Source organism: Mustela nivalis, assembly GCF_964662115.1.
Source record: "Mustela nivalis genome assembly, chromosome: 3".
Taxonomy (NCBI): Eukaryota; Metazoa; Chordata; class Mammalia; order Carnivora; family Mustelidae; genus Mustela; species Mustela nivalis.
This window is the reverse complement of record NC_139022.1, coordinates 145,719,254-145,791,342: the sequence shown is the minus strand read 5'-3', so window position 1 is coordinate 145,791,342 and position 72,089 is coordinate 145,719,254. Positions and strand designations below refer to the sequence as shown.

The 72,089-nt window shown below is 38.7% G+C and overlaps 1 protein-coding gene and 1 long non-coding RNA gene across 2 annotated transcripts; one reads left to right on the top strand and one right to left on the bottom strand.

Moving 5' to 3' along the window:
* The first annotated feature begins 34,709 nt into the window (after positions 1–34,709).
* Positions 34,710–41,313, top strand: MRPS30 (mitochondrial ribosomal protein S30). Its single transcript, XM_082723245.1, has 5 exons — positions 34,710–35,380; positions 36,989–37,134; positions 38,311–38,416; positions 39,498–39,674; positions 40,951–41,313. Exons 1-5 carry the CDS (start codon positions 34,795–34,797, stop codon positions 41,220–41,222), a joined length of 1,287 nt encoding a protein of 428 aa, XP_082579371.1. The 5' UTR covers positions 34,710–34,794; the 3' UTR covers positions 41,223–41,313.
* An 11,161-nt stretch (positions 41,314–52,474) lies between these two features.
* LOC309861276 lies at positions 52,475–67,612 on the bottom strand. Its single transcript, XR_014309839.1, has 2 exons — positions 67,288–67,612; positions 52,475–52,604 (listed from the first exon to the last, which is right to left on the bottom strand). It is a non-coding gene; the product is annotated as an uncharacterized lncRNA (long non-coding RNA).
* Between the last annotated feature and the right edge of the window lie 4,477 nt (positions 67,613–72,089).

The following is a 72,089-nucleotide window of genomic DNA, read 5'->3' as shown; positions in this document are numbered from 1 at the left end:
AAGTGTATGCAGAACCCAAGTCCAAGAAGCTTGGAATGGGATATTCACCAAACCCAACGGTTAGGAAGCAGATGTAAAAACTGGACCAAGGTGCCAAAAATCCAGGAAATCAGAAGATGGGAGTAATTGCAAGCAGGACCAAAGGGGAAAGAGGTTTCTGGTGTAAATGGCATATGCTTTGCAGCCCATGATCCAGCTGGTCTCAACTCTGCACAAAAGTATCTGTGAAGGCAGAGGAAAATCACCAAAGTTAGATTAATATAAACCAGCATTGACAATAAACCCATTACGAGTGTCCATGAAGAATTTTCATAAACTATAAAGAGAATTGGATCAAAAACTTACAAGAGGTATCCCAAGCTTTGACAAGTAAAAATAGATAAAATTTTCCCTCTCTGCTCTTTTTCCTGTTTCCACAGTAAATCGTCAATCTAGAAGCTAGGTACCTACTAAATGGGCCGTATTCTGAGATCCCTCTTCCCTCTCCACAACCCAATGACGGTTACTGTTATGACTCTCTCTCCTTGTACATCTCTTTGGAGATGATAAAAAGTAAAAATAACTGGCCAGGAAGGTGTGTATGTGTGTGTTTGTGCTGGGGAGAGGTGGCCTAGTGATATTGTCCGACATCCTGGGAGGTATAATCCTACAGATGAAGTTTTATGGGAAGATATTAATGAGAAAGAACTGAGAACGGTGAATACGCAATTATTTCATTTATTCAGAGTACCGTGAAATTAAGCATTGAGGGTTAGGAGATCCTATCTCAGACCTGTAGCACCCACTGGCATTTAATCAGTCCATATTGGGCAAGAACTATATGCATCAGTCTGCTTTCTATCTGTGGTCTTGGGAAGGGATTCAGCCAGTGTGCCAGTATATAGAGGGTCCACGGCAGTCCAGTCAATAGAATTGGGGCATCCAAGATAAGATGATGAGAAGTGTGTTTTTTCAGGAGAACATTCACTGGGGTTACTGCGGTCACTTCAATGCAACCCAGTCCCATACAACCCTTTGTAACTATTGGAACTTTCTAATACCTACTGAGAATGAGCTATTTCATGCCAGGAATCCTTCTGTATCTCTCTCACGAGGCCACTGTTGGTGATATGAGGAGGTCAATGAGGCAGCCTTCCCCATGTTTATTTTAAAACAGCTGATTGCCACCACAGGAAATAGCTCATTTATTCTTTTACCTTTACTTGAGTGTAGGGGTGAGTTCTGGAAGCAGAGTGGACAAGCAGAAGCATAAACATAAATTCTGCTTGCCTTCTCCAGGGAAAAATATTATCGATCTCACCCTGTGGTGTTTAAGTAGGCTGTGAAAGCAATTTTAACATCAGAGTTTCAGGGCCGAGCTTGCTAACAGCAGCGTCCATGGAGTCAAGATTCATTTTGTTTGGTGATTCGGCCGCAGGACAATACCGTCTAGATGTCTGCACTTGGAGATGTTTGCACAAACACCAGACACACCTAAAATGCCTCTTCATGTCTCATAGTCACTCTTTGAGAAAAGGCTTCTGGGAGACTCCCAGAGAATTTGCATGACTATTTCTTGATTCCTCAAGACATTATGCCCAGATACCTCTTTGTTCCTCAGATGGATTCATTTGGGTCTGTGCCTCTTTTGGCCACTTCCCTCACCTTGGTCTTCAAACCCAGTTGTCCCATCTCTTTGCTGACCTTACCTTACAGCTTCTGCCAGCCTTCTTAGTTTTTTAAACTTTTAGGATGAGAATATGGGTTTATCTATTGGCCCCTTTCCTTGTTCTATCAACTTGACTCCCTCACCGGCCCTGTAGCTTCTGAAGCCCTGACATGACCTTTCTCTCTCAGATCAAATGAGACGATCACTTGAGCTTACAGATTTGGTTGCAACCTCCTCATATAGGCAAAGCCACAAAGACAAAACAGATTGATAAAAATCACACGCTTCGCGTTTTTATTTTCACATGGAGAAATCTGATGTCAGTGAGAACCGAGACCAGAAAGCGAAGACAACACTAAGTCTTCTTTGGGAACAGATAAAAATGTAAACAGATGTAATTAAAAGATTTCAAGAATTCTTTCAGAAGGGTAAACAGACAATGGGTCAGACGGATGATGATGACCAGGTTCTCCTAGTGCTTGAAATATTCAGAGCTAATTTACTGGGGAATGCTTAAAAATGGTTTTTCTTTTTAAATAAGAAAACTTTTTACTGCTGTCTATTCTGGAAAATGTTGTGCATTTCTTCTCTGCATATTGAGAAGATTTTCAACGGCCGTGTTGTTGCCTGTGTCTGAGTTTATTTAAATCCTCGCACTTACATCTTCACATCTGGAGAAGTTTAGGTTTAGAAGACCTGCCTTTTAACTGCTCTCCAACCAGCTTCATTGCATTTGCGTTTGTGGCTTTTCTTTCCCCAGCAGTGCGCATGCCTCAGGTAAAGAGGAGGTGTAAAAATGTAAGAATAGGGAGGTTTTCGACTCTTCAGACTATCTTAAAGTAAAATTTCTAGGATTGAGTTCACACTGACTTGCAGAGTTTGTGTGCAGTTAATTTACTATCTTACCTGTCTCAGTGTTGGACTGGTGTTTTTGTTTGTTGGTATGAGTAGCCTTTCTAATCCCATTAAGGGGGAACAAAGTTTACAAATATAAATCCATTTTACTTTGATTTAGTACTTTTCCAAGACCAGACTTCACAAATCAAGGCCTGGATTTTGACAGCAGGAGTTGTTTCAAAAGGTGTTCCCCATCCCCCCCACCTCTCCCTACCCCCCCCCCCCGCCTCTCCCTACCCCCCCGCCTTTAAGAGGAAAGGACTAAGTTTTCTCTTCTAAAGATAAACACTGGGAGTGTAGGAGGTTGATGGGATCAGGGGCTTGGCAGAGCCCCTTTGTCTAGACGTAACTGTTGAGCCTAACTTAAGGTCCTGCAGGTGGAAAACCATCAGACCAATTAGGCTGGTCGTTTTTCTATTGATAAATCAATCCCCATTCTTGGGAGGGAGAAACTAACTGGGGTCTCCGTGAGGCACTTCTGACTGTGAGTCAGAAGATGGAGGGAAATAGTAATCGCTCTGAGTCTCACTTCTCAGACACGTAAAATAATAGCAATGACAGCTGCCATTTATTGAACAATTAAAGGGTGTGAGACACTTCTCAATTCTATTTCTAATCCCCACAATAGCCCACTTGAGATTCTGAGAGAATTAACTTAGTGAAATATGTATAAAAATGCCTGCCATGCTATCTCATGTTCTTGTGAAAATCAAATGGGACAATTTATATAAAAACCATCTGAAATATAGAAGTTACCACTCCCACTGGAAAAGATTCTTGGCTACTTTTCTTGAAATCAATTTCATAGCTGTTTTTTTTTTTCATAATTCATTTGCTCTCAGAGGAAAAAGAAACTGTGTAAAGACTGTAAGACTTAATAAGAAACAAGTCAAAATAAGAACATTTAGGTATACATTTCCCCCTGAATAACAGCTTGGAAAGAGTCAATGTAATCCTTTTGATGGATATTATTAACAGGAAATTATGGAATTAAGATACTTAAGTTGGGTGAGAGAAACTTTACATTTGTCTCTGGAACTCAATAAATACATCACTAATTCAAGAAAAGTAGCCAAGAATCCTTTCCAGGAGGCTTCTGTGTCTTGGCTATAGTAAATAACACTAATAAACACAGGGTACATTTTTTTGAGCTAATGTTTTCATTTCCTTCAGATAAATACCCAGATGTGGAATTAGTGGATCATATAATAGTTCTAGTTTTAATTATTTGAGTAAACTCCATACCGTTTTCCATAGTGGCTACACCAGTTTGCATTTCCACCAACAGTGCACAAAGGTTCCTTTTCTCCACATTCCCTGATGTACACACCCTCATATATGCTCTGTTAAAACTATAAAAAATGAGATCAGTTAGCCTGCCACAGTTTCATTGATAGTGGTAGAAGGCACAAGATTCTTTAGTTGGAGCTAAAAGATAGATTATTATTACTCTCAACAATAGTAGTTGACAGAGAGTTATCATTTTTATGCTAGTTGCTTAAGTCTCAATTCTCACAAAGTGACATAGGACCATATCACAACTGCACACATAGTAGGTTATATTATGGGAGAGGAATTTCAAGTTAATAGAACCCAAGTTGTTCAGTATGGGCAGTAAACTTGCTAACTCTTGCTCTGAAAGGAGATATTAGTTTTATTATAGTGGCCTTCTGCTTCAGGGGACACTGTACCTGTCTTCTGTGCTATACAATTCAGCTAACCCTGAAAAGACAGTGCAGACATGCAAGAGACTCATGGGGAATTTTCTCCCAGAGATGATTTCTCTTTGTTTGTTGGAGGATTGGATATATTCCTTCTTGTTGTAAGAACTTTAATGTCAGTTCAGTTCAAAGATCATCTCCTTTCCTGACCCATCACAGGCTAAAATCTTGCTTCCACAGCTCTTGGAGTAAGATGGCAGGTTCTGGCTCAAAGATGCTTCATCCTCTTCACTTTGTAGACACTTACTCTCTGCTCTTGGAGACAAGGTGGAGCAATAGTGTGGGCGGGAGTGAAATGTCTCTGGCCTCACTCTGGTATTGATTGCTCTCATCTTTTCCCACTATCTTCTATAAATATGATGCTTAGGTAATGTATGGGCATATAATTTTTTTCCACCTTGCCCAGACTCGTTTCTCTTTCCAAAGGACAGCCCTGACTCCTTTTGGCAAGCCAAAGATACAGAATCATCAATACTTTCTCTGGTATGGATGCCTAATCACTTGACCTCTATGACCTCTTGAGAAGCCCACCCTCCTTTGCATGGAACATCAAGATCCTTTGAGATCCTCTCTTATACTCTTAAAATACTGCAGAAAACTGGGTCAACAATAAAGTTGCCCCATCTTCCTAGACACATTGTGCCATGGCCCCTTGAAGACCAGAAGCCATAGCCTCTTCTAATAGACCTCCAGGCCTCAGAAATCTCTCTACAGAAGAGGAGACATGTCTCTATTTTCAAATTTCAGAAGATGCCTATCAAGTAGCTCTAATTTGTGCTCATACTTGAAGGAAAGCGACTAAAGAGAGTAGTATAATATTCTCTTAGCTTTTCCAAATGTTATCCTGAGAATTTTTCTCTCTGGAATCTTCTCTAATAGTGGCTTGAGTTGGGCTTTTTGTCTTTGTATCTCAGGAGGTCTTGAATTGGGAAAGACCAGATGCCAGGCATTTCTTTGGACAGGCACTCTCCAGTCTTTATGGAAGGTTTTCAGTGCCTAACATGGCTTTCGGATGGGAAAAGCAGCACCGCCCCAATGTATGTTAGATAAGCAGCGATAATAAGACTGCTTCCAACCCCTCTCAGCAAGCCCTATAGCTTAGAGGCTGGAGCCCACTCTAGACATCTCCCTGAACCTGGGAAATGGAGTGCCAATAACAATCAGTCTAGGCTAGTCCTCTACTGAAATTTCTAAACAAAAAGAAAAGTCACATTCAACATTTTGAATCAAAGAAAATTTACAGTATAGATATACACTAAGATCATCTATTTCTACTGCATTACTACTGTACCATGTTTTTTGTTGTTAGAACCTGCCCCAAATGCTTTTTGAAAGTGTGGTTATTAGAAAAGTCCATTCATAAAACAGACATCCGTGTATCTATAGCATGCAGACATTACCATTGTCCTCTCAAGTGTTCTATTTACCTGCGTTACTTCTGGATTGGAGACTCCCATGAGAATCATGATTAACAAAAGGAGAGCCAAGGTGAGAATCTGAGGAAGGTCTGAAATATAATGTGTTCCAGGTGTATTTTAGATGACTTCAGATGAAGGACTTAGTTCTTTTTACTAATCCTTTCTTTCCCCCACCTCATAACTTCTCAATTTACTACCATAATGATGTGAAGATTTTACAACTGTCCTCAAATCCGACATCACAAGTCATTTCTTCCACTCATACCTCTTATTTCTTCTTTTAGTGTGACTAGGATCACTTACGTTATTTGTTAAGATTTCCAAGTCTCAAGCATAGAGTTTGTTTCAAAGAGCTTCAATTTTTAACAAGTTTTTTGCATGATTTTAGGTAAATGATACATTGGTCCCTCTAGTTTCCCTTCCACATCAGAATAGATAGGATTTTGTTAAAAGCAGTGCAAAGACTATGGGCACGGTGTGGAATGCTGGGAAGAGCATTGGTTTTGGAGTCAGCCAGTGCATTGAGATCCTGGTTCCATTAGTAATTCTTCTTTTTGAGAGAAGATAATCTTTGGTGATACCCAAGAGGAATTAACTGGTTGGTACATGCCTCTAATATGATAAGCAGAAGTGTCTAGTTTTCTGTAAAGGGTGAGAGAATAAATATTTCCAGCTTTTCAGAAAATATCTCAACTGGCAATATGATCTCTATCTCAAGTGTTCAACTGTGCAAGAGCAGCCATAAACAGTAAGTGAGCAAATGAGAGTGGCTGTGTTCCAGTAAAACTTTATTTACAAAATCAGGTGGGTTGGCCAGATTTGGCCTGTAGCCTATAGTTTATTGACATCTCTATAGAACATGAAAGTAATTAAATCACATTAGTATCTAAATTAAGAAATGTAATTTGTTGATTAATTTTATAATTAATTTTTCTAAAAGAAAAATTTAAAAAGGGCTTGATTATAGGGACATATTACAGAGGGATTAACCACCACTGGGCCACATTTTGCATCTCTAATTGTTACCAACTGCTAGATCTTTCTGACGTGGTGTCAGCTATTTTGAAAAAGTGATTTGTGTTGAAGTGGATTACTTTTCATTCTTCATTCCATCCATTATATCAAATTATAAATCCATATTATTTAGCATGTAACTTTCAGTGCTTTTCTGTAATTGGAGGAACAGACTTTCCCACCCCTTGACAAAGGTTTCATGTGACCGGCTATCTTTGGTCAGATATGACATGAATTAGCATATATGACACAAATAGGTTTATAAAGCTATAGCGTGATTGACTCTGGAGTTTCAAATTTCTGCCAACACAAGGAGAAGGGCATGATTAGGATAGTCTCTGGTCTCATGAGGAGGCTATCAAACATGTGGGGTAGAAGCACCTCTTGACAGGGGTGCCTGGGTGGCTCAGTGGGTTAAACCTCTGCCTTTGGCTCAGGTCATGATCTCAGGGTCCTAGGATTGAGCCCCACATCGGGCTCCCTGCTCAGCAGGGAGCCTGTTTCCCCTTCTTCTCTCTGCCTGCCTCTCTGCCTACTTGTGATCTCTCTCTGTCAAAAAAATAAACAAAATCTTTACAAACAATAACAAAAAAAAGCATCCCTTGGCTTACCAGGCTGGCTTCAGAATCATGAATGAGTCTGATTATGACCAGTAGAACCATCCAGACAAGCCCAGCTGAGAAAATCTTCAACCAATGTGCAGATAAGTTCGTACAAGGGATTTAGTGTTTTAAGCCAATCTAGTTTCAAGAATTAGAATTTTTAACAAATTTTTCATATGATATTGATGTAAGTTATATATTTGGCTATTTTCCCTCTTATTCAGTTTTGGGATGACATTTTTAATGTAACATTATTTTGGTCAAGGTTAACTGGTAAAGGAGTAACACTGTCATATGTACTATAGTCAGAGAGACAGACACAAACATATATACACACTCTCACCAATATAGGTCTAAATGGCTTAAAACTTGCACTGACGTTTCCCTATATTTCTTTGATACCCCCTTTCTGTACCCCCAGACTCCATTGCTGGTTTCAGGATGTGATGTGAGAAAGGTAGGCAAGAACCAAATTAAATGGTATGTGCCAAGTTATAATTTCTAATTTCATAGCCATAAGAAGTCACTGAAGGACTTTAAATAACTCACCCACCCTTCCTTCCTTTCTTTCTTCTCTTTTTTTCTTTCTCTCTCTCTCTCTCTTTTCTTTCAAACATGCAAGTGGCAGGAGAGGGAGGGAGAAAGAGAATCTTAAGGCAGGCTCCATGCCCAGCTCAGAGCCCAACATGGGGCTCAATCTCATGACCCTGAGTTCATGACCTGAGTCGAAACCAAGAGCAAGCCCCTTAACTGACTGAGCCACTCAGGTGACCTTTGAAGTCACTGAAAGATTTTAAGCAAAGAGACCTCTTGTTTATAGTGTGTGTGTGTGTGTGTGTGTGTGTGTGTGTGTATGCTTAAAGATTTTATTTATTTATTTGACAGAGAGAGAGAGATCACAAGTAGGCAGAGAGGTGGGGGTGGGGGGTGGGGAAATAGGCTCCCCGCTGAGCAGAGAGTCCGATGTGGGGCTCAATCCCAGGACCCTGAGGTCATGACCTGAGTTGAAGGCAGAGGCTTAACCCACTGTTACACCCAGGCACCCCTATATGGTGGTTTAAAATTTGTCATATTATTAGTCAGATGTACAGAAGTACAATTTCATTTTCCATAAAAGAATTGTTTTTGTTCATAGCCCTTATCTTCTAATAGAGAAAAAAACTTATAAACGTAACCCTGCAAGGCAACCCAGTTTCTTCCAGTTTAGAACGGAGTCTCTGTCAGGTTAGCTGGCTAAATCAAAGGCTCTCCCCTTGCGCTAATTCTCCCATTCCTCATCACCCTTCTTTCTCACCCTCCCTGGAGGGTATCTGAGCAGAAGGAAAAGCTTCTAAGACTGAGATAGAAGGGACTTCTGTTCCATGAGCTGCCCTCTTGATCCTTTCTGGTCTCCATTGTTGATGTATCTGTTCCCTTCTGCCCAGAGCCTGTGCTGCTGTTGCCAATAGTCATGGTCTTGTCACAATCCCCACCCAGTCAGAAGATCCACATCCTCACTAATTTACCCTTCAACGTCCTAATCCCCTGTGCCTTCAGACCCCCTGGGCTTCTTACTATCACTCTGAAATGCCCCTGGCAAACAGGAACTTGTGAACCTTTTGCGTTCACACAGAATCAAGAGTTATTTCAGGCCGTTCTCACTGCTTGAAATATACATGATTCAAGGTGCTCTTGGAGAGGGGTCTTCTCAAATTTCAAACACAGAAGGGAATATAAACTTCTGCTTTCTGCTGGGTTTGAAAGTTATTTGGAAGACAGAATCTAGGGCAATGATTCTCAAACTTTAATATCCATATGAATTGCCTAACAGTCTCTTTAAAATGCAGATTCTTATTTAGTAGGTCTGGAATGGGGCCCCAAAATTCTGTATATCTACAAATTTCCAGAAAATGCCAATGCCAGTCCATGGACCACACAATGAAAAACAAGAACCTCATTAAATTTCAGAGTGTGTGGAAACTGACTGGAGAAATTTTGGGATAGCTTCCCATCCTCTAAACTGGCTTTGCCAACTGTCCAGAGCTGTTTTAACTTTCTTCTCCAGATATCCCTAAGCCCTGAAAATTCACTTTCAAAGTACCATTCCAACACCTGAATTGAAATTACTTTCTGTTCCCCTCAGTTCCTTGAAACAACTTTCTATTTGTGTCTAAATCTTTGGTGCTGCTTTTGCCTAAGCCAGCGGGACATAGAATATTCTCAATAAATGTGTGATGATCTGTGCTCTCAACTCAGGTGTGCAAAATATGCCACTATCTTTACCAGACCTCTGAGAATTTAAAAAAATGAATCTTCATCAGTTTGTTTCCTTTCATTTATAACATAAAGGGAATAGCCTGGCTAACAGCACTTTCTGGATACTAGATTTTTAAACAAATACGAAAGAAATGTGTACATAAAACATAAAACCGAAGGGATTATTCATCTCCCTCTGCTCTGCCCTCATCCTGTACCCCCTGTCTCATAAAGCCGATTGGCTAAGTGTTAAAGAGGAAAAGCTAAAGTATTGTAATTAACCTATGATTGAATTTATAGCATTTGTTTATAAGATCATAATTCATCTCAAAGGCTTACATGCTTACTTTTTTCTTAAATGATGAAGTATGATGTAATGGAAAATTCTGGAGTCTATACTACTTCTAGAAATGCAGTCTTTTTCAAAATAGGAAAATGTTATATTCTAGGTTTTCTGTACAGCACTCAAACAGCCAATTTATGAGGCAGTAAGTCCCATGAGAGAGGAAGAACTGATCCCAGTATCAAGAATGCATTTCCAAAGTAAAATTTGCAACAGAACATGTTTAGATCATGGTTTTAATCTGTGATGACATTATTATACATTAAACTATTATTTTCCAACTGTGTGTAAGCTCCCTGTGGTTTCCCACATGCTGCATTTGCTTTTAAGGTCTACTCCAAAATATAGAATTCTTTTTGCCTTACATAGACATATCAGTGGCTTTCAAATTATCCCAGATAAATCACTAAAATTCAAACTTGTCTGAGTAATTTTTAAGTGATTCCAAGCTACTAATATGTAGAACATGGAAAGTTTTAGCTTCAAATTACGAACTTGCAAAAATTTTGTAAAGGACTAAATATAAAGGAGGGTTTATGGAAAGTATTTGGTCACTTTAATTATACGTTTAAATGCCACAAATGCTATAATAATACTTTGTACTTTATTTAAAAAAACAATTCTAGGCAAACAAGCCATTTTGCAAACATTAAATCCAGCATCTCCTTAAAGTAGGACTTCTCTTTTTCTTCCTGGGCATCATTCACAGACTGATAAAAGTAGTCAAAAATTAAGTATGTTCCTGGAGGCAGTAACGGTCCTCTCCCTGCTAGAGTAGTTCTGAAAATGGTGACCAATTTTTACTTTTTTTCTAACTGTTCATTATAGTAGGACATACTGAAATGGTTTTCTTAAATGATAGTCCTGATCTGCTATTGTGTTTTTATTAATAGTTTTTCTATATTTCATTTATTATTTATGAAGGTGAAACAATTTAGGGATCTCTCTCTACCACTCAATGTTATTTTCAGCAACAGATTGTTTTCTGTTATTCGACAGTGTTCTGGAAACCACCTACTCCTTCATGTTTGATGTGGCCAGACCACTGCGGTGAACTAAAGACCATCATTAACTATTTGTTTAGCGTTTACATTTTGTTTAGCGGGAGGTTTCATATTAGTGGCTGCTCTGGGAGACGTATCTCAGATCATTATGGTGGAAAAGAGCAGAAGGACATCTGTGTGACGCAAGGCTAGCCTGGAATTCTCAATCCTGCCTTCGAGCGAACAAATATGTTCTCACTACATTCACATCTTTCTCCACACCATCGCCTATGGACAGAACATGTTTTTTCATGGTAGACAAAAAATTATGCATGTAGCCTTCAGAGATTTTACTTTTATTAATTTCACATGTTGTAAAAATATTTTGCCTGAAGACTTGGTTATATTATTCTTAGATTCCACTTGTTTGCCACTCCCATTAATTTATTTATTTAAAAAAATATTTTATGTAGACAGAGGTGCTGTGGCTCTGTCCCAAGATCCTGAGGCGGTTCTCCCATTAAAGTTATCTGTTCTGTTTGTGACAGGAAAGCTTAGCAAGACACAGTAGGCCATTAGGAAAATAAGCAAATTCTTATCTGGAAGTCATTAACTAGAATCACTCATTCTTTTTTTCTCTTGCCTGGAAGTTGGTTCTTTTCTCATTCTGGAAAAATATTTTGATAGAGAATTAAGTGCTGGTGAAAAGTGACTATGTGGCAGATGGACAGGAAGGGAGAAAAGACCTGAAACTACATTTGTCTATGTAATCCCTGGGGGAAGGGGCAGTAACAAAGACGAGGTCAGTGACTAGCTGCCAGCCTTACGTAGTTCAGTGCTTACGTGTTGATGCAGAAATAGATCCATAGCCCATCCACTCTACTTCATCGAAGGGCTTCTAATCCATGTCCTGTAATAGATAGTGTTGAGTAACAGAGTTTTAATATACAGTTTTTAATGATGATCCTTGGGAGTCCTCTAGAACTGCACATGAAAATGAGCCATTCCAAATTCAATAAGTCATCTAAACTCAAGACATTAACTGAAGATGATTTCCAGTTCCAATATCAATTTCAAGGAAACATCCTGATCCAAAGTCATTAATAGCAAGAGTCCCTCAGCCAGATTCCCTACTGATGTCCATAGTGCATAAATGAGCAGAATCAGAGGTATCTGCTCAGCAGGAGGAAAAATATGCTTTTCTTTGGAAAATCGTGTGAGTTTTGTAACATTGCAGAGGCATGTGCACATGAAATTAATCATCATAACCCTTCATGTTCCCACAAATCTATCACTTATAAGTAAGTTGTGATGTGATTACCCATTTTATATCCATATGTCGAAGTTTGTAGTTCTTTTGTTTCTCTATCTTATACAGAACAAGCATGAAGTCAAGCTAAATCTGTCTTCCAGTTTTAAGTCAGTATGCTGTTCCTGGTATTCATTGGCCAAGTTTTGAAGCTGAGTTAACATCACAATATACATTGTTTAGTGATCCCTTGAATTGCAAAGGCAACATGTTTTAGAGCCCGTATTATTTCACTTGTGTCAAAGAGGACCAACTGAGAATGTGGGGCCATGTATCCAACAGGCCCCCTCTCTATGATGTTTCCCTGGAACGTTTGTGGTCTATAACCACATGGCTGAGTGATGAACTTGCACAAGCTCCCACAGAGATTCTGTCCCAAGGCTCAGAATGTGCTGAGTGCCAGTGAGGACACACAGACTGAAAGCCAGCCACCATGTTGGTAGACAATTCCCCCCACGTCTCCCATTATAAGAAGACAAGTGAAGGGGATGGCTTTTATTATTTTTTTTAAGATTTTTCATTTATTTATTTGACAGACAGAGATCATAAGTAGGCAGAGAGGTAGGCAGAGAGAGAGAAAGGGAAGCAGGCTCCCTGCCAAGCAGAGAGCCCGATGTGGGGCTCGATCCCAGGACCCTGAGATCATTACCTGAGCCGAAAGCAGAGGCTTTATCCCACTAAACCACCCAGGTGCCCCAAGGGGATGGCTTTTAGAGGACCTTTTGCTCTCCTTGCTGATCGTGTCCTAGAACATACATCATTGCTGACCTCAACTATCCTCTGAGGAAAAAGGCCAGAGAGTGGGGTTTACAGTAATTTGTTTTCAGTCTTATGCATCTGAAAAATTAAGAATAATGTGTCCTTCAGATAAAATCAATATCATTGAAATTAAATTAAAGATACTTAATGAGATTGCGCTTGTTGCTTATAAATGTACTCTGAAAGTATTACTTCTCAAGTTAATGTACAGATTCCTTTCAAAGGGAAAAATTGTTCTTACAGACTGGAGAGGAAGGGGACTATGAATCCATATTTGAAATTCCCTGACTTGAGAACATATCTTTCAGTGCAAATTATCAATGCAAAACAAAACAAAACAAAAACAAAAACAAAAAAAGTTTTGGTTTTATATATGATAAAATTATCCTTTAAATAAAGTCAAAAGAAAAGCAGGGGAAAATTATAGATCTTGTAGATCCCTGGTCTGGATATCTGTATAAATAACTTGACAATATACTTGTGAATACAGAACTTCTTTAGTAAATTGCTAAAGAGAATTCATGAATTTTCTAACATTGCCTAATTTAAACTTGGTAGTACCACAGAGCCTGTAAGTGCATAGGGCTCAGTCTGCTCTCTTGATAATAATACACATAATTCATAATAGCATATCTATATTGTAATTATGATATAGTCTAGTATCACCATTTTGACAGCAATCAGTGGAAAGAAATCACTAGATTGTCAGTGAAGATGAAATTGTCACTGTGCCTGAATCAAATTATGTTGCGGCAACATATTGTAAGACCCTTGCCCAGATGACGGTTTCTTGTGGAGAGATTGAGAACGATGGGTAGTGGTCATGGGAGGGAAGTCGCTGAATCTTCTGTTTATAATCCAATATTGAGACATTCATCGTCTGATTTCCTGCTGAACTAGCTACTTAAAGGCACGCAGCGGATGGAAATGAGGTAATGGGGAAAGCCTTTTGAAATCTTCCAAACTGTCTTCGTTTAAAGAAACCAATGTAGAGGTCTTGATTTCCTTGGAGTCATTTTCTGAAAGACTGCGGGAATGAAGTGTGGTATATTATATGAAGGTTTTCATTTTCTTCCAGGAAGTTTCCATTTTTGGAGAGCCCCAAGTGAAAAAGAAGATCCAGAATTTAAAAAGGTAGTAAGGAGAGAAATGAAGGAGATTTAGCTACCCTCTGTCTTAGAACTCTGTGCAGACTCATGTTTGGTGGTCCAACCAACCAGAGCTAAATGCTACTGTCACCACACTAACGAAAGGAAGGTCAGTCGGTTAGATTGCTGATCCAGCTTCAGTTAAAAATCAGTCCTGTGTGAGATAGTTCTAACCCATCCCAGGAAGCCAATTCTCCAGTTCTTGATGGCTTTCTCATAACCAGTAACTTGATTACAGAGCGGGGCACGAATTCTGGTATAACTGTAAACTTGTCAGTGTGCTTCTTTAAATATATGTCAATTCTATGTACACAGAAAGCACGGACTATTTGAGAACTGTTTGTTATTAATCATAATAGCTATATTTTATCAAGTGCCCTCTATAGAGCAAGTGCCATTCTAAGACCCTATATACCTCACCTCCGTTAACGCTTCCAGTGACTCTCGGAGTAGATCAAACCAAATACGAAAGCTGCCCAGTGTATTATTGCTAGTAAATGGGAAACGTAAGACCTGAGACCAGTCCATCTGTTTCTTATTCTTACATTCAAAGCCACTTCGTTATCCTACTATCCCATCGTTTTCGGTTTACTGATAGCCATCAAGCCTAGGTGTTCTATTCCAAAAGAGTTCATTAATTCATAGATTTATTTAAATCAAGATGACAATTCAAACATGTGGGATTTCAAGTCCAGTTCCAGCTGGCCTGCTTTGGCTACATTATTACAAGAAATCTACAAATACGACTTTCCCCTTTTCTGTATTATTGATAATCTCATAGAAAGGATTCTACATAAATTATATAAGAACTTATTGAAGAGGGGCACCTGGGAGGCTCAGTCAGTTAAGCAGCTGCCTCCAGCTCAGGGCATGATCCCAGGGTCCTGGGATGGAGTCCCACATCGGGCTCTCCTTCCTCAGTCTGCTTCTCCCTCTGCTGCTCCTCCCTGCTTGTGCTCTGTCTCTGTCTCTCTCTGTGTGAAATAAATAAATAAAATATTTTTAAAAAGAAAAAGAAAAAGAACTCATTGAAAACACACACGCACATACACACACAGAGATATACATATGGAGAGAGGAGAGAGGTATATTTATATCTCAGACATACACATCGTGGCCTGTGCTGTTAAAAGAGGAAATGAAGCTGAGAGGATAGATGTCTTCTACTTAGTCAGCCATAGCCTAGATGTAAGAAGCATAAAGGTTCAGAATAAGGCCAGAGAGATAGACGGGGGTCAGAGGCATACACGCGCATGCGCGCGCGCACACACACACACACACACACACACACAGCAGACCAGTGGGAACCTAGGTGGCAGTATTCCATTAGCACAGGGTTTACAAAGGATTGATAAAGTAAAAAAGTGAATGATGTCATTAGGCTACCCAAATGGTCCCAATGCCTTCTTGGCTCCTCCAGCTCGGTCTGCCATATTAAATTTCCATTCTGGGCATCCAATTTTAAGACGACTGTAAGACTATAGTATCAGAGGAGAGTAGTAGGATAATCTAAAAGTAGTACTAATACTAAAAGTAGTACTAATCTAAAAGTAGTACTGATATTAAAATGGCCAGAAAGTCTGGGTGAGTTCAGGAAAAAGAAAGAGAAGCTTAGGGAAGTAAGTGATAATCGTTACAAAGTGTTTGGAATTCTGTTATGTAGAAACAGGAAAAGACTTAGCTTTGTGTGGCTCCCAAGGACAAAAGTAGGACCAGTGGGTAAAAGCTATAGAGAAGTGGCTGGCTCAACTAGGAAGAACTTTCTAGTCATTATTATTATTCAGCAATGGACAAGGCTACCATAAATTCACAAAGAATGGAAAAAGTGAAAGGTACTGTCAGGGGCAGAAGAAAACCGAGAAGAGAAAGGACTCTAGAGAAAGCAGAGTGAGGGGCGCCTGGGTGGCTCCGTGGGTTAAAGACTCTGCCTTCCTCCTCTCTCTGCCTGCTCTCTGCCTACTTGTGATCTCTGTCAAATAAATAAATAAAATCTTCAAAATAAAAAAAAAAAAAAAAGAAAGAAAGCAGGGTGAGGAAACAGCAAAACCATCAGAGAGCCAGAGTTACAGGATCTGCTTTAGAAATCAAAACTGTTCTATCCAGGAAAGTTTAAATATAAATATGCTGGAAGTAGAGGGTTAAAAATAGACTTCTTTCCACTCTACCTGCAGAGTCATTTTTTAAAATTTTGTAGTGGAAAAGTAAGCAATGCAAATTTAATAATATTATTTCTCAGTTATTGTTTGGGGATGAGACCAGTTCTAGTTATGTAAAGCATTTTTTATGATGCTCTTCTTTCATCTTCTATTGAATTTTTTCTCGAGGAAATGTTCATTAGTGAGAATAACGCTATTGTTGCTGGTCAAAAGGGTAATATAAACTCGGAGTGATTTCTGTGGACTTGTTTTCTATTTAAGAATAGAGCATTCAACTTCATTAGCAAACCATATTGTTTTAAATTAAATTTCCAAATAAACATACTTGGGTGTGAATTCAAGAAAAAATATTTTGTGAAACTCAAAGAAAAAAAAATGTAGCATCCCAAACTCAAAACATTCTAGTGGTTTTGTAAAACTGAAACATTTGGGGGGTTAATTATTACCAAGATTTTTTAAGTAATGGTTTCTAACCACAGAGGCCCTGCAAAACCTAACTGCTCTTCCAGGCCACTTTCTTGCTCAAACATTAGTTAACAGCGACATCTTGTGGTCCATTTTTACTTTTAAAAACATCTCTATGCATACATACATAAAGTACAAAAATATCTCTTTTCGTGTGTGTGTGTGTGTGTGTGTGTGCAAAGTACAGAAATATATCCTTTTGTTTTATTGCAAAAATACCCAGTTTCCCCTGGAACTACCAAATATTTTTATAGTGCTTACCCCATCTGCAAATCTTCAATTGTTGTTACATTCCTTGTTTAAATCATCCAAAAAAAAAAAAAAAAAAAGTGTCCTGTTGATAGAATGTATGCTTAATATTATCTGATGAGAATGGCATTTTACTTCTGTGGTGTTCTTCCCTGAAACCCATCACCCAATCTAACCATGAAGAAAATATCAAACAAACCCTTTTGACGGGTACTTTCCAGATTAACTGACTAGTACTTCTCCCAACTGGTCAAGGTCATGAGAAACTAGGAGCATCTAGAAAGCTATCACAGACCAGGGGATGCTAATGAGACATGAAAACTAAATGTAATGTAATATCTTGGATGGGATCCTGGAACAGAAAAGAAAAATTACAGAAAGACTATTAGATTCCAAATGCAATGGAGTTTAGTTAATAGAAATGCACAGATGCTGGTTTCTAAGGTATGACCTACAGTAACATAAAATGTTAAAAACAGGAGAAACTGGTTGAGGGGAATATGGAAATAGAATTCTACAATATCTTTACAACTGTTCTATTAATCTTAATACTAAAATTTTTTAAATTTTATTTAAATTTTAAGATACTCTCAAGTTATGATCATTGGATTTATTGGATGGGACCTATCACTCTCCCAAAATAAGAAACCAGTAACAACAACAAAGATTTACAGAAAGAAAGAGATCTTATGGAGTGAATTTGTATTGCTATAAATATGCAACAAATAAAAAACCTTATTTCTTTACAGAATGAGGGCTTAGGGCTTAACCCTGGACACCAACCATAAACAAAATGATTTCATCATGGAATTATGAATACAACGGAAGTGACTCCTGCTAGCTTTGATATTGTCTCCCGCACACCCCCCTTCATCCTCTTCCTTCTCACGTGAGAACCTTTGCACTTGATCTTGTGTCTGCCTAGGAACTCTTTCCTCAGATACCGTCAAGGCTTACTCCTTCGTTCCTTTCCATTCTCTGTTCTAATGTCCCTTAGTGAAGTTTTTCCTGATCAGCTTAGATGAAAATTTCCATCATCGCTCTCTGTTCTTGTGTCTTATACTTCATTATCCTCCGGAGCGCTTATCCACCACAAGGAGTATTACATATCTGTTGATTTTCTGTCTCCCTGGACTGGCACCTAAGCTTCAGGAGATTAAGAGTTTCGTTTTATTTCACAGCTGACTCCCGTGTGCCTACGATAATGTCAAGTACATGATACGCACTTGGCATTTGTACAGTGAAGCCCAAATTTTCTCATCTGAGACTAGCGTCTGCTATTCCAGTCCTTCTAACTAGCTGCACATACAAAAAGGAGACACCGAGGAGACACCTGATCTGTCTTTCGAATACCAGCCACAGCTCCCATTTCTGGCTTCCTCTTTGCACAAGCTTCACAGTCTATGCACCCGTGCTTCTCCATCTGCACCCAGCTTCCAGATCTGTTCTCAGCCCTTCTCTGCCAAGCTGAGTCCTAAGAACGGCCTTCCCCTGGAGGCTCCTTTGCTGACTGGTTTCTATCTGGCTTGGAGAGAGTCTCAAGAGAGAAGTTAGGGTATTTCTTCCCTATGTCCTCTGTGTTTTGTACCTGGATTTCCCATGACGACAGGTCCCATCAAGTGCTCCTCCTTCAGACGAGAGCTCTCTCAGGGCTCTCCTAACGTGCTTTCTTTCTTGGCCCTTCAGAACTCGAGGGGGGCATGTCTGCTTACTGTTGGCTCGTCTCTGAGCATTTCCCCATCCCTCGGCTGCTCACTTAACCCTGCCCATCCCTCTGCAAGTAGCCTGCTAATTGAAATCTAAGTGTCCCATGTGCGGTAAATTCTTTCTCCAACCGTGATGCAGAATGACACCCTAAAGAGTGGTTCTCAAATTTAGCATGTGTCAGAATGAACTAAGGCATTTGCTAAAATATGGATTGCTGAGCACCACCCTCCAGAGTTTCTGTTTTAGTAGATCTAGGGTGAGGCTCCCTAATATACATTTCCCCCGAGTTCCCAGGTAATGCTAATAACTGTTAGTTTGAGGACCCTGTGTTACAGCAATGTTATCACTGCTCTACGGAATATTCTTTTACGATCCTAAGTGCTATATGTTGGCGTGTTATACGTGAAAACTTCCCACAAACATAAAATAGATACTGTGTGAGTGTTGGAAGATGAGAAGTTGAGGGCAGGCTCAGGAAAAATAGTGTGTTTTATCTCATTAGGATGTGTGGACTAGTCCATCTCCCTGATCCTCTCCCAAAGCTGACAGGGCGCTAGATAATCATAATAATGGCTAAAAGTTATTAAACATTCCTAATGTGCTTATCACTCTTTTAAGCACTTGGAAGTAGCATCATTTTATTTAAACATAATAATATCACTATCGGGTAGAAATGCTATTGTTTCCGTTTTAAGGATGACCTGCATAATTCATGTAATTTAAGTTCCTGAATGAAATAGACATTGATCTTCGGGCACCTGGGTGGTTCAGTGGGTTAAAGCCTCTGCCTTCAGCTCAGGTCATGATCCCAGGGTCCTGGGATGGAGCCCCGCATCAGGCTCTCTGCTCAGTGGGAAGCCTGCTTTCCCTCTCTCTCTGCCTGCCTCTCTGCCTACTTGTGATCTCTCTCTGTGTCAAATAAATAAATAAAATCTTAAAAAAAAAAAAAGAAATAGACTGATCTTCATAGATTTCTAGGTGCCATCAGTTCTAACGATCTTTGCCTTCCACTTTTTGAACTAGAGGTTGAAGTCTCCTCTTTTCTGATGCATTGAAATTCAAATTCATTATACAAAAGACAATTTGAGGAATATTAATATTTGCTGAATAATGTTCAAAAACCATAAGGAGAATGTTGAGGGTTGTTTCTGTGTGTATCCACGTGTGCTCACGTGTGCATGTGTGAACAGACACCATTCTCCTGTCCAATCTGAACACTGTGGTGCATTATTCTAATCACCCAGTCTATAAACCTTAATGTCCTGTCATCTCCTGAAGCTTGCATACCCTTCTCTGCTGTCTCCAGCTATCTTTTTTGCTCCATTGTTTGGGGAAAATTTTAGAATCTTCTAGATTGTTGCTAGCAAATTCAAGTTTTTACCCTTGGCTACTATTAGAGACAGGAAGGTGACTTTCAGGAAATCCAGAAATGCAACTATTTGTGGTACTGAATGTCACCTATATTGGTCTCAGCTGCCCGTAGTATGGAGGGAAATGATTTATTAGTCATAAGGAAACACATGGAAAATGGATCTTTATCTCACACTATCCACAAAAATCAACTCCAGATGAATTAAAGACTAAAATGTGAAAAAAATCAATAAAATAGAGATAATATATCTATAACATCAGGGTTGAGAAGTATCTCTTCAACAAGATTTTAAAATGAACAACACATAAAAATGACCACAATGAAGTTAAGAAATTATATTTATCAAGTGATAACAAAAAGAAAAGTGTAAAGTTGGGCCACAAACTGGAAAATCATTTAAAAACAGATGAATAACTCCTAAACAGGTATGTTATAACAGACAAAATACAAATGACCAGTAAATATATTAAGGCCTGTTCCAATTCACCAGTCGTCAGGGAGATGTAGATTAGAACCACACCAAAAAATATCATTTTTACATGCATCGGATGAGCAAAAGTTTAAGTCTCACAATATCAAGTGTTGCTGATGATAAATTTCTAGTAAGTGAAAGTAATTTCTTTGAAAAAATATTTGATACTCTAATAAGTTGAAGATGACCCAAACATTCCATTTCTATTTGAAATAGCCAATAGTGAGAAACAATGCAAATGTTGAACAAGATTACCCTATTGATTACCTGCCATCAAAGATAATACTATATAACATAAAAGTAAACTACAATTATCGTATTCAAAATGGATAAATCCCAGAAACCTAAAGTTAAATAGTTAAGCTCATCACAGATGAAAATATATATGGCATGACTCCATTTATAAAAAGTTCCAAAACATCAAAACTAAACAATATATAACTAGGACTACCTTGAACAGTCACACAAGTTGTTCACTGCACAAGTCCAGGGCTGACATTTGGAAAATAAATATTTAAAGCATATCCACTGATGATGAAAACTACACAGACAAGCAAAAGAATTGCAAACACAAAGCTATCTCTGGGTGAGGAGAAGGAGGGATAAAATTGGGGTGTCAAAGGAGGGGAAATTCCTCAAAGCTTCTGGTAATGTACTACTTCCTGAACTGAGTGATGGATACCTGGCTGTTTATTTTGTTTCATTCTTTAAATTTTAGAAAAATATTATCAATAAAATCTTGCATGTATTCAATATTAAATTACAGTTTTTGAAAAGAACTTACAGACTCCATTTCCTCAGCTGCACAGCCCAGAGCAAACTAGATTTCAGTTTACCCCACAAGTATGTTCTCACTAATGACACTCATAGCTTCTTTGTTCTCAGATCCATTGGAATGATTTTTTTCTTATTGGAGTTCTCTTCATGGTTCAACACTAATTGGGATTCTCTGGTATGATTTCTACCAAGCTACTCTTTCTAGACCTTCCCCCTACCTTTGAAAATGTCTGTCTTCCTTTGCCTTGGCAAAGTTTCTCTAATCTGTCAACTCCTAAAATATTGGTTTCCATCGAGGTCCAAACCACTCTCATCTCATTCTCAAGAATGTCTCAAGGCAATCTCACTGATGTCTGTGGTTTCAACCTACCACGTGTTTATTGACTCCAACATCTGTATATCTAGCTAGTCGTTTGCCCTGAGTTCCATTGTCATATATCAAAGAGTTGGTAAGAGGCCTTTCAAAACTGGATTCATCATCCTCCCACAAAAACCTTCTTTCCTTCACATTTGGAAAAGGATGCTACTATCTGTATTGTTTCCACTAGAGTTGTTCTAGAATATTTCTCATTTTCTTTTATTTTCCATGTATGCGTTCGGTTCATTTTACATCCAGAATGTCTCTCCTATAGATCACTCTTTCTACCACCACTTCAGCCAATTTGCTCAGTGTCTCAACATTTTTCTCTTGACAATTCCAATAGCCCCACTCTGACCCCTTACATTTATTCATTTTTTTTTAGATTATATTTATTTATTTGACAGATAGAGATCACAAGTAGGCAGAGAGGCAGGCAGAGAGATAGGGAAGAAGCAGGCTCCCTGCTGAGCAGAGAGCCCTATGTGGAGCTCGATCCCAGGATCCTGGGATCATGACCTGAGCCGAAGGCAGAGGCTTTACCCCACTGAGCCACCCAGGCGCCCCAACATTTATTCTTTGCTGTCAGCAGTTACTTTTCCATATGGCATAATTTCTCTGTTCATAGTTCTGCCATAGTTGACCATCACCTCAAAAATCATATGCAAAATTTATGTGGCATACAAGCCTCTCCATAGAAGATATGGCCATTACAATATAAAGGATAAATTCAGGTCCAAAATCTTCAGCCCACGTCAAAGATTTCATGTTCCGATTACTGCTGGGCTCAATGAGTCATGGAGTCATGAGTCTATAAAAGAAGAAATTCCTTTGCCAAGGCCATCAATTTCTCTGTATTTCATTGTGGGCACAAGTCTAACATTCTGTTTATTCTCCCACTGATGTAGAGCAGACAGGTTGGACATGACATTGTGCCTGCCAGGTCGGGCCTCTTCCTGCTACCTGTCTTCTTCTGATACCTCTGCAACTCTTCTGTTGTGGTTGTTTCGTTGTCAGCCCAAGTTGTAGGCCAGGATTCTACTTTGTGTTATAATTTTACTATGTGATCTGATATATTTAGCAGGTAATTGACTATCTGATGGAATAATATATGAGGCATCTATTGAGATTCTGGTAATATCATAGCTTTTTTCTTAACCTCTTCTAAGTTAAATCTTATTCTGATTTGTAAAAGGAAGAAAGAGTAAAGACACATCCAGTAAACATAAATTAGAAATTGCAGGGAAGAAAAATGCCAACAGGATGCCTGAATGGTTCAGTCCATTAAGCAGCTGCCTTCAGCTTGGGTCATGAGCCCAGGAACTGGGATTGAGTCCTACATTGGGGTCCCAGCTCGGCAAGCCTCCTTCTCCCTCTGCCTCTGCCTGCTGGTCCCTTTCCTTGTGCTCTCTCTGTGTCAAATAAATAAATAAATAAAGTCTTAAAAAAAAAAAGAAAATAGAAAAATGCCAATAATTTCATCACCTGCTTTCAACTTTTGTCAACATTTTAATTATACTTCCTTCCTGGGTTTTTCTGTGTCTTTGTGTGCATCTATTTCTTATTAGATCACGTAGTTTCTGCAAGACTTTTTTCATCTTGGTGTTTAAACATATCTTTATTTCCAAAGCATTTTATTATTTTATAAATTTTATTTTAATGCTTTCATAGGATTTTTTAATGTAAATGTACTACAACTTACTTAAATAGTCCCCTGTTGTTAGATATTGTGTGTACGTGTGCTGTTTGCTCTTACAAATGTTTACTATTTACAATCACCAATTTCCTACTACAAATAACAAAGATTATATTGCCAGGTGCCAAGCAAGTTATTCCTGACATTTTTCCCTTTTCCCCTCTTTCACTTTTATCCTGGGACCATTTTCTCCACCTCGGACTTTACTGAAGGATAAACAATGATTGGATTCCTGTAACCCTGAAGTGAAGGCTGTGTTTTCAGGGCTATTTTCCCTCTCATACATGACCGTATCAAATAGAGGAAGGAGAGGAAGGGGTGGAGTAGTAACTCAAATGCAGGAGAGAAAGGGAAGAAGAAGCACTAATTGGAAAGAGAAGGGAAACGCGTTGCTGGTGCAGAACCAGAGAGCTGGGTAGAAAGATTCACAGACTAGCAGTCCGGGAAGAAGGACTGTTCCTATATGCAGTTCAGCAGTTCGGGGATCTTTAAGTATCCTGATAAGAGAGCAGGGACTTAGATCTGCTCCTGGGCGTAATGGTGCATGAGAGGTGAGTCTCTGGCCCTACCTGGGCAAAGCTAAGCTTTTTCCTGGGAGTGGACAGCAGTCAACCTATGGTCATCTTTACAAGTTGTGTGTGTGTGTGTGTGTGTGTATTTGTGTGTATGTAAATACAATACAAATATCTACAAAGTATATATAGAGATACATATTTTAATTTCTGAAATTATATTGAGTCACTCCCTTTGAACTGTTATTTCTTTAAGGTCAGAAGTAATGGGCCTTTAGAAGGCTGAACCAAATCACCAAAGTACTCTCCTGAAAGATGGTAACAATTTACTTTCCCACTGTGAATAACACACTTTGATGGCTGTTTGTAAGTTGTTTAAGATAATTTTAACTACTTGAGTTATTTTAGAAAAAATTAATTTTAAGACCAACTCCTATTGGTGTGAATATGAAAAAAAAATCTGATGAATAATGAGAGGAAAATTACTGTTTTTCCTTTTTCCCCTATGTTGTATTGCAGACAACTTTCCATAAAACTGGGATGATGACTTCACTTGCAAAAGACATTTGATATATCAAACACAGCCATATGTTCTAAATATAACAGATTACTGCCATGTGCATAAGTTAAGGAACACTGTGTTGTGCAAGTTGAAAGAACATTTGAAATATATGTTTGGATTTCAGATAGTTTGTATTGCAGACATGTTCATATTTCAGGGACAAAGAAATAGGATATATAGCCTCATGCTTAGGGTATAATCAGTTTGGTGGAGTACTAAGCCATATTAAAATCTGGCCCTGTATATAAAAAAATCATGTGTGTATAGACACACACACACACACATATATATATATATACATATATATATATATATGTACTTATGTATATATTCATGGAACACCTGGGTGGCTTAGTCGGTTAAGCAAACAACTCCTGGTTTCAGCTCAGGTCATGATCTCAAGGTTGGGAGATCGAGTCTCCTGGCCTGCTTAAGATTTTCTCTCTAGTCCTCCGTGTGCCACTGCCCCCAAAGTATATTCAGTTTCATTGGTGTCCTCCTAAGAAGTCCTTGTTGGGGAGGAAGGACCAGAAACAACAGGCAGATAGAGAATAGGATGAAGGGAAATCACCAGTTTAGTTTGTAAGGAAGCAGGGGGTCACTTCTAGACTCTGAGTAGATGGTGAGTACATCAGCACTTCTGCTCTTCCTGTCTTTATTTAAAATGTTCATAGTTTGTTCCTCATGGACCTTTTGATATTAATTTTGATTGGCTTAAAGATGTTTCATGAAAATATTGTGTTGATTACTGAGTTTTTTGAGCCCCTTGAGTTTGCCCTGGAGGTGCAGGGCTCTGCACGCCGGCCCCACTTACTCCTTTCTCCCCTTGTAGTCCTGTCTCGGCTCAGGAGGGCAGCCCATTCACATGGCCACCAAAAGAATTGGAAGCTCCTGCTATATTCTCCAACCAGACCTTTCCTTTTTGAGCTGTTTCTCATGTTTCCAAAGGTTTCCGTCTTTCTTACCTCACCACCACCAAATAAGTCTTAAATACATTCTATTCCTAGATGTTCTTCTCCTAGCTAGTCATAGACAAGATAGTAAATAATCTATATGGCACATGAAAATTGAAGGGTAATTACATTATTATTCTTAGGGTATATGTATGTGTTTAAAAAGAATACACCCAGAGATAAGATATCGTCTGAGTTGTTTGGGATGGAAATATACATTCTCACGCTAGGGAGATAGCTGTGAAAAAGACAAGATTTTGGCTCTCATGGAATTTATATTATGGAAGATATATGTAGATACAAAGAATGGGGAAGTTCAGGGCACCGGGGTGACTCAGTTGGCTAAGCATCTGCCTTCAGCTCAGGTTGTGAGCCCAGGGTCTTGGGGTGGAGCCCCATTGGGCTCCCTGCTCAGCGGAAAGTCTGCTTCTCCCACTGCCCCCCGTCCCCTGGTCATGCACTCGCTCTCAAATAAATAGATAAAATCTTAAAAAAAAAAAAAAGAGTGGTGACATTTCATATACCTTGGCAAATATGATGAGAGTGTGAGAAAATGTGTGCCTTATGCACTACGGTAGGTGCATAAATTGTTGGTAACATATCTAAAAATAAAAATGCATATTACCTGTGTCACAGAAACTCCCCTTTTCAGCGTCTAGCCCACAAAAGTAAAAGCATCAGTATTAAAAATACTTATCCGAGTATTGCTTGTAATGTTAAAAAAAAAAAAAGAAATTAGAAAAAATGAATTAACCTGAATGTTCGTCCAAGAGATTGCCTAAATGAATTATGGCAAATGTGTACCATGGACTATAATGCAGCTACAGAAAAAAGTGAGTTACATTTTTATCTATTGCCCTAGAGCACTGTTCATATTATTTATGAGATTAATTCCCTTTTTATTTAAAACAAATCCTCTTCAAACAGAAAAAGAAATCATATGTTTTCTCGCTATATAAGCATCAATATAAAATATTTATAGCTTTATGAGCTTTGTGGGAGGCAGTGGTCAGGTCTGCTGCTCTGAAGCCAAGAGTAAAAGAAAACAGATTGCAGATAAACATATCTACGGCATTGCAATAAATCAGTATTGTTCATTTTTTCCCCTCCCAGAACAGAAAGTCTGGAGGCAAGCATCTGGGTTAGTGCATGACTTAAAGAAGATAGTAATGTCCCGACACACCTCTTTCTGCTACTTATCCATGCTTAGAATGGGGCTTTTATCCTGATGGTTTATGTCTTCCTGCATCTCCATTCCAGAAAGGAAAAAAAAAAAAAAAAAAAGAGTTGGGGGACAGGCAGCCTTTCCTTGCGAGGCTTGCCTTTATGATCTGGAAAGATTGCTTTCCCCAGGGACTTTCTTAGTAAGGCAAAAGTTGGGAAATGGGTGATTTGATTAATCAAATGTGATTATTCTTATAAAATAACCATACATACCAGTGGGTGATCAATGCTTGTATGTAATAAATGCTTGTATGTAATAAAACTCGGGGCACCTGGTTGGCTCAGTCGTTGGGTGTCTGCCAGCGGCTCAGGTCATGATCCCAAGGTCCTGGGATAGAACCCTGCATCAGGCTCCCTGCTGGGCGGAGAGCCTGCTTCTCCCTCTTCCACTCCCCCTGCTTGTGTTCCCTCTCTCACTCTCTCCCTCTGTCAGATAAATAAGTAAACCTTTAAAAAAAAAAAGTAATAAAACTCAAAAATTATGATGAGTATATTTGGTTCCTTGATGTGATACCTAAAATAATTTCAAGAAAAAAGATAAAGCTCTCTTCTCTCTCTCTCCCCCACTCCATTTCTCTCTCTCATTTTCTCTTAAATACACACATACATACATGACATTAGAATATTTACTATTATTTATTACACTATAGTGTAATATATACTATACTACTTACATACTATATGTAATAATAATATCATATATGTGTGTGTGTGTGTGTGTGTGTGTGTGTGACTATTTCTGTCTTATTTTCAACTGAAGCCCCCAGACAGGAAATACCAGCTAACTCCATATTAAGTAAATTGCTAGGCTACCCATGCCAGGAATTGCAAAGAAGTTTATGAAACATGATTTTGTATTTTTTTTTACCCCCTCCCCTCAACCTAAAATACAGGAGATACTGAGAGGGTATGCCAGGAGCCTCCCCCACCTAACCTCATCATTGAGGGGACAGGAGAGGTGATTTTCCTTATCTCCAGCTTAGCTAGAGCTGGTGCACTTTGGAGGAGCTTAGTACTGGGCTTCTGGTGTTTGAGAACATACTGGACTGGTGCCTGCTTCACAACTTGGCAGCCTAGTGAGCAGGGGGAGAAGCAGCTGTGGGGAAACTGAGGAAGAGGAAGCCCACCCTAGCCACCTCCTACAGCAAGCAGACAGCCTAGGCAGACGGAGATACACGTGTAGAGAACATAGAACTTTAAATAAATTTCATGGCATTTTTTCCCCCTGTTTCTTATTGCAGTGAGCTGAGCATGTAATTACACAACTAAGATATTTTTTCTGCCTAGAAGCAACTGGAGGACTTATCTAAGATCAACTAGAAAAATAATAGAACTTGCCTTAAATTTTCTCCAAATGCAGGAAAGAAACAGCTTTTCAGAGCAAGTTTGAATAGGCAGTCAGTAACAAGAATAAATAGCATTTCACACGTCCTTTTGAATGTGTGTGTGTATATATATATATATATATGTAGATCTTACGCAGGAATATAATTCTTTAGAAGAATATACAGGAGGCTGCCTCCGGAGAGGAATGAAGAGAGATTTTCATGGCCCATCTCTTGGACTCTGAGTTGTTTTCCTTGGGCATTTATTATTTAATTAATTATATTTTAATTATAATTTAATTAATATTTATAAATATTATTATAAATATTTTATATTTATATTTATATAAATTTATATTTATTTATATAAATAAATATTACTTTATACATATTATGAATTTATAAATATAAGTAAATATTTATAAATTAATAAATATTATAAAATTTAAATTATAATTTAACTAATACTATTATTACATTGTTTTTGAGAAGGCCACCGAACCTCTGGAGTGGCTCTGATTTCCCTTTGTAAACATCAACTATATATTATGTAAACAGGCTGAAAAGCTGCAAGTTCTGATCAACAGAATGCCAATAGAAGAAGCCAACCAAGAAGTTTGAGAATCCTGTAATTAGCAGTTTCTTGTAAATCTGAGATGTTATCTACTTGTTAAACTTATCTTGGAAAGTGAAAATCACGACGTATTCTCATTTTAGTTGTTTTTGAAGTTGCAATTTTCAGTTATGAATATCTATGACCAACATACATACCTAATCAAAGCAAGAGTTATACCTCTATCGATAAGTGTACTGCTTACCTACCACTACCAACAGCACCAGCACCAACGCCAACAACAGCAACGGGAAATACGTTATACTTTTCAAGTTCTTAAGAAAAGTACTTTGCAGGTTATTTTTCAACTCACCCTTTTAAGACAGATCATTATAATATGAAAGCTCAGGGCTCTGTGTTAATCATGATTCAAAGTACAGCCCCTAAGGAAAGCACCCCACTTAAATCCCACAAACTTTGGAGCTTTAGCAGTGCCTGGGGTAAAAATTTTGCTGTGGAACCTGATAAATTTTGTGGGTTTTTAAAAATTGATGTAGGAGCCTTAATTTCTGTGGATAATTGTCTGCCACATTATGCTATTGATATAGACTATAGAAGTTGATCCCAGTTACTATTTTTTATTTAGTGAATCATCCCTTGTCATGACCGTGTTTTCTTGTTGTTAGGTAGATTTGCAGGCCACTAAAGCTTGAGTTGTTCACCCACACCCACAATGGAGGATCTATCCTGATTATAATAAAAATTGAAATGCTCTTATTCAATGGGAGCAAGGTTAGATAAGTAATTATTTGCTGTTGCCGTTAACTTTCTCCAGTCATCCGCACAATCTATGTCTTTTTCTTTTTAAGATTTTATTTATTTATTTGAGAGAGAGAGAGAGTGAGAGAGGGAGCACAAGCAGGGGGAGTGGGAGAGGGAAAAGCAGACTTCCTGCCGAGCAGGGGGCTCCATCCCAGGACCCTGGGATCATGGCCTGAGCCGAAGGCAGACGCTTAAAGACTGAGCCACCCAGGTGCTCCAATCTATGTCTTAGGTTTGTCTCTGGTATCATGTCAACACTATTCATAAGAATTCCGCTGTGATCCCCTGTGTTGAATAGCTTAGCAGACTCAGAACTGTTTGACCATTGCTAATGCTGTCCTATTACCCCAGTATTTCTGATAAGATTTTTGAGGCCAAGAGAAAATATTTTGTTTTCCTCTTGTTTCTTATTTCTTGGATAGGAAGAACCATGAAGAACTAGTCAAAATAGCACATAAGCAACTCTGAAATATTCTTTTATACTAAGTAGTTATAGATGACTTTCATACTATTCTAATTTCCTATTATTACTAAATTGTGCATATAGTCTTAGGAAGTTGACTTTCTACCTTTAAAGAATTCCTGAATCGCTTCGGAAAAGTCATTCTAATTTACAAAACCACGGATGTAAACAGCCCAGACTTCATGGACAGAGATCATGGTTTAGTGCTAGTTCTGGAACTTAAGAGCTTGAGCTCTTAATCTCTTACCTCTCATGAAGATCAGTGCTCTGATTTAAAGTATGTTGCTGAGGAAATTAAAACCATTGCCATATATAAAGTATTTGATACTCAGCAAATGTTGTTTGGCATCATTTACATATGTCACCTCATATATCCCTGTAACAAACTTGCCAAGTGGTATAATTAATCTAGACTAAATAAGGAAAGTGAATGTGAAATAACAAAGCCAGATACCAGTTGTTTGTCAGATATATGGTTTGCAATGATTTTCACTCACAACTGCAGCTTGTCTTTTTCATCCTTTAACAGGGCATTTTTGTGGATTTTTTTTCCAAATTTTTATTTAAATTCTAGTTAGTTAACAGACAGCACAAATTGGTTTCAGGAATAGAACTCGTGGTCATCGTTTACATACAATACCCAGTGCTCATTATGAGTGCCTTCCTCACTAAGGGTATTAACAGGGTATTTTGCAAAGCAAAAGTTTTAATTTGATGATGCCCAATTTATTAATTTTCTTTTATGGATCATGCTTTTGGTCAACTCTAACAAGTTGGCCTAGCCCTAGCCTCTCCAGATTTTCTTCTCTTGTTTTTTTCTAATAATTTTATATTTAAATTTAAGTCTTTGGTCCACTTGGAGTTAATTTTTGCAGAAGATGGAATAGATGTGTCAAGGTTTTTTATTTTGTTTCAATTTTGGCCTGTCAATGTCCAATTTCTCCAGCACCATTTGTTGAAAAAGCTAGCTTTCCCATTGATTATGGTCTCCAAAGCCTTGAAATCAAGTAGGCTGATCCTTTATTATTCTTTTTCAAAATTGTTTTAGCTAGAGGGGGCGGATGGCTCTGTTGGTTAAGCTTCTGACTTGGGCTTAAGTCATGATCTCAGGGTCCTGGGATCCTGCCCTACCCTGGGCTCCCTGCTCACCCGGGAGTCTGCTTCTCCCTTTCCCTCAGCTCCTCTTTCCCCTCGTGTTCACACTCTGTCTCTCATAAATGAATAAATCCCTTTAAAAAAATGTTTTAGCTATTCGTTATCTGTGGTGAGCAAGAGTTCTGTGATTTTGCAAAAAATGAAAACAAAAACAAGAAAAACAGAAGAAAAATACTATTCCCTTTGGAACATGATCGTGAGATTTTGGGGGATGACCCATATGAAATATTTAATATAGCACCTGGCGTACGATGTAGACTCTTAGATTCCTTCCTACTGATTTTAAACCAACCATCGAAAATTGTACACATACACACACTCACACACACCTCTCCTCCAGTACTACTTTGTGTCTTCAGTTTTCTCTAAATGTGTTGTATATGCAACCAGGTACAAAATTCGCCATTGGTTTAAAAAAATACACACACACACACACACACACACACATGACGGGAACAGCTCAAAAAGACCCGCCGTCACTCCCATCCTCATCTGCACGGACAAAATATCCTGTTGTCATTTCCTTCCCATGTTCTCAGCTTTAGATATAAGAAGCTCTGGTAAAGGACCACAATCCACCGGGCGGCTTTCATCTCATCCCAATATAACAGAATGTTCTGATGCCCAACCACAATGGGGGGGGACCCAAAAATCTGTGATGATAAACATCACACACCTCATCAGAACCTGTTTCTGAATAAGATACTGGCTACCACTGACCAAACGCAAGTGTTCTTTTTCACGTTAGCCCTCTGGCCCCCTTGCTGTTCCTCCCACTTCCCAGATATACTGTGGCTGTTGCCCTGGCTCAGATTGGTGCCCAGACATCCACATGGTTCTAGACCTTCATCTCCTTCAGATGTTATTGTAAATGTCACCTTCTCAGGGCATCCATCGCTGCCCTGTCTATTGAAATCACTCCACCCCACCCAGAATGATCTGGTCTCCTTCCCTCCTGTATTTTCCTATTGCCTCCTATCACCATCTAACATAAAACACGTATATTTGCTCATTTGATATAATTGATTGGATGATTTTATCCACTAGCAGGTAACCTCCATGAGGGTCATTTTCACTGCTGTACCCTTTGTGCCTAGAACAGTGCTGACATATAGCAGTCACTTGATAAATATTTATTGAGAGAATGAAGTAGAGAGTGTTCAAAAATCATGGCTGAGTGTCATAGCTTTTGACTAGAATACTTAAATCTAAGACCAGCAGCAACTTTAATAGGGATATTAAATCTTTATTATCTCTTTTTTTCTAGGAGAATGTCAAATAAACACATAAAAATACATAAATTCATATTTCACAAATTCTCCTATTTCCTTCCCCAAATCACCTCCCTCTACAACACCCACCCAGAAACAGATGAGAAATCAAAGGAAAAATGCTTCTCTTGTCCATAGGCCTTCTCTTATTTGACTGTTCAGGCCCCAAATTTTGGAGACTTTCTCCTACCCTTACTCAACTGATAATCTGGAACCACTCCCACTATCTTTACTGCTGTTGTCCTTTCTGACCACTATCAGCTCTGAAATATGGAAAATTGTCTTCTAACTGGTTTCCCTGCTTTCAAATTTGGCCCTCCACAATCTTTATTTTCCAATCAGTCATAGTGTTCTGGACTGCATTGTGTCCTAAAATTCATATGTTTGAGCTGTAATCCCCAATGTGACTGTATTTGGAGACAGAGACTTTATGGAAGGTTATTAAGGTCATTAAGGTTAAATGGGGTCATGTGGTTAGGACACTAATCTAATAAGCTTCTCACCTTATAATAAGAGATATGAGTGAGCTCAGACTCTCTTTGCCATGGGAGGACACTGCAAGAAGGCAGCCTTCTTCAAGCCAGGAAGAGCGCTCTCACCAGAGCCCCACCATGCTGGCTCCCAGAGCTCAGACTTCAGCTTTTAGAACCAGGAGAAAATAAATTTCTGTTGTTTCAGCACCCAAACGACCTAATACATGGAATAAGTATTTTGAAACCTAAGTCATACTATGAACTCCTTCGGAGTAGAAACTTCTAACGGTTTTCTACTCCTCTCAGACTATTAAGAGCCTTAACAATCCTAGAAGTTGCCTCTGGGAACCTATAAATTCTGGATTTTTCCTTCCTCATGGCCTTTCCTACTACGCTCCACCTCTACCATTTCCTTCCTATTCTCGAAGCCACCAGGCATGTTCCCATGGCAGGGTCTCTGCACTCGCTGTTCTGCCTGCTGGAATCCTCTTTCTCTAGATATTGACATCAGTCACTCCCTCACTTCCATCAGGCCTTTTCTTTCAGTAGTGTCATCTTTTCCATGAGCACGACTCTGACCACACAATTTAAACTACAAACAAGCCCTCCCTCTGCAGACGGCATTGATGATCCTTACTTGCCCTGTCCTATTTCTTTTCCATAGCATGTACCCACTTTTAATAAATCATATTATTATTTTTTTCATATTGTATTGCACGTTTCCTTCTATTAGAGTATAAGCTTTTGTCTGGCTCACTGAGTATCCTGAGCACTTGGTTCACTCCCTAACCACATAAAATGCATGAAACAATTATTCACTGAATAAAACTAACAGGAAGATAACCTGAGTTTCAGTCCCAATACTGCTCTTACCATGCTGTATGACTCAGCTTTATATTTCTTTCTTTGTAACATAGAAAGAATGCTGACTTTTCTCCACGGTCCTGGCTTGATTCTTTCTCACCAGTATGCTCTTGTGTTCATACTGTACGGTCCTGTCCTATCCTTCACTAAGTATGCTCTTTCCTTTCCCAGGCCCTCCCTCCTTCATTCATAATGTAGATAATCAGCAATTTTTGGACAATTTGAAATTTCAATTTCAATTGAAATAATCAAGAAAGTATAAAAGCAACTTCTGAAAAGAGTGTTCTGGCTTACAGTGTTAAATTAGTCTCTTGTTCTGATTTCTAATCCTAAAATCTAGGCTGGAATGGTATGAGAATACTACAATTATTGAGCTAGGATTTCTGTGATATATTCTCTAAAAATAGATTTATTATTTTTTCACACAAATAAGTGTCACTTCAATTTACGTAACATTGAGCACCCCATTTTTCTCTTTGAAATACTGAATAAGGTTTAAAGATCTTAGCTTTCTTATGCCTTCCTTCTGTAGTATTAGTGTCAAAAGGGTATTTGAGATTCTGCTAGCAACTTCCCCCAGAAGACCTGAGAGCATGACCTGAGCCAAAGGCAGATGCCTAAAGACTGAGCCCCCCAGACGCCCGTTTTTCTTATTATTGTGTTTTTCCCCCCCAGTTAAATCCAACTAAACGTATTGTGAATTAGGGGAAATTATTTATGTATCTAATTAGCATATGGAATTATTTTTCCAAAGATTAGTAGTGGTGACCTATGAGTGATACGTGCATCATTTAACAAATAAGAATGTATTAGTAATAAAACATGTTAGAACGCTATTTTCAATACATTTCAACCCCAGGAACTAAGACAAGAGCTGGGGTGTGCTACACCCAAGTGAAATCAGTAAATTAGAGTAAACTAGAGTTCAACTAGAGGGGCTAGAGGTTCCGGTGCAGAACATTCCTAAATGTTTTTGGGCAAGAGGTCTGCGTCGAGGTCGGAAGAGCAGCCTAGGAGGCAGCAATCGGAATCCCCACTCCTCTCGCCGAGGTCGGCGGAAAAACTAGACACTCAAACCCTGCTTCGGTGTACAGAGCCTCCCGGGCGCTGGAAACTAAGTTGGAGAAGGGATCTGATTGGCTAAAAAATGAATGACGCAACGAATCTCAGGCCCACTCAGCATCGGCCTGCCCAAGCCTGGCTCAAATTCCGCTTCCAATTGGTCCTTACGCACGAGAGCCGCGACCTTTCCTGAAATTAACCCCTGGGTCGGCAACCCCGAGCAAAGATGGCGGCGGCCAGGTGTTGCCGCCTGGCGCTCCGCGGGCCGAGGCTGTCCCTGCACACTGCGGCCCAAGCCGCCGTCACGGGTCCAGAAGTGACCGGCCCCGAGGTCACGGCGGCCCCCGTCGCGCGCTACCCGCCGATTGTGGCCTCCCTGACGGCCAAGAGCAAGGCGGCACGGCAGCGGCGAGTGGAGCGGTGGCAGGCGACGGTGCGCGCGGCCGAGTCGGTGGACGAGAAGCTGCGAATCCTCACCAAGATGCAGTTCATGAAGTACGTGGTTTACCCGCAGACTTTCGCCCTGAACGCCGACCGCTGGTATCAGGACTTCACCAAGACCGCGTTCCTGCCGGGCCTGCCGCCGCCGCCCGCCGAGCCCGCCGAGCCCGCGCCCGCCCTGGACCTGGCGGCCCTGCGCGCCGCCGCGTGTGACTGCCTCCTGCAGGAGCACTTCTACCTGCGGCGCAAGGGGCGCCCTCCGCTCTACCAGGAACGGGAGGCTCTCGCCTCGCCCTTCCTGGATCTGCTGGTGGCCACCCTCGTGGGCCTGCTCGGCGCGCACAACCCCGCCCTGGCCAGCGCCGCCCTCGGTGAGTCTTGGGGCTGCGACGCCGGGCGGGGAAGGAGGGGGACTCTTCGTTTCTTTCTGCGTCGTTCATTCTCCTTCTAGGCCTTCCGCGCCTCGCTGGGTGCCACCAGGTTTAGTAGCGGCCCCTGCACCAAGAATCTGCAGACTGGGTTCCCTCCGGGCCTGCGCCGCCGCTTACTAGCCGGACCGCCTCCCACGGCTCCAGTCTTTGGTTCCGCGCTGTGCGGGTCCGGTCAGTCGGAACCGGAGAGCAGTCAGTGTTGGGCAGAAGGGGCTCTCGGAGGGCGGGGCGCACCTGAACTTGGATTTTGGCCCTTCCACCAAAAAGCTCCATGACTGTATGTCATTTCATGAACCTCTTTTAGGTGAAAGCGGTTTTTCTCATTCTTAAAGATGACAGTGACGGAAATAGTACTTTCTCGTAGAAGCGTGACATTAAAAGTGATACAGATTTAAATACGTAACAGTGACTCGAGGCTTCTTAGGTACCGAGGCCCCTCCCAAATTTTTATAGATGCCGAGCGATTTAATCCTCACAGTAACCGTTTATAGTAGGTAGGGCGTTTATATTGTTTTATCAGTGGGAGAACCAACCTGAGGTGCAGAAAGGTAAAATGACCCTGGTCAGAGAGCCTGTCGGTGGTGGGTAGGAGTTCAGGATTCAAACCTAGCCATTCCCAGGAACCCGTCGGCAGCTTCTATTAACTGCTCAGTGGACACGTGAAAAATTAATGGACGGTTTTAAAAATCAGTGTTTTTCAAGACGGGATCCGGAGAGAGACAAACCATAAGAGACTCTTAATCTCACAAAACAAACTGAGGGCTGCTGGGGGGAGGGGCAGTTGGTACAGGGGGGTGGGGTTATGCACATTGGGGAGGGTATGTGCTATGGTGAGTGCTGTGAAGTGTGTAAACCTGGCGATTCACAGACCTGTACCCCTGGGGCAAATAATACATTATATGTTAAAAATAATAACTAATAAAAAAATGTAAAAATCAGTGTTTCTGAGGCATTCATTACTTTATATATACTGCCTGGTAGGTGTCTTAATAAATATTTATTGAATTAATCTACAGTTATTATAACTGTAGATGTGTGCTCAACTGAGTCCTGTAGTGTGTGTGCATGTTACTTCTGTCTCAGTTGGGAAGGAAGTGGTCTTCAGAGAAGTCTCCTGGATTTTGACTGCTCCTGTTGGCTTAAGAAAACTTGACTTTGTTAAGATCCAGATGACTCTTCTCTAAACTGGAGGTGATGACAGCTATACATACCTTTGACGGTTATTGTGAAAACTGATTTAGTAATTCTGAGCCCTATTAAAAACTTTTTTATTTCTGCTGAGTAATGTTCCTGTTACATTTATTCTTAACTGTTACAGTGTTTAGTGTATGATGTATGGCACAAGTAGACAATAAATGTTTGAGTTTAATATTTAAGTCAGTCATTTAACTTAAATCATCATGTAACCCGGACTCTATCTTACATCAAGGAGTAATTTTTGATAATTTTTAATTTGCACAATTGTTCTTAAGTTCTGTATTGCTGATATTCTAATAATAACCAAATTTATCTAAATGATTAAATAAAATTTTGAATATCTTTTGATAGATTGTAAATGCCCGGTTCACTTTTACTGGTTGCGAGGTGAAGAAATTATTTCTAGGGGTCATCGGAAAGGTCGAGTTGATGCTTTGCGATACCAAATAAATGATAAACCGCACAACCAGATTCGAATATCCAAACAACTCCCAGAGGTAAGGATTTATTGCACATATATCAGCTGACATCTGATGAGGAAATGTCATAGGCAGCCTAGGTAATGGGCTTAAGAAAGTAAAAAGTCTTGGGTGGATCCCTTTTGAATTTCTTGCGCATACTTCTCATCCCAAATTCTTTTTCAGCTTTTTAACCTGTTAGGTATGTATAGTCCTCAAAGGTCAGGTAATCATTTTTAAGCAGGATTAAGGCATCAAGTTTTTAGGACCATGCATATCTTTTCTTTTTCTTACTCAAAAAATATTGGGCACTTGGGTGGCTCAGTCAGTTAAGCATCTGTCTTCAGCTTAGGTCATGATGCCACAGTCGGTCCTGGGATCAAGCCCATGGGGCTTCCTGCTCAGTGGGGAGCCTGCTTCTCCCTCTCCCTCTCCCTTTGCCTCTCCCACCCTCCCACGCAGCTTGTGCTCTCTCTCAAATAAATAGTAAAATCTTTAAAAATATATATAAACAATTGGTAATAGTTATGGTTGTGATTTATCATAGACTACAGTACCTAATCATAAATCAAGGCATTTTTATAATTGTGAGCTCGTCACAATTCTTTCAGAGAAAATAACTATAATTTGAGTGCTGTATACAGACACATGCACATGTTTTCTCCAAAGGTAAATATCTGACAGTAAATACAGACAGTAAATATCTGAGGCTTTGGGGGTCCATAAATCTGTGTTGCAGCTCTTCATCTTAGTTCTTAAATAATGTAACAGCAGTTGTGTCCCATACATAAATGAATGTGCCTGACTGTGTTGCAATTAAACTTTATTTGTACAATCAAGTGGCTGGCTGGATTTGGCCCATCAGTAGATGGTAGTGTTACCAAATCATTTCGTAAAAAAACATCTCATTTTAAGACTTTTAAGTGTGTTAAGAACGTGAGTTGGGATGCCTGGGTGGCTCAGTTGCTTAAGGGTATGCCTTTGGCTCAAGTTATGATCCTAGGGTCCTAGGATTGAGTCCCACATTGGGCTCCTTGTTCAGCAGGGAGCCTGTTTCTCCCTCTGCCTGCTATTCTCCCTGCTTGTGCTCTCACTCTCTCTGACAAATAAATAAAATCTTTGAAAAAAAAACAAAAAACAAAGAATGTGAGTAAAATATGTACATTAGTACTGGTGTTGTTGTGAATTCATTTATGACTTTTCATTTTCTTGAAGTTTGTGCCCCTGGATTATTCTGTACCTGTCGACATCCCTGTTATAACTTGTAAGCCAGACAAACTTCCATTATTCAGACGACAGTATGAAAATACCATATTTATTGGTAAGTTTTTCTTTTGAAATATTTTGCCATCAATGTATCCAAAGGATCCTGTGCATATTTAAATAATTAATTTTTGATGACCAAAGCTCAGATAGTTTACAAGCAGTGCAATTTATAAACTGAGGTGGTTGTAACATGTTTGAAAATTGGGAGAAAAATATTCTTTTAGCTCACCATTTAAAAATCTTAACTTGTTTCTACTAAACTAGCAGCATTTAACTTTAAAAAATAGTTTTAGTTATATGTATTAAGCTTTGTTGATTTATTGTGTAGAAAAAGTAATTTTTCCTTTTTCACAAGTAAACCAGTGCAGAGCCAGATTTGAGGCAGTGATTGGCTTTTCTGTAAAAGTCTTCTGTTTGTGCCACACACTGTGGTAACCATTAGGAATATAAAAATTAATAAGGCCTGATGTTTGGCCTTGAGTAGCTTATACTTTTGCTTTTGGTCTGTTAATTCCTAGCTAACTTAAAGATTTTAAGAAACCAGCCTTTTATTGTCCTCCAGGTGTATTTTATCAGTGCTTTCTGTGTCGCTGTGCTCTTATAGTGTAAATTGTGGGAACTTTTGGTTGAAAAGATTTACTTTACTACTAAAGTCAGGAATATGAGCATTTCATGAAATATTGTCTCTCATTTTCCTTACTTGGAAATACAGTATAAATTTTTTTTTTTTAATTAGGAACAAGGTATGTAATTATTACATTAAAATGAAAAAGGAGACTTTAATGAAATGTTTGTATCGTTTGTAGAATAAGACAAGGAAAATGCCATAGCTCCCAATGATGAATAAAAGGTTTGAAAAAACTACATAATAGGGAATTTTAAGAAAACTTTACATAGCATTCTTTTGACTTATCCTGTATCATCATAGTGGACTTGATGATGGCAGGTTTACTTTCACACGGAGTTTAACTTCATTATAATCAGTGAAATAAATAACAACCTTCCCACTTGTGTATTTCGAATACTGATTACAGGACGTGTAGAGGAGAAAGGTGGGTTTGAAGCAGGACTAAGGACATGTGCTCCAGATGTTCACATGCAGATTTCATCTGAAATGTTTTTATTTTACTCTTCAGGCTCAAAGACAGCAGATCCATACTGTTATGGTCACACACAGTTTCATCTGTTACCTGACAAACTGAAAAGGGAAAGGCTTTTGAAACGGAACTGCGCCGATCAGATAGAAGTTGTTTTTAGAGCTAATGCTATCGCAAGCCTCTTTGCTTGGACTGGAGCACAAGCTATGTATCAAGGTAAAACTAATTTTATGGCATTGTTCTTGGAAGGCATGCGTGACATTTTAAGAATTTAGTGGTTTCTTTGGGTTAAGTGTAGGTTGAATCTTAACATTTTGAAAACTTGCAGTGACACAAAACACAGTTGTTTTAAAATTTACGATTAGAAATTTTACATTTGCAGTTGGCAGGTGGTGTTTAAATAATTATTTTGATCTTTTAATTATTAATTATTTTGATCACTTTTGTGTGTGAATGAATTTTTTTCTGTTGGTCTCAAGCGGGTGAAAGACTAGCCAGCTATCCCAACTCTGTAGATGCTCGCAGCTTTCTGAAGCTGGAAAAGGAAATGCTTTGATGGGTTAAATTTTCTTTAAAGGCTGTATCTAGGATATGGATTAGAAGATTGTTTATTAGACATTCAGTAAATAGTGAATTCTTTCTAGTAACCAAGCAGTGTTAGCCTTGGAGATGTAATGTTGAATGAGGAAGGGGATCCTGCTGTCTTGGAGCTTACAGTGAGAAGAGTAAGAGATAATAAACACGTCGTGTTTTTAGCTAGTGGAAATAGCACAGAGGAAATACACTACATAAGGGATAGAATGACTTACTATGTGCGGTTATAAATGAGATATTGGGCCGAATTTATTTAAATGGAGAAACTTGGGGTGGACATTTGAATGAAGACCAGACCTCTAGGAACAGCCTTTAAGTGTTTAAAGAAAATAAAGAAAGGGAGGGGGAGAATAATGGAGGATGAGATTAAAGAAAACCAGAGGCCAAAGCTCAGAGGACTTTGAGAGCCCATTGTGAGGCATTTAGATTTTATTACAAAACCTGAAGTAATGAACTGTAAGTAACCAGATTGATCCTATATGAGTTCTCAGGAGGAATTTAATATAGATTTAATTGTTTTCTAGGCTTACCCTTTTTTGCCGTGTGTGTGTATGGAGAGATTTTATATATATATATAAATATGAGCCTAGAAAACAATTATCTGCATTGATAGAACTTGCTGCCTTTTTTTTTAGATGAAGTGAGTTAAGCTGTTGAAGAGCAAAGTTGTTGAGAATATGTCTTGAGTTTGGGGATATCATAAGGGAGGAAATAATGTTTCATGCAGAAATAGAATACAGGATTAGAATGGAGAAGATGAGGAAAACTTGGAGATCTTAAGGAATTTGTAGGTAAGATATTTAGGTTTTAGGGGATATTTAGTACCCTCACTGTGTAAGTGTTTCGTTGCGGTAAAATGTATTCTATGTATAAATGTCAGTATAACTCTTTTCTGTAGGGTTTTGGAGTGAAGCAGATGTTACTCGGCCGTTTGTCTCTCAGGGCGTGATCACAGATGGAAGATACTTCTCCTTTTTCTGCTATCAGTTAAATACTTTGGCACTGACTGCACAAGCTGATCAAAATAACCCTCGTAAAAATATATGTTGGGGGACACAAAGTACGCCTCTTTATGAAACAATTGAAGATAATAATGTGAAAGGTTTTAATGATGATGTTCTACTCCAGATAGTTCGCTTTCTACTGAACAGACCAAAAGAGGACAAATGACAGCTGTTGGAAAACTAAGAAGAAATAACTGATTCAGGACTTTGGGAATACTTCAGTTTCACTGAAGGGAAAATAAATGGAATTTCAATAACGAGACTGGTCAAATGCATTGTTTTGAGACAGATATTTCTTATGTTAACCTGTGATTTCCACCTCTTACTCTTCTCAAACTACACACTGAAAGACTTAATTTTAAATAGAGTATGTTGATTTTAAGGTAATTTTATTCATAATGACCAATTGGTGAGATCAGTTGAGCTATCCGCAATATTTGGTATTAGTTGCTTGTGACTTTGAAAGGAATGGAAGGACAGTAATTCAAAGTTTGAGAATAAGTAGACATGTTATATTTTTCTTTTTTGTTTTTAATTTTTTCATTGATAAATGATACAGTTTCAGAGTCCTGCTCGAACTGCTCTAAAACTGTTCTATCCTTGATGGAACAATATTTTGCAAGTATAGGAAACCAAGGCCCAGAGAAGTTAAGTGACTTTTCCACAATTTCACAGATGATTAATAATATAACTGATGAATTAAATGCAACTTATGTTCTTAGCACTCAGAGGTAACGTTAACAAGTACAGGACTGTTGTTTAGTGTCCGCACCTAACTCATGGCATAGGGTACTCAATAAATATTTGACCCGGGGGCACCGGGCTGGCTCAATCAGTAGAGTGTGCGACTCCTAATCTCAGGATCATAAGCTCAAAGCCCATGTTAGGTGTAGAGATTACTTAAAATCTTTAAAAAAAATAAAAATAAAAAAAGGCAATGTTAACATACTTCCATTCATGTTTTGCTCTATCCCAAAGATGAGGAAACAGGTTCACTATGTCTCAAAATCAGTTGCCAGTTGGTAAAATTGTTAAATCTTGTTGAGAATTTAAGATTCCTTCAAACCATTTTTAATGAGAAAAAAGAATTACCTTTGTATAATCATACTAACTCTTTATTTTATATAACCTTCTGTTGTGCATATTTAAAACACTCCATTAGGTACTATAGTCATATGACAGATAATCTTTGTTCTTCTTTCCTTCCTTCCCTCCTGACCTCCCTCTCTTACTCTCTGTCTTTCAAGACAGAGGCCACAGTTACATTGATCGATCCTTAGCTAGAATCCTAGGGATTATTGCCCTAGATGATTGCCAAACTGAAGGAATAGCATCTGAAAGATGTTGTTCAGTTCAGCCAAAGTCTTGCTTTGCAAGACACTGTACTGTGTTCCATTTTTAGCACATTATTTTCAGTTTACCCAGAAAGCCGTGTCCTTTCATACCACCATTTGTTTATTTACGCAGTTTCCAAAGCTTAGAATACTGTTCTTTACCTTTGGTCCTGTCTGTTCAATCCGTGTATTGCTTCCGCATTCATCCTTGATGGAAAAAGGCAGATGTACAGAGAACCACCACCAAGCTCCAAGTACTTGGTATTTCTCTTAAAGTCAGCTTTCACTTTCTAACTCTTTGCATCTTGGGCAATTTGAGTTCCCATCCTTTATTTCTGCTCCCAGAGTTCAAGGATTAAATGCATATGAAAGTGCTTTTAAAATTCTATATAATGGGGCGCCTGGGTGGTTCAGTGGGTTAAGCCGCTGCCTTCGGCTCAGGTCATGATCTCAGGTTCCTGGGATTGAGTCCCGCATCGGGCTCTCTGCTCAGCAGGGAGCCTGCTTCCCTCTCTCTCTCTCTGCCTGCCTCTCCATCTACTTGCGATTTCTCTCTGTCAAATAAATAAATAAATAAAATCTTTAAAAAAAAAAATTCTATATAATGAAAATATTTGGGATTCAGTTGAAATACCATTGCTTTCCTGAAGCTGATTATATTTCATTCATGTTTAATTGTCCCATCCTTTGAACACTTAAGCCTCTAGTAGCACCTGTTTCATTCTCTTGTAATAATTTTCCTCATTCCAAATGGAGAACACATCCCACATATGTACATACATACATATCATAATACAGGCCAGGACCTCACGTAGCGCTTAGTAAATTCTAGAGCATGGTCTAGATGGTTTACGTATATTAGCTCATTTAATCATCAGAAACATCCCAGGAGCTAGGTACGATTTCCCTTCTGCAGATGAATTAACAGGGCACAGAAAACCCAACAACTTCCTGAAGATCATATAGCTAGAGTGCAGCAGGGTTGAAATTTGAGCCCTGGTGATCTGACTCCAGAACTTTCTTACAACCACTCTGGTGTATATTCTTTAACAGTACACTGTAGATATCAGTGTTACAGAAGTACAACAGTTACATAAATCTAGATACAGGATGGGTTCATTCTGAACAGTATGAATCCTGAAAATGTGTCTTGGCACAAGTGGCATTTGAATTGGTTCCTGATTGGTGGCTTTTTCCAGCAGGAGGATAGTAAGTGGGTGGAACTGTGAGTGAAGGTGGAAAGCTGCAGGATGTGCTTGGGAAATAGGCAGTAACTTCATTTACGCAAGTTGCATGTGGCCTAAAAGCAGTTGGGGAAAGCAAAAATTACTTACCAAGAAACAAAAATCTAACTGGGCTCACACTTATACATAACACTGAGCGTTAGGAGACAGTGTAGCCCTGTCAGACTTCCAGAGGAAATTTACAATGAGAAATCTAGGACCAGCCAAGATAATTCGCAATGTAGAACAATTGAAGAAAAAAAGTCAGAACCCAAGTCACAAGTTTATGAAAGTATACTGTGATTGATTAGCAAATGATAATAGGAGGAACCAATGAATGGAGCTATAAAATTGAGCACACAAAGTCATACCAGGCAAAATTAAGCATGAAGCCAAGTTAGCAGTATTAATTACAAGCAGTTGAGGGCAAAACCAAATTCCAGTGTTAAAAGATCATTAATATGTTGTAGATTGTTATCAGTATGCGGAATGTTGATGTAAATCTTAAGTTGGAGTAACTAAAAATAAGGAATAATTAGTAAAATTGACTTAAGAAATTTTGGTACCTTAGAAAAAAGTTTTAAAAATGGGATAGAACTTGTGTATAAAATCATTGATTAGACTACAGAAAGTCTCAGGAGTTTATTTTTTCTAAGACTTTATTTGTCAGAGAGAGAGAGCACAAGCAGGGAGAGTGGCAGGCAGAGGGAAAAGCAGGCTTCCTGCTGAGCAAGGAGCCCACTGCAGGACTCAGACCCAGGACCCTGGGATCATAACCTGAGCTGAAGGTAGATGCTTAACCTACTGAGCCACCTAGGCATCCCTTCAGGAAATGCTTAAAAGTCAGAATTATATGAACACTCTCCATATCACAGTACATCTAAAAGTTGTTAACATAGTTTTTAATCAGAAACATGTAATCATTTGAAAATAAAAGTGTCTTTCTAAATAACTATAGAGTTGCTATTAGTTTTCCTGGACAGAATATTCAGTGTATAATCAAACATTCCCAGAGCTATATCACAATCTAAGAATGACAGCTATCTTCTTGCCTTTTCATTTTTAGTCACATATATTTTTATATAATCTAGACATTTCCTCTGCTTGACAAATTGATTTTTTTGGACCAGGAAAACATTTTATTAATGTAAAAATAAAACTTAAGCTAGACTAAAATGTAATAAATTGCATGTAAAGCTGGTAGGTTATAGGCAGAGTTATTCGAAACACATTTACTCTTAGGGATACATGAAGATGCTGCAGGACATGACCACTAAATAAACATGATTGATCTTCCCTCTGCAGCTGTCAACTGACTTTGCTTTAACACCCTGAGAAAAATTGTATTTCTATTAAACATATGGAGTAGAATATAAAAAGCCCCATATTTTTTAAGAAATAAAACATGAAGTTCAAAGAAACTTTCACTAATCTCAAAACTCTGGTGCTGGGGAATGGTCAGCGATCCCTTTATCTACAGATGAAAGATTACTCGAAATTTTGCTGTGAAAGGTAGGAAAAGGCAAGAGGGTCAACGCTCAGAGAGGAAGACCCTTTGCTCTTCTTTGCTCTGCCTTTATTTGTGCTTCCGGATGATTTTAAGTCTTGATCACTCTGTTTCTCAAGCAAGGGATATGTGGCAAGGGGTCTTAGAGAAAATAGAAGAGTCTGGTTACGGGAGAGATACGCTGATCAACATGTTCTACCAATCCTAAACAGCTTTAGGGACAATGGATACATGTCTTAGATCACAGGGCAGCTGTTCCGGCTGAGAAAGCTTGAGGGAAGGCAAACTCCCCACCGCATTCCTACCACATAGTGGTCCCTCAGGCCTCTGCATTCCAAGGCCTAAGCCCCTCTCTGAAACCTTCCAAGCGCCCAGTGGCCTTGGGGTTACGTTTTAGCAAGCCAGGTACTATGGATGATTTCATATTCTACATTAACCCCAACGCTCTGGAATGGCTTCAGATCTTCGGCTCTTTAGTCTTAGATCTGAAACTCATTTGCCAGTTTACTGAATGGCAAATTTATAATGCCATGTGTTTATATAAAATAAGAAAAATCAGCATTTGTCAGAGAGCTAAAAAGAATAAGGAAAATTAGAACAAAAAGTGTAAATGTAGAAGTTGATGACATGGAAGAGAAAACAGAATTGACAAATAGATACAGTAACTGGTTCTATATTGTAGCCTCTCCTGCTTAAAGAAAAGATAACATTCTGGCAAATCTAATCAAGAGGGAAAAGAAAACACTTAAAATTGGAAAAGGTGATGTAATATACATGGTGGAGACTCTGGATAAGAAAATACTACATACAGGAAATTTGGACATTTTCCCCTGAGAAATATAAATATGAGTAAATCAAGTAAAGATAGAAAACTTAAACTGTCCATGGAAGAAACAAAACGTTTCCGAGAAACTCCATGCAAGAGAAACTCCAAAGCAACCAAAGTTTACCCATGGATTCTTGAAAATTTCCGGGAAACCTAAATTTTGGGATGATACTCAGTTTGTTTTATTAAATGCTCATTTTTCCAGTTAAAAAAAAAATCACTAAGGATGTGTAAGTTAAGTGCACATTTCAGTATAAATGCTGAAATCCCAAATAAAATGCTTATGTACCAAATTCAACAGTTATTAAAAGAATCCATCCTAATAAGGTAGGTTTAATCGTGGAAATTTGGTAATGGATGGATATTATGTTAGGAAATAGGCTATTAGAAGACATTAGTGGTTCAAAGGAGAAAAGTAAGGCTTTTGGTAAAACTCTTACTCTTGTTTAAAAAAGGAAAGAAACATAGGTAAGTATTAGTAGAAAGATATATATATATATATATATTTTTTTTTTTAGAAAGATATTTTAATGAGAGCCTTATATTAGTTGACTTCGGACTTATGTTTAACCGTGAAACAAGTGTTACTCCCACGGAAGTCAAGTGAGACTGCCAGCTTTGACCTTTGTGTATTTTGTTTGCTGATCCAGTCCAAGTGCTGGAATCAGAGAAGTAGGTACGCACTGACTCATTTGGCGTGGCTGACCACTCCTTCATTCTTCATGTAGTGTTACAGTCTCTCCTGTTGCCTTCGATGAAAAATACACTGGGTTTTCCTCCTTTCTCATTGACCATTCTTTCACCTTCCCCCTTGCTGTTCTTCCTCTAATCTTCATTCAAATATTGGTATACCTCCAGGTTTTGTCTAGGCTCCATCTTTTCTTTATCCACAGTCTTTCCCTAAATAACCTTATCAAGTCCCATGGATTTAACCATATTTATAAACACATTCAGAATTATAATTTGATTTCAATTTTGTTTCATATCTGAACTGTATATATCACCATTGTAACTGACCAAGTTTGAGTGATTATATTACTGGGAATTTTTTTTCCCCCTAATTTTAAAATTTTCTAAATTCCTGGAAAATACATATTATTTTTACAATCAGAAAAAAATTATTTCGGGGTGCCTGGGTGGCTCAGTGGGTAAGAAAAGAAAAAAATTATTTCATTTTAATTGAAATTAGTTGTTTTTCTTAAATGGACTCTAATATGTCAAATTCCTCTCCATCATAACCTCATTGTGGAATTGGATTTGAAAAAATATTTCTTGATTATATTAATTGCTAGAAAAAAATGTTTATTCAACAAGATTCACATAAGTTTCATCACACAAGTATTTTAACTCATTTTATGTTGTTGGCCCCTGGACACTGATACTAAATAGGAAGGCTTTAGATTTTTTCACGAGATATCTTAATAGACAACTTAATTACTATGTATTTTGCATTTTATATTAAATTCTAGCCCATTTTGGATAATGCTTGAACTAAATTAAATATGAGGTAAGGTTAATTCACATAAAATGTTAGATACAATAATTTTTAAAATTTATTCATTTATTACTACAGAAATTGGAAGAATGGTTTTGGGCAGAGGCAGGAGAAAGTATAAAAAGCAAAATAAATGGGGAAAAAAATCACTAGAGAATTTTGAAAAAAGAAATAAAACAGGTCCACAGGTGTACAGCATCAATATGGCCAATATTTAATAGGAATAGGTTGAATTTGTCATAAAAAGGCCTTAGTTGTACAAAGTTCAATATGAGAAGTATAAAACCAACAATAGCAATTAAAAAAAAAACTGGGGAAAAGTAATTAATTCCACAAAGAATGAGAATGTTTAAGTAATTTTATGCCAAATATATAGCCACGGTTACTGTCTTGGAATAATAAGTGCATTGTAGACTAAAATTTGGCAATAGTTACTATCTAAGTAAGCTTATCTCTGCACTAAATGTAGCTTATGTGAAAGATAACTTTAAGAGTACTTTCAGCCTGCTTTAAATTAACGCTTCTGTAAGCCATTCTTTTTAGTACCAATAAATTTCCATTTCTCAATCACATTTGTTAGTTCTTCTCTGTGTAAAAATTACTGAATTCTGTCTCAGCTCGATTGCATTTTTTGTTCATTGTCATCCTACAGAATTCTGCATGTCACTTTGTAAAATTGTTAATAGTTTTTGACACTTGAAGCTGGCTTCTAAAACTTGTATAATAGTTTATATGTAAGTCTGAGGCTTAATGTATAGGTTATGATTTTGACTTTCTTTATTTTTAAAAGAAAGTTGTATTTATAGTAATTTGACTTGTTCCTAAAATTATGGAAAGGACCTGCCATTGGATTTAAAATGTAATATTCTCTAGAAATTCATTGAATTGATGGGAATTCCAAGTTTGATAAATGCAAATGGGATCGCCTTGGGTTTTGTTTTTGTTTTTGTTTGTTTTACCTCTTTAGTTTTGGGACAAAATAAATGAAGTTTTACTGTAGTGCTCTCTTGGTAACATATATACTTAATCGGCAAAAGCCAATAATACATCAGCCAGTTTAGAAAAATTCTGAAGAAAGAAGAAACTAATCATCTTTATTTTTGAATTAAGTAACTGTGTAAATGATTATAAACTTGGTGCTTTCATATTTTAATTCAAAATACACCCTCAGAATGTTGTTATGATAATAGTGTGTGATATAAAGATGCAAATTTAGCATTTTTTAGGTGTGAGATATATATATATATATATATATATATATAAAATGAGGATCATTATACTAATTTTTGCTATGGCCTTACGGCTTTTTTCATATTGTAGAGGTATTTCAAAATGCAGCAATATAGTACCCCAAGTAGCTTTATACATTTACTAGCTGTGCTTTCTTATTATTTTAATTCCAGTTTTGAATTACTAAAAACAGTCCTCATCTTGGGAAAATGAAAGCTTGCATGATACTTAGCCACTTGGGAAATATTTCTTTGGGTGTTCAGTCCATGTAAAACTTTGCTTTTATTTGTAAACTAACAATATTTATGTTATAAGCACTTTATTAGGATTTTCTGAAGTCTTTCAAGAAGTATTGTCTCTCAGTCATGAGTAATAAAGAAGGTGGCCAGGATTTAAAGCTGAAATAGGCAGCAGTGACAGTTTTACTTAGCAACTGAGCTTTGTTTATGCTATTTATCTTTGCCCCACCCAGTGTGGGTTTTTTGTTTTAATTATCAACAATAAAAGAGAAAGGGCTTATAAAACATCCAGATTTCAGATTCTTTTGAAAAATTAGATCTGATAGCTCCAGGTTCCCATTCTATGCCAGATCTATGTACACTCTGCACATTATCATTAGACAGGAGCTGGAAATTATCTACTCTGGGTCCCTTGAGATGGGACATACTCTGCAGGGTGTCACAGCACCCCCCACCGCCTTATTTCTTCTCTTTACTTGGTCAACATCATTGGGCATACCTCTAATTTCCGTTACATGTTTTGTCCCTGAGGCATTGAGTTGATGGCGCCTGAGGTCCATATTGCTATTAAGAACTCACATTATTGGTGGCAAAAGTCAACCTTTACAATTATATTTTAGGCTTTAGAAATCTTCGTTTTTTAACAACAAATGTAATAGTGATGATAAATTCAGAGAAATTCAGTTTCATTTGAGATAAACAAAACCTGGTCTTTGAGTTGAAGGATGATATGTAGTTACTCAGCAAAATATATGAACTTCTGTTCCCTTCCTCTTCTGCTAAATGAATGGCAGAGTGAATCTGGATTTGTTTTGACAGTTAGCACGAAGTTGGGAGAAATTTTGCCCATTTTCATAGAATCAAAATTGGCAACCAAAGAATATTCAGATACTACTCTTAGTATTTATTTTCCTTTTTTAACCTAAATTGGGTTGTCTCCAGTGTTGACCTCCCCTGTCGTAGACAAATAGTTAGGATGCACTTTACAGAATTGAGCACTAAGAGAAGGTGCCCAAATGGTAATTCAAACACAGACTGGCTAGAAAACTGTGAGGTAACCCATTAAAAAAGAAAAAAACCCAAACTTCCACTTCTACTTCCAGAAATGATGGACTAGATTATTCTGATCTTTCTGACTAAATATAACACCCTCTTGAGGCATTAGAGAGCTAACAAGGTAGTAGATCATTGTCAAGCTGGTATCTGGAAGAAAATGGAAAGCCTTCAGAAAGATGAGCCTGGTATTGAGAATACATTTGCTCTGGAGAGGGGGAATTATTAATCTAGAAGAGGAAGCTAAGAGGAGGATTAACATTTTAATAGGTTTCTGAGACCAGAGGATAAAAGTTAGAGTATGGACCTCTAAATTTGAGACTGGTAGAATTCTTTGGTATGAAACCTGAAGCACTACATCCTAGCAGTAATGGTAGGGTGAGCCAGAAAGAAGTAAGCCTTTCATGCAGAATATAGTTTACAATGGAGTCATCTAGACATCTCAGAAATGTCTGAAATTTGAAAGTGGATTGATATGACCTGTGATTTCTAATGTCCCTAGGAATCTGGAAGATGCAAATCTGGAGAAAGAGAACATTTTCTTAGGCCTCAAATTATTTTTAGAAATAATTTTTCAAATTTCAAATTAATAGTATCTGCATATAATAACTGGACACAGGAGAAGAAAGACAACAGGAATGAAAACCAGCAGAAACAGTAGACAATAGAAATAGACCCAAAGTGGCATCAAATATTTGGATAGTGAGATAGACTTTAAAATTAATATGGCTACTATGTTCAAGGAGATAAAAGATTGAAAATTTTAGCAGAGAACTGGAAATTATAAAAAGAAGTTACTGAAGACTTGAAAAAGCATCAAATATTGGAGAACTGAAAAAAAAATAAAATTAAGAACTCAAAGCACTGTATTAGTCATCCAGTCTACGTAATTAATTGCAGACTTAGCTTCTTAAAACAGCACACATTTATTGCTTTACAGTTTCTGTGGGTGAGGAGTCCAGGCATGGCTTACCCGGGCCTGCTTCAGAGCCTTTCACAAGGCCACAATCAAGGTCTTGGCCAGGGGTAGGGTCTCATCTCAAGGCTCAGTAGGGAGAAATCTGCTTTAAATGTATATAGTCTCTAGCAGATTGTTGAATTGAGGGCTTCAGTTCTTTCCTGGCCATTAGAAGAAGGCATCCTTCAGATTTTTGCCATTTGGGCCTCTCCATTAGAGTAGCCTATAACATGGCAACTTGCCAGAGAGAACCTACAGAGAGAGTCTGCTAACAAAACTATTGATCAAAAGCCAAGTCATTATGTCCAGTCCATAAACAGGGAGAGGGGACTACACAAAGTCATGAATAGAAGGAGGTATGAATCATTGGGGACCATCTTAGGATCTGCCCACCAAAAGATTATAGACACATCTGGAGAGAACTACTGAATTGGAAAGTCAGAATAAAATACTTGTAATAAATGTTGTCATCATAAGCTTTGTTACTCTGCCATTGCCTGTAAGGTGGGGGTTGGTATTTACCCATGCCCAGAAACAATGGCAGCAGTTGTGTGGAGAGATGATAAATAAGTTCATTGAATGTAGGAGTTCAAAGGTAAGGAGACTAGGGACACCTGGCTGGCTCAGTTGGTAGAGCATGAGGCCCTTGGATCTCAGGCTCATGAGTTTAAGATCCCTGTTGGGCGTGGCGCCTACCTTAAAAATATATATATATACAAAAAAAAAAAAAAAAAGTAGTAGAGAGACTATTGGGAAAATAAATGAGGGATCAATTTAGGCATTTAGGAATCCCATTTGTTCTTGTTGTGTATACCAGTGGATATCCAATCTATAGTACTCTTTATAATGGGTTTTACATAATTTGCAATTTAGCTGATTTTTTTTTAAAGATTTTATTTATTTGACAGAAATCAAGTATGCAGAGAGGCAGGCAGAGAGAGAGGGGGAAGCAGGCTCCCTGCTGAACAGAGAACCCGATGCAGGGCTCGATCCCAAGACCCTGGGATTATGACCTGGACCAAAGGCAGAGGCTTTAACCCACTGAGCCACCCAGGCACCCTTACCTGATGTTTTTGATATTGATTAATAATATGCAAGTACATAATCAGTGGAAATATGTGTCTATAAACTACTAGCTATTGCACATGATATTTTCTCTTCCTTAGTTTTTTTTTTTGCACATGATTTTCAAGGTGCACACGTATTTATTTCTGAGAGGTATATGGTCCTCACGGGAAGATAATATTTGCAAATATATTTTAAATTAGCATACATTTCAGTGAATTGTTTAAATGTCAGAAGAAAAAAAAAAAAACCCACTTTGAAACAACTGCCAGTCAAGAGCTAGTTTCAGTTTATCTCATATGTGTTCTTTCTTTGTTTAGTTTCATTATAATGGAAAATCTCTTTAATGTTGATAGGATTTCTTTAGAATAAACCATTACTATGTCTGAAAGGCCAATTACAACTGACAAAATTGGATGAGAAACAGTGCTATGGAAAACCAAATTACCTATAACCATTGATAAACAAAGACCTCTAAGTCATTATGATTATTTTTAAAGAATTTATAAATTCAATGTTCCTATCAGTTGCATATTAATTTGAAAATGATCTCCAGCTGGATTCGTGCTGAATAAGATCCAGAAACTTTCTTCATCATCCGAATAGATGCACAGGAAGCTAAGGAGGAAAAGGAAAGCATATGGTGAGCGAATTTGTTAATGCCAGGTACTGCATTAACATGAAAGCTTTCTGCATTCAGCATTCCTATTCATTTGAAACTTGATGAGATTGTTCAGTTACTTATCATGAACTACTCAAGACTCCATATAGACAAATACTTATTTACAACAACCCTCTGTAGAAGTATTCTAAGATTTAAAAGCGTATTTGAAGGGGCACCTGGGTAGCTCAGTCAGTGAAGCATCTGCCTTCAGCTCAGTTCATGATCCCAGGGTCCTGGGATCCAGCCTTGCATCTGGCTCCCTGCTCAGCAGGGAGTCTGCTTCTCCCTCTGCTCCCAGCCCATGCTCTCTCTCGCTATTGTCACTGTCTCTGTCTCTCTCAAGTAAATAAACAAAATTATTTTAAAAAACTTAAAAATAAAAAATGTATGTGTATATAGCAAATCATATGTATTAATGAATTTTATCCCTTTAGGTGGAGTATAGGTGCGCTTTATGATTTAGTTTAGAAATCAGATTTTCATACTGTCTTGTTTTTTAGGTTCATTTTAATCTGTAGAATATGTTATTTTCATTATTGCTGTGAAGTATGTGATCATTATAGAAAATTTGAAAAACACAGAGGAGGGGATAACCTCATGCTGTTAGTGTTTTGATTTACTGCCGTATATCCATGCATTTTTTTATGTTTTGAGATCATGCACGTTGTCACATATTTACTTCATAATCACTTTCCCAAATTACTATAAGCTTCTACATTATATAAATAGTCTTTTGGGGTATTTTGGAGGTGGTTGAATAATAGCAGTATTACGTACTAAAAGAGAAATAAACATGACATTTCCATAATATTCACTTCACACTCATTTACAAGGGGAAAAAGTATCGCACTTTTTTTTTATTATAAAAACTTCAACATGATAATTATATAAGATTAGCTAATGTGGGTGTAAATATGTTTAATGTTGGAATAGTTCACAAGCACGCAGATGATTAAATTCTGACTTTCAACATATTTGCAAGATTTCTGTATCTCACCACCTGGGTGTGATTCATAATTGGAAAATAAAGGTTCTGTGTATTTGGAAAGCCGTAAAAGAAGTGAAAATATCTATACAGTTATCATCTGGTAGAGTGTAATTTGTTACAACCTTTGGAACCTAAAGTTTTAAATGTCAGTTGAAAGAACAATTCTTTCAGGCTAATTCTGTCACCTGCAAATGTAAAGAAGTTTTAAAATCAGTTTGGCAGTTGGATCTGAAAGTCTAGATTAAAGTCTTGCTTCTGTCCTTAGCTAAGTGATTTAGGACCAATCACTTCTCTCCTCTCCTGTTCTCTTCTGTTCTGTTCTGTTCTCTTCTTTGAGATTTATTTATTCATTTGAAAGAAAGAGTGTGGGCAAGCTCCCGAGTGAGGGAGAGAGGAAAGGATGGAAGGAGAGAGAGAGGCAGAGAGGCAGACTCCTTGCAGAGAGGACAGACCCCTTGCCCCCTCCATCCCACGATCCTGAGATCATGACCTGAGCCAAAATCAAGAATCTGATATTTAACTAACTGAGCCACCTAGGCACCCACCCCCTAATCACTCTTTCTTGAGTTGAGTTTCTGCATCTCATACATTGAGGGTATTGGATGAGACGGTCTGCAAAATCCCCCCCTAGATTGATGCATGATGAATCAGTCTTTCTAAGCCTGTCATGGCAGATTAATTTGCCATTAACATTATTTTTTTAAATTTCTTTTTTAAACCTCCTGTTTCTAAATGACAGAGTGGTCATGTTCTTACGTGCTAGAGAGGTGTGTGGGGTTTGCCTTGTTCTTTCAATGGATTTTCTCCATTGTAATATTACTCTTTCCTGTTTTTATTTTTTTCCCCTCACAGCACTAGCTCCTGAAGCTAGACTCATAAACTTTCAGAATAAAAGGAAATTTAATGGTCATCAAGTTCAACTCACTATTTAGAGGCCTTCATAGCCTCTAAAACTCACACCAAAATAGTCACTCCTCTGCCTAAAAGATGAAGATATATCCTCTCTTCCAAGGCTGCCATTTTCCAGTTTGAATGGTACTGATTACTAAACAATGTTTATTTTGAGTTGAAATTTGTTCTTGTAGCTTCTTCCCATCCATCTTAGTTCCAGCTCATGGTTATCTGGGTATCTCCTCCATTCTTTTCAGCAGGTTCAAGTACATTTTTTAGCTTCTTGCTAAAAATGTTCTTATTTTTTCCCCATTGAAGGGTTGATGCCAATATTTTCTCTGAAATTTTGGATATTTAATTCTCAAAGTCTAAAATGTTACAATGCTCAGTTTTCCCCAGCTTGGCTAACTTCCCAATCAACTTTGAGATCATGTGGTCATTGTTTTACCAAGGAATTTGTCAGTTTTATTATGATAGTTATTTCCTTCTTACCAATTACAATCAGGCCTTTTTTAGCTGTTGCCTTATTTCCTCTGCCTTGTTAAAAAGAAGAGAGCCACTACCATTCACTGAGTAACTACCATATGCAAAGTACTTAATCCCATGCAGTAATGTCATTTATTCTTCCAAAGAGCTCTTCTTCTTCAAAGGAAATGTCACTGTCCCTGTTTTTTGCTTCTCAAATGCAGAGTTCTTTGTAATAATAAATACTATCAAATCTCAAACAATACTAAGTAAATACTTTTCAAGAAGTAAGGTGAATGTTTTTATTGACTTATTTTATGATAAGTTATTAAAGAAAACCATGCTGTTTATTCTTCTTTTTTGCTGTATCTTCATGAATTAGTTATTTGTATGAATGCATCTGTTTTAGTCTACATATGAAAATTCATGTTATTTAAATTTATAAGTTTAATTTGTTTAAATTTATTTGTTATTCAAATTATTAAAATTCCCAGGAATTTTAAGCAGTTTATGAAATAGGTTTTCCCCCCTGTGGAGGAAATACCCTACCATATATGGACGTGAGCCCATGCCTTGCCTTGGCCCGATAAAAGACCCCCGCCGACTCCCTCCCGGTGCGACTTCCCCTACTCCTCTTTCCAGAGTCGTGGAACCTCGCCCAAGGGTGCCCACCTCCTCCCGGCGTGACTTTCCTGGCTCCCCTTCTCCTGAGCCCTGAAACTTCGCTGGAGAGTGCCTTTAATAAATCTTGCCTTGTGCCTACCTCGCCCGGTGTCGTGTTTATCTTGCGTATAAAACCTTACAGTATGAACCCAAACAAACACACATTCCCTGTGTGAGACAAGGAAACTGAAGGACTCCTTAAAAATCTGTTTTTTGTTTTTTTGGGTTTTTTTTTAGAAGATTTTATTTATTTATTTGAGAGACGGGGAGAGCAGGAGCTGGGGGAAGGGGCGGGTCTCCATTGATCTCAGGACTCTGAGCCAGAGGCAGGGTGCTTAGCCCACTGAGCCACCCAGGTGCCCCTTAAAAATCTGCTTTTTAAACCTTTTCCTGCTTCTATTCTTTGCTAGGACCTGACCCCTATCCCAGTTCTTTACACATGGCTTGTAATGCAAATAGCGTATGTCTTCCTTGTAAGGGACAAGGAGTTGATTTCTCTAGGCCATATCTAAGGAAGTGATGAAGGAGCAGAAGACAAGCTGAGGACGTAGTACAAGCTGACACCCGATAACTCCCCCCACCTCATGGAATATGTGTGACATTTCTCCGGCACTTCCAGCTGTCCAAAATCAGGGAATGGAAAAACAAGTGGTTAACTGATCGAGATCACAGTCCTGCAGGACAGGAGTATCCATCACTTTACCAATGTCCTAGACATTTATTAGGAAAAACCATTCTTATCAAAAGCCCAACTTTCAGAGACCCCTAATCAATTTCCTGAAGCCCTAATGATGAAGTCCCAGAACCTAAGTCAGGTTCGGTGGGGTGAGGAGGTTCGGAGCCGACGACTAAAGAAAGAATTCTTAAGACGTCATTGGTGCAAAATGGTGGTTTATTAAAGCACGGGGACAGGGCCCATGGGCAGGCAGAGATGCGGCTGCCGCGCCGGGTTGTTAGGAGTGGTTGGTTATATACACAGGAGTTGGGTAGGTGAGGACAAAGGGGTATTCAGAAGGGCTATTGGGGCAAAGAATACTATCAGGATATTGAAGGCTTAGTTGTTATCAAGTAAAGACAATTGGGAGTCTCCTGGTGGAATGTTACATTCCTGCTATCAAGCATCCTTGTTAATGAGATTTAGGTTTAGAAGAAATTTAACTTTATTTACTTTTCCTTCTACCTCCACCTCCTTCGGTTTTTTATGGAGGGGAGGGTGACATTAGGGCTTGAGGAACTGAGTTCTGTGTCCCTGGAAATTGGGCTATTGATAAGGTAACTTCTTTGTTGTAATCTTAAGGACATTTGCAAACCAAGGGAGACTCCTGTCTTGTAGGATTGTGATCTCAGCAAGTTAACTATTTATCATTTTATGGCAGTCAGGGGTGCCTGAGGAATGCTACACCTATGGAGGGGAGCGGATGAAGGGGGGGGTGCAAGGCGCCAGCTCTTGCTTTGTCCTCAGCCAGCCACCTGCTCCCTCATCACTAATGTCACCCTTCCCTCCACAGAGATATGGGAAACAAAGTCAGAAGGAAATGTAAATAAAATTTCTTAATAACCTGCAGCCCGTTGACAAATACTTGATAAAGGCAGAGTACAACCTTCCTCCAGGAAACTCCCAACTGCCTTAACGTTGATGCTTTTCCAGAGGGAAAACAACATTAGCTTGACAATAGCAAGGCCTCAGTTACCCTGGGAGCCTCCTTTAGCGTATCAAAGCCCTTTTGGACACCTCCCTTTTTCCTTAACTGCCCCGGCTCCCAGGTGTATCATCAGGCACCATTTACAACCCTGGGGCAGCAGCTCTTTCTAACCACGGGTACTGCCCCCATGCTTTAATAAAATCGCCTTTTTGCAGCAAAGACCTCTCAAGAATTCTTTCCTGGCCATTGGCTCTGGTCCTCATCAATAGGCCAAAACCACCTCAGAAGGACTGAGTGAGAATGACTGGATGAAGCCATCATATGTACATTCCAGACCACTGGCGCTAGACATCTCCAGGCTAAGACCCTCATCCCCCCGCCCCCGCCCCAATTCCCAAGAACTAACACCTGGGTCCTCATCTTTGTTCAGTTCCTGGATACCCAAGAGATGTCATACACCAGACCACTGTCCTCAACTCAAACAGATTCTCATTCACTGGGTCAAGGCCTTGAACAAAGGAGGGACTCCCTCCTTTCCTTCCTGAGTCTGCCTGACAACATCTGTGTTGCCTGCTCTCTCTATATCTTCAGTAGACTCTGCTTTCAACACCCCTCCCCGCCCCCCGCCCCTGGCTTGCGTTTGATTTTCCATCTTTCACACCAGCAGGGACTCTCTTGGCTGGTCCTGCGGGGGGACCCCTTCTGGGTGCCTGGAGCCCTCCTGCCTGCACTGGGTCCACATGGAACATGAATTTTGTCACTCTTGTTGAGAATGAAATATCACAATTTCCACAATGGTTTTCCTTCTGACTTAACCCCTTGCCCCTTCAAGTCATGAAAGGCTTAGATTCTTAATCCCAGCACTCTTCACCTCTTGAAACCCTTTGGTCCCTATACTGCGTTTTCCACTTCTGGGTCTCCTTGGTCCTGAAGGTCTGTGCTCCCTTTCTTCTTCTCCTGTATCTTCTTCTCATTACCTTTCTACCCTTTTGATTATTCCTCACACACTCCCTCCTTGGTTCTTTTTCCTGGACTATGTTAAGTGTTGTTAGCTCTTAGCTCTTTGGTGTTTTGTTCGGGTCTATAGCTTCGCTTCCCTATAAAAGTGTATCTCACAAAGAACCACAACCCTCTATCAGTACCTCTGGGATCACCTGAGGAAGACGAAGACTCCTAGCCCTCACCCCTGGCCCAGTGAATGTAAATCTCTGTGAGTGGAGCCTGTATTTTTTTTTCTTTTAAATCTAGATCTCCAAATGATTATTGATGTGCAATTAAGTTTGAGAACTCTTGCTTGATATCTTTTCCTTCGGAAATTATGTCCACTGTTGTGATTTTAATAATCACATTCTTTTTTTTTTTTTTTAAAGATTTTATTTATTTATTTGACAGAGAGAAATCACAAGTAGTCTGGAGAGGCAGGCAGAGAGAGAGAGAGGGAAGCAGGCTCCCTGCTGAGCAGAGAGCCCAATGCGGGACTCGATCCCAGGACCCTGAGATCATGACCTGAGCCTAAGGCAGCAGCTTAACCCACTGAGCCACCCAGGTGCCCCAATAATCACATTCTTAATCAAGATCCTTGAGTTCTGATTGCCAGCCCTGACCTTAACCCTGCAAGTCACAATCATACACTTTGATGCTTAACAAGTATTTTTGCTTATAGGCACTTCAAGATAATTACATTCAGAATGAAATCTTATCTTTCTTCCCCAAAACTCATTTTAATAGGTAATAACATTACCATTTATTCAACTGCTTATGTAAAAAAAGCAAAACAAAGTGAAAAACTTCATGTTCATCCTAGATGTTTCTCTTTCTTTATTCGCCTTGCCTCCCACACATCCAATTAAGCAAGACGTCTTGCTGATTTTACTCCATAAATATTTCTAAAATCTATCCTTTCTTTCTGTCCTATGACTACTTCCCTAATTTAGTCCTTCATCATATGAACCATTGCAAAATACTCCCAACTGTTCCTCTTGTCTCCTCTATTTCTCCCCTTTGATCTATTCTCCCAACATAATATAAAACTACAAGTTAAAAAAAGACATTTCAGTGACATGAGAATAGATATTCTATAGAATATAATAGAAAGTCCATTAATCGATCTGATTACATATATGATAATAGTATATAATAAAGGATTTTTTCAAGTTAATGGTAAAAGGATTACAGCAAATAATATTGTCACATTGGCCATCTAATAGAAAAAAAAAGTAAAATTTGATATATAACATACAAGTTATAGCAGAGTAAAATACCTTGATTAAAATGTAAAAATAAAATTATAATAACGTAAGAATGAGGTGATAGAATTTATAAAAGCTTGAGATAGGTAAAGAAGTCTGATCCCATAAGCAGAAATTAAAACTATCCAGGGGGTTTAGAAGATACTCCTAAGCAACATCTAAAGGTAATCAATAAATTGGAAAATAATTTTTTTAAAGATTTTATTTATTTATTTGACAGAGAGATCACAAGTAGGCAGAGAGGCAGGCAGAGAGAGAGAGAGAGAGAGAGGAGGAAGCAGGCTCCCCGCTGAGCAGAGAGCCCGACGTGGGACTTGATCCCAGGACCTTGAGATCATGACCTGAGCCAAAGGCAGTGGCTTAACCCACTAAGCCACCCAGACGCCCCTGGAAAATAATTTTTATAATATATACGACTTTAGTGAATAGAATAATGACTTATATGTATAAATAGGCAATTCACCTGGGGAGGACTGCAAATGGTGAAGGAATGTATAAAAAATAATCAATATTTTTGAAGATAAAGAATATACTAGTTAAAACTATGATTAAAAAATTTTCCACCCCCTGCAAAGATGAAAAATAGTAATATCGAGTATCATGGGAATGACAAAAGAGATACTTTTGGATATTCTAGAAATATGCATTGCTGTAGCCTTTTGTGGAGAGTACCTTTGCTAAACATAAAAGTCTGAAAATCCTTTGAACAACAATTCCGTGGATAGAAATTTATCCTCAGTGAAACTTCTAGATACACAAAGATAAGATAAGATAAACTTCAAGATGCACAAAAAAGTATGTATGTATGTTGTTGTTTATCACAGCGAAAAGAAAAAACCCACACGAAAATCAGAAAAACTAATTGTTCTTTTCTAATTGGAAACAACCTGATTGTTCACCAGTAAGGGGTTGGTGAGCTAAACTTTTCTCAATCTATATAGAAAGAATACTGCATTCGTTTCCTAGAGGTGCCATAACAAATTACCACATACTTGGTGGCTTCAAATGACAGAAATTTATTCTTGCACACTTCTGGAGGCCAGAAGTCTGAAATCAAAGTTCCAGCAGAGTTGTGAACCTTCTGAAGGTCCTAGGGGAGAATCTTTCCTTGTCTCTTTGATCTCCTGGTGGCTCCTGGCATTCCTTGTTTTTTGCCGGCGTAGCTCCAATTTTTGCTTTGTCTTCCCTGGCCTCCTTTCTTGTATCTGTGTGTGTTCTCTGTTTCTTTTACGATATGCTAGTGATTGGATTTAAGGTCAGCCCTTAATCCAGAATGATTTCATCTCAAAATCTTTAATTAATTACATCTGCAAGGACCCTATTTCCAAATAAGGTCATATTCCGATGTTCCAGGTGGACCTGAATTTTGGAGTGATACTATTCCACCCATAACAAATATTTATATAAAACTACTTAAAATGATGAAATGCCCATTTGTCATATAATGTCTTGTAGGAGCAGACACTGGTTCTCACTGATAGTTTGGGAAAATTCTATTTTAACAAGGCTATCACCATTAAGCTCTTTCTTGCAAATTATCAAGATTGTGTTGTATTATATTTGGAATTGAGTCCCCAGAAAGATATGTCCTAATTCCCAGTACCTCAGTATGTGACTTTATTTGGAAACAGAGTCACTATAGATATAATCAGTTAAGATCACCTCATATTGGAGTAGGGTAGCCTCTGAATCTACTATGACTGGTGTCCTTATAAGAAAAAGAGACATGGAAACAGGAGGGAGAACACCATGTGACAGCAAGGCAGATATCAAGGAGTTGTAGCTATAGGCCAAAGAATGCCAAAGATTGCTCATAAACCACCAAGAGACCAGAAAGAAGCAAGGAAGGATTCTCCTTTATAGGTTTCAGAGAACATAGCTTTGCCTATACCTCAAATTCGGACTTCCAGCTTCTAGACCATGAAATAATAAACTGTTATTTTAAGCATCTAGTCTGTGGTATTTTGTTAATATAGGTAGTTAAAAAAAAAAAAAGTCAAAAAGCTCTAAGTTAGGAAACAGAATATCTGAACTCTGAAAGCATCCAGCATTAACAAGTTTTTTTGAACCATGATGACAGCTTTTATCAATGTTCACTTTTTCCTTGATCCCTGAGGTAATTTTCAGCCCAGAAGTACTGTGGTCTTAAACTGAAGTTTGCCGGGGCACCTGGGTAGCTCAGTGGATTAAAGTCTCTGCCTTCAGCTAGGGTCCTGGGATTGAACACCCCCCCCCCCCCCCACTGGGCTCTCTGCTCAGCAGGGAGCCTGTTTTGCACACCAGCCCCCTCCCTATCTGCCTCTCTGCCTATTTGTGATCTCTGTCTGTCAAATAAGTAAATAAAATCTTTAAAAAATAATAAAATAAAAAGAAATAAAACTGAAGTTTGCCTAAGGATACAGCAGAATGTCTTGGGATTCCATTACCAAAATAGGGATTTGGGGGAGGACTAAGATTTTCCTGGGTTGTGCCTAGTGCCAACTGGAATCTTTTCTGATCTGAAATTTCAGTAACTTGATCAAGAAGACTAAACATTACACTAAGAGCAATCCACAGCTTGTGGCCAAATAGAATTAGTCTTACTCTATGCCTAGAAAGGGCTCAATTATCAGTACAGGTAAGATTTAAAGATCAATCTTTCTCTGTCCCACTGTATCTCTCATAATCTCTTCCACCATTTTTTCCCATTTCATTAAAATTAGTGCCTTTACATAGTTGTTAGTTGATCAACTAGTAGTTTTCTAAAATGTCCAGAAAACCAGGATACAGATGTTTTGAAATGTAGGGATTTTCCATGGCTATCTTGGAGAGAAAAAGGAAATCAGGCAAAACAATAGGTAGAGATACTGGCTTGAAATGAAATAAAAGTGGCAGGGATTTCTAGTTCAAGCAACATGGTGGGCTAAGGTATCAACCATTTTCTTCCTCTATTACAGATTCATTATGCAAATATGTGGCACAAAAGAAGTTAAAAGTGTGACTAAGCTGGAAGGAGGGAAGGAAGGAGGGGAAGAGGAATCATCTATAAGTGGGAACCAGTCAAAGCTAGCAAGCACTGGGTGGTGCTTCAGCAGCCTGGGCGATAGCATAACTGGAAATGGACTGTGGAGGTTAAATACTTAAACACTCAGTTGGGGAAAGGAAGCATGGACATGGTTAAAGACTTGAGCTCAGAGACTGGAAAACAGACCTCCCTTCCAATACTATTTTATCATCTGACTCTTCCAAGGGGCTCCTGTCCCTGAAAGAGACTAGTAAAAAGGCAATTCACAGAAAGTGAAGACATGTGGCCCAGAAATATAAGAAAAACAATAAAAATTCTTAGCCTCGGTATCAGTGTGGGAAATGCAAATGGAAATAATGAATTACTGTATCATTCTCATTGGAATGGGAAAAAGTTGTATCTAACTACCAACTATCACTTTGGATGTGGGGAAATGGGAGTTCTCGCACACTCCAGGCAGGCATTTCAATTGATGCAGTCACTTTGGATTGCTGCTGTGTAGTATCCAGTGCGGCTGAAGATGAACATGCCCTGTGACACAGCCATTGCTCTCCTGGATCAATACTTTAAAGGTCCCTCGTTCAGGGCACAAGAAGATAGGTAAGAGGATATTCCTTGGGACACCGCTTGTAATGGGCAAAATGGAAAACCTCTAAATCTCTAACAATAAAAGAATAGATACATATGTTGTAATATATTCACTTAAATGTACTAACCAGTGTTTAAGTGGATGAATGTATAAATGTATTAACATGAATGAATCCAGAAAAAGGCAAGTTGTTGGAAAACATGGTCCGATCATCCCATTTACATAATTTTTAAAAATCCAGAGAACATTATATTGGTTTTGGAATTCAGCATCTGTGGTAAAGTGTTAAAATCTGAATTGAAAGCTCTGTATACCCTTCAGGATATTACAGTATGATAAGACAGGAAGTAGAATAGCATTAGAGTGGGGTGATGTATATGTTCTATGGTTATGTTTGCTTGGTTGTATTTGCCACATTTTATTTATTTTTAAAAAGATGGAGGATCAAATACATATACTAAAACAATAATATTTAACATTGGATGATGGTATGTTGGTTCTCATTCAATATTTTCCAACTTTTTCTGACTGTTTGAAATGTACATAGAAGCTTTACATAAATATATTTTCTACTATTTTCAGACTATCAATAACCAGTGTTGGGGCTGGACTAGCCCCTGGAGTTTGTATAATTGCAAGATGCCCTCAGCAGTAACCATCGGGAAACTTTGGGAAAAAGAAGGTTTATTACCAACAAGTCATGGAAATCACTTGGCACACCAGGTGCCACACAGAGAGGTTGAGGGGGAGGGGAATGCGGGCCTGGGGTTCTGCTTTTATTGGGGTAGAGTCTGGGGTTTCACAGTGTCTCCTTTTTTTTTTTTTTTTAAGTAGCCCCCATGCCCAACATGGGACTTAAACTCAACCCCGAGATCAAGAGTCACAAGCTCTACTGAGTGAGCCAAACAGGTGTCCCATTATTGGCAAATTTTAAATATAAGGGCAGGAATCTAAAATGTGAAGAGAAAATAATAAATGGCCAAATGGTCAGTTAAGAAAATCAAAAAAGATCTCTAAAATAAAGGAGCCTCAGGTGTGAGGAGGCAGCCTAGCTCTTTATCTAGTTGTGCTGTGGACAAGGTGTTTATTAGAGACAGCTGTCTTTGAAGTAGATGCCTCTTTGAAGTGGATTCCCAGGCAATCAAAACACAAAGCATTCATAGTACAGAAAAGAAAAAAAAAAATAGAGCTTATTAATACTAGGATGCCCAGAGTAACTATCAGATGATACCATTTACTTCCCTATAGGAATTTTCCAGTTAGTACCAAGCTTGAGGCTCAAGTGATAATTAGCTTTTGGTAATTTGCACAATGTAAAATCAATTAGTCATTGCCCTATTTCTGTTTTTCAGGCCAGCATAGAGTAGTACTTGTGAGCCATATTACACCAAAAGGTAAGTTGTCTAAGAGTTTGGCTGGTCTGTGTATTAACTACCCAAACTTTTGGATTGAAAGACTCTCTTATCTTTTTTTTTTTTTTTTTTTTTTATATAAATCTTTTTTTTTTTTTTTTTAAGATTTATTTATTTTATTTATTTGACAGAGAGAGATCACAAGTAGGCAGAGAGGCAGGAAGAGAGGCAGGCAGAGAGAGAGGAGGAAGCAGGCCCCCCGCCGAGCAGAGAGCCCGATGTGGGACTCGATCCCAGGACCCTGAGATCATGACCTGAGCTGAAGGCAGCGGCTTAACCCACTGAGCCACCCAGGTGCCCTCTCTTATCTTTTTTGACACCCTAGATAAATAGACCTATGACTAGCAACATGGGATGTCTTCAGTGTTGTCAAAAACTGCATAGAACCACATAGATTCTGTGGAGAAGGGGTTGTATTTTTAGTAAAAGAATTATTTGCTCTGGGAAGAGTACTGAACATGGAAGCATTAAGGAAGCAACAAGAGATGGAGGCCATTTATTGTACTCATCCTCTTTGTCCTATCTTTGTAGTCACAAAGCATTTCCTAGGCATGGAACACAGAGCTGGGGATTAGGAAGCAGATTCTTGTTATTCTGATAATTCCACTTGTATCAGTTATTTGCCATGTCTCTTTTCTTTTTTTTTAATAAATTTTTTAATAAACATATAATGTACTATTAGCCCCAGGGGACATATCTCATTTCTTTTCCAGAAAAGTAGATTTTAATGCTAAATAATCCAGGGATACAACATGAGAAGTTACTAATAAATACTTATTAAATGTAGTTACTATGTCTTCAGTGTTAATTGGTTGACCATTTAAAAATGGTCAAAGATCTGCAACAGAGGGGCATTAGACGTGGAGAAGTAACAAGACATTTAAATTGGGGCTGGCTTCAGCAAGATTTGGAATCCTATTGACCTTACACAGGTGAGTGGTTTGATAGTTACATATGCATTGAAGGTTAGACAGGCTTAAGGCAGGAATGGCTTGGGAGTCTGGTTTTCACCCAGTCAGACTCAGCCCCTGGGAGTAACTTAACACCTGATGTTGCGATCTCCTGGAACCATCTTCCCTTACATGTCTGGCAATTGATCCCAGCTGTTGGCTGGGATCTCAGCTGAGGCTGGTTGACCAGAGTACATACACTTGGCCTCTCCATGTAGCTTGGCCTCCTCACAGCACAGAGATTTTAGGGGAGTTGGACTTTTTACATGATGGCTCAGGGTTTCCTAAGCAAGTTCCTTAAAAGAACGAGTGGGGGCTGCATGGCCTTTTCCGACTGAGTCTCAGGTCCCACAGCATCATTTTGCTGTCACCAACTGATGTTCCAAGTCCACCAACATTCAAGAGAAGGGGGCATTGAATGCCATTTGGATTCCTGTTTTGAGACTCACATAGGCTTTGTGAGTTAAAGGCCACTGAACGCAGAAAAGAGGGCCAGGAAAGGAAAATTATAATCAGGCTACTCTGGAAAGTATGGTTCTAAGTAAGCTGTGTCTGCTGCTGCTTATCCATGTGTTGCTTTGGAGATTTTTCTGAGGAGAGGGTCTCATTCTTGTTTCAGGAAGCCCTTCTCAGTAACATTGCGTTAGCAAGGACAATAAGAAACCCTCACATCAGCCACATCAAGTGGTCTGTTACCTGCTGGAAGGGAGAAGCCAAAATGGGAACCCCCCTCAAGCTTACTTGCTGGTCCTCACATCATCGTACTTATTGTATGTTAGATGACTCCATTACAGATGTGTGTGAAAAGATTATTCACATGTCAAGTCTGCTGTTCACTGTGATTTCAAGAAATCTCCTTCCTTACTGTAGGTCTTCTCAATATAATATTGTCCTCCAGGAGAACTACGTGTCTTTATACCTACCACAGAACCTCAGAGGTACTTGGCTTCAGGATCTCTGTCTGACACATATCCTATGTCCTCTCAGATTCATGAAACAAGGCATTTTTGCGAAGACACCTACCTACCATCCTAGTTAAGAACTTTCCCGCTAGGTCTCACGAAGCCTCCTAAGTCTTGCCAAGACTTCACAGTGCTTCCAAACATTTTTTTTTTTTTAAATATCACAGAACACAAGTAAATTTATATTTACATAGCATACTGTTGGCAATAGAACAGGGCTATTTTTGGTAGTAGTAACTGGCTTACGGAGTCCTCCGGTCCCAGTCTCCATCTGGCTGTGCAAAAGGATTTCTTTTGTAATCAATATTTCCTGTACTTATATCTCACTCTTGACACGCTGACTAGGGAAACTCTGGGTAGAGGAAATAACTCTGAACTAGGGGTCTGGAGATTGGGATTCCAACTCTGTCTTTATGACCGCTGGTCATGTGATCTTGGACAAATCAGCTATCCCATTATTTAGGACTTCTTCTGGTCTTACTTCCCTTTTCCATTTACTCATTTATTCCTCTGCCATTTTTCTCCCTATGAAGTAGTTTTTCATATTTTTCATTCATGACATTGACCTTAGTGTCCTTTTTATATCAACAAAGCCGATCATCTTTAAGAGATGGTCTCTTGTGGTCTCTGTATATTCTGAGTGAGGATTTAGGTGATTTCTATTTCGTCCATCTTGCAATTTCTACAGAAAAATGCTGTTTGGGAGACATTGTAGAAAGTTATTTAGAGCAGTTTCATGGGTTGAAATTCAAACGTAAATAGAAAGATTGCAGCTGCTCAACTGGAACCCCAAATCCTACAGTCAATTCACAAATACTTACAGTGCAGTGGTGCTCTGGGAAGGAAGCCTTGAGAGAAACTTCCCTTTTGAGCAAACATCTGTGACCCGAACATGGCATGATTCCACTTTGGTGATCTCTCTCCAAGCCCCATAGTTGAATAAATACTTTTCTTCTGGGTGAATAGAGATGAGAAATCAAAAAACCAAGTCTGAAGATGAAGTTCTTAGAGTAAAGGAATAAAAGATAAGTTCTGAGAAAGAATGCTGTGGCTGAGTGTGGAGGTCAGTGTGGAGGTCCTGGTAAGTGTGGGGGTCATGGTTGGTGGATGGAATGGTGGCAGAAATCAGAGGAATTCTCTTAATACAGCATTCAAAGCATTCATTTTAGGGGAAAAAGAAAGTGAAGAAAACTTCCCTGACAAAGGTGCTCAGTGTGGTTTGCTTACTTATAGAAGAAAAGACTTTCTCCCAGTTTTAGAAAAGGATGTCTCAGAAAGAAAGCAGGACACAGATGAAGGCAGAACATGGGCCTTGATGGTCTGTCTTGGCTGAGAGCGGTGTCTCTCTGCAGAGCCTTTTGTGGTCTAGCCTGGAAGGATTGCCACACGCTGGGTCTCCACTCAAGAGATATGTTGCTGGAGGCGACAGCATTGGGAATAGAGCCGGTTGCTGGCTGCTGTGGTTGGAGGAGTGAGCAAGACACAGAAAGAAGCAAAAGCCAGATGACACTATACTGGGAAAAAGAACAAGATAGGCCCTAAGGATCAGAGGTGTAAAGCCCCAGGACTAACGAGCCCATTGGTTACCTTCACTGTAACCGAGACCTCCGATGTTGATCTCGTCAATGTCGAAGGAAGCACAGATGAGATGATACGTGACCATCATTCACACATTTGCTTGTTTGTCACACAGACACTTATTTCATAATACTGAGCTGATCATGGAAGATCCCAAGATAACAAGACAGACTCCATTTTCAAGGAGCTCTCAGACCAGAGTGAAAAGGAAAGACTGTATTTCTAGCTATGGCTCCTTTACCAAAAATAATTAATAAAGATTTGTCTCATCGTTTCAGGCTCGGCCTTTTTCTCAGAATGATCTAGTGCTTTGTGTCCAAAAGCCATTTCCAGGTTTTAACAGCTGGTAACAGTGGAAGAAGAGTGGTTTTAATAGTGTGTTAGTGGGTGTGGTAGCCCCCCAAAGAGACCCACACCCCCTGGAAGCGGTGAATGTTACATTATTTGGAAAAAAGAGCCTTTGCTGATACCTTGATTTGGGCCCAGGGAAACAGTTTTGGGACTTTTCACCTCCAACACTGTCAGAATAAATTTCCATGTTGTAAGCCGCAGAGTTTGTGGTCATTTGTTGCAGTAACCACACGAAATTAATATAGTGGGGAATAACCTGTAAAGATGTGAATACAGTCTTGTTGCTCGTAATTTTTTTTTTAAGATTTTATTTATTTATTTGAGAGAGAGACAGTGAGAGAGAGCATGAGCGAGGAGAAGGTCAGAGGGAGAAGCAGACTCTCCATGGAGCTGGGAGTCTGATGTGGGACTCGATCCCGGGACTCCGGGATCATGACCTGAGCCGAATGCAGTGTCCAACCAACTGAGCCACCCAGGCGCCCCCTGCTGGTAATTTTTTTGATGACTACCATATTCTCAGTTACATTCAGAATATCTATTTATACTGTATCTCTCCCGAAACATTGTCCTTTTCCTCTCCTCTCTTTTCCTCCCTTCCCCAACCCTTTATTTTTCTCCCCAAATCTCATTACCCCTTTCTCACTGACCACAGTTCATGTGTTTGAGCATGCATTAAAAAAAATGAGGCTATGTTGGTACAGTGAAACAAAAGGCCTTGTTGATTCATCTAAACCAAGACAAGTATTTATTTATATTATAATGAGCTTCCAAGTACTCAGGGTTGGGAACAAAATGTTGAAAACTATAGCAAAATCGTGACTTGATTTTATTTACAGTATCTTTGTCATATCTTCCACTTTTGAATTTGGGCATTTGTCGGAATTGGAGGCAAATCCTAACAAATAACAAAGAGTGATATGTGATGCAAATAAAGGAAGGCTAATGTGTTAGCCCTTGCTTGGAGGGTTGCTTGGAAAACAGCCATATGGAACAACTGTGTTGATACCACCGGCCAGTCTCTTTAAACTCAATAATGCTCCCAACAAGACACAATTTAAATTGTTATCCACGAGCCCAAAGGTAAAAATTGTAGTGTTATCTGTTGGTCGTCGTGGCAACAGCATTGGATGGAGTTGGTTGCACCATCACTAAGCACTTCCAGAAAAGTTCAGCAACAATTGTACACAGATTTTTGGAACAGACGTTGGCTTCTGCGTTACAAGCTAATGATGCCAACAGTTGGAATCTCTTAAGATTCTCTTCATGGTCACTCAAATCATCCTTTGTCCACCAACCTGCTTAGTGCCAGAAACAATACTAGTCTGATTCTGGCAGGCTATGCTGAGTGGTTAATCAAGGATAGCACACTCACTTAGCCTTGAGGGAAAGGGAGGAAGTCAAATATCTTACTCTCTCGTCCCTGGGCCAACCAAAACAGAGCAAGGATTCGCGTTCTGAAGAGAACATTCTATCCTTGTCAGTGTGGCTTCGGAGTGAATGCTGCAGTGAAGGTTGTGGATTTATCCAGCACCAGGGAAATGAGGGCTGTAACTGAAATTACTAGTCAGATAATAGGAGAAAAGGTACTGATTCCCTTCATGCCACCTTAATCACGGATGAAGCTCTCCGCCAGGAATCCCGCCATTCTTTGTCTGAGAGTATAGCACACCCTGACTTGTGTTTTCTCCACATAAAGCCCACATCTTTTACAAGAGTCCCTTTATGAAATTATCCTCAATTGCCCAATTCAGTCTTCCCTCTTCTTTGTATACCCTTTATGAATGGTGAGAAAACTGGCTCTTCTTGTATGTACTTCTATATTCTATAAATTACCTTATTTACTCAAGGAAAACAACTCTTTCTCCAACCACTACTGTTGCCTCTCCACCTTTTCCTTCATCCATACTGGCCCCCACTACCATGTACTGATTCATAAACCACCTGCCATGTCCATACTAATTGCTCTCTTGGGTATCCCACCTCATTCAACAGTCCATTTCTTCAGACACTGAGAACTCTGTGTACCACACTCTCTCCCTCTCTTCCTTATACTCCAGTGTCTCCAGGCTTGGATGTGGGGGGCAAGAAAGGAGAAGGGAAGGTGGGAAGGAAAAGGATGATGGAAGGGAAGACTTAGAGTTGTTTGGATTACTCAAATTAAATCTACAAAGATCAAATTTGGTGAAAGTGGTGGGCCTGTTTGGAAACAACTCAGATATAATGGGCTTTCAGAGGATACGTTGTCATATTCTTGATATTCAGGTTTACTTTTCCTAGATGGTTATAGATTTTGAGAATTTCACTCCAATCCCTCCTTGTTTATTTCTGAGATCTACCTTCTTCTCATTTATATGAAGCAAATATAATTAAAATTTAAATATAAAATAGTGTTATTATTTTTGCCATAACACATTAAGTAAGCACAAATGTCTTAATAACAAAAACATCGAAATAATCATCCTTCCAGCAAAGTAATTTAAAACAAATTATAGCCAGTGAACTATAATTGATACTTCTAGCATTTGATACAAAATATGAATTAGAATGTAAAAAGAAAGAGAGAAATGTTTTGTTAATGCAAACTCTGTGTGTGCATGTAAATGAGAATTCCTGTAAAAGAAATAAGGCCACAAAATTCTTCCAGTCTTAGAAATAATATTCTTAAAATAGTTTTAATAAACTACATGAAATTTTTGATCAAGAAAGACTAAATTTTTTTAAAGTTTTTAATTTAAATTCCAATATACTCAGCACACACTGTTATAATAGTTTCATATTATATAATATGAAATATAATATAATATATTTATAATATAAAATATAATCCTATAATATAACTTTTATTGATAATTATAATAGTGTATGATATAGTCATTCAATAATTCTATATATTACTCAGTGCTCATCATTAGAAGTGTAGACTTTAATGTCCACCACCTATTTCACTCATCACTTCCCACCTCTTCTCTGGTACCATCGGTCTGTTCTATATAGCTAAGAATCTGTTTCTTGGTTTCTCTCTCTCTCTTTTTTCCCCTTTGTTTCATTTCTTAAATACCAAAGATGAGCGAAATCATATGATATTTGTCTTTCTCTGACTAGAGTAATTTGACTATTGTAAACAATGCTGCAATAAACATAGAGGGCATATAACCTCTCAAATTAGTGTTTTTGTATTCTTTGGGTAAATACCCAATAGTGCGATTATTGGGCCATATGGTAGATGTATTTTTAAGTTTTTGAGGAAACTCCATATTGTCTTGCACAGTGACTACACTGGTTTGCATTCCCACCAATAGTGCAGGAGTGTTCCTTTCTCTCCACATACTTGCCCACACCTGTTGTTCCTTGTGTGTTAATTTTAGCCATTCTGACAGGTGTGACATAATATCATTGTAGTTTTTTCATTTCCCTGAGGATGAGTGATATTGAGCATTTTCTCATGTGTTTGTTGGCCATCTTTGGAGAAATATCTGTTCAAGTCTTCTGCCTATTTTTAATTGGATCATTTGGGGGGTTTTGGCATTGAATTTTGTAAGTTCTTTATATATTTTGGATACTAACCTTTTATCAGATATCTCATTTGCAAATGTCTTCTCCCATTCAGCAGGTCATCTTTTAGTTTTGTTGATTGCTTCCGTTACTGTGCAGAAGCTTTTTATTTTGATGTAGTCCCAATAGTTTTATTTTTTAT

Bases quoted from the DNA above. Each gene is read 5' to 3' on its own strand.
- MRPS30 (XM_082723245.1), top strand. From the start codon at position 34,795: ATGGCGGCGGCCAGGTGTTGCCGCCTGGCGCTCCGCGGGCCGAGGCTG. The intron at 37,135-38,310 runs GTAAGGATTTAT...ATTTTCTTGAAG, and splicing joins TATCCAAACAACTCCCAGAG to TTTGTGCCCCTGGATTATTC. The intron at 38,417-39,497 runs GTAAGTTTTTCT...TTTACTCTTCAG, and splicing joins TGAAAATACCATATTTATTG to GCTCAAAGACAGCAGATCCA.